This window comes from Peromyscus californicus, unplaced genomic scaffold (genome assembly GCF_007827085.1).
Source record: "Peromyscus californicus insignis strain IS unplaced genomic scaffold, ASM782708v3 Scaffold_17__1_contigs__length_78620276, whole genome shotgun sequence".
In the NCBI taxonomy this organism is placed as follows: Eukaryota; Metazoa; Chordata; class Mammalia; order Rodentia; family Cricetidae; genus Peromyscus; species Peromyscus californicus.
In genome coordinates, this window is record NW_026294469.1 from 35,607,997 (window position 1) to 35,680,085 (window position 72,089).

Consider the following 72,089-nt stretch of genomic DNA (forward strand, 5'->3'; position numbering starts at 1 on the left):
ATTAGAATTCCAAGTAACATATGCAAACAGCACTTTCTAGAAAGTAGTTTAATTCTCCCCTTGAGCATTGTTTGAACCTAGTGACTTGCTTCCAGAAAATAGGATATAGAATAAAAAATAGTAACTTTAAAATATATGAAGATCTGGTACTTATGTTCTTTTTTTTTTTTTTTTTTTTTTTGGTTTTTCGAGACAGGGTTTCTCTGTGTAGCTTTGCGCCTTTCCTGGAACTCACTTGGTAGCCCAGGCTGGCCTCGAACTCACATCGATCCACCTGGCTCTGCCTCCCGAGTGCTGGGATTAAAGGCGTGCGCCACCACCGCCCGGCTCTGGTACTTATGTTCTTAACTAGGTGACTGACATTCACATCATCAGTGATGGCAGGTTGAAATCATATATACACTAAGAAAACAAGAAGGGTAACATACACCTCTCCAGACAACTACAGCCCTGGTGTAACAACAGATAAACCTGAATTAAGGAATGTTCTATAAACTATTTTAACCCACTGTTTTAGAAAAATGAAAGATAGAGATTGGTTAGGAAGACAAAAGGACTAAATGCAAGTGATCTCAGAATGGGTTTAGACAAAAGGACATTAGTGGTTAAATCTGAAATGTTCATAGATAGCTAATGGAAATGTACACTGCAGGGTAGATCCCCTACTAAATACTAACATACTCAAGTTGTTAAGATCATACACAAGTCAGAAGTTTGCATTTTATAACTAAGTTTCTACAATTTCTTTACAAAAATTACATTCACATAAGCCACAGATTTATTTTATTTATTTATTTATTTATTTATTTTGGTTTTTCGAGACAGGGTTTCTCTGTGTAGCTTTGCGCCTTTCCTGGAACTCACTTGGTAGCCCAGGCTGGCCTCGAACTCACAGAGGTCCGCCTGGCTCTGCCTCCTGAGTGCTGGGATTAAAGGTGTGCGTGCACCACCACCGCCCGGCAGATTTTTTAACATTAGCTATCAGAAAGATAAATAGAAATTGTTGCCTACTGGCCAAGAAGGTAGACTCATTAACTGGGCTCATTTCTATAATCCCAGCACTGGAAAAAGAAAAGATATACAATAAACTAACTCAAACATCCTGTATTAGAACTCTCTTCACTGAAGAGTACAGAGAAATTTTATGATTCATAAATGTAGTAGACTGAATGATCTTTCCATTTTTAGTTTTGGTATTATGTCAAATCTGGGTACCTCTCAGTTCACACCACAGCATACAAAATAAGTACACCCCAAGTACACTAAAAAAACCACTTGTCATCAAATCGTTAAGACTCACGAGGAAAACAAACTCAATTCACATAATAATGTAAAGCTGTAATTTAATGAGAAAATCTCATTTAATGGACCTTTTATGATAAACATAAAATAAAGTAACATGATACTCAGGAACCAATTATGCCTCTTAACTCCCAAAGCCCAAACCTCAACAAAACATGGCATTGTGATTAGAGGGTCTTGACATAAACATTTTGTTACTCAAACCCTTAAAAATAGGACACCTGGGGCTGGAGACATGGCTCAGTGGTTAAAAGCAATGGCTGCTCTTCCAGAGGATCCAGGTTCAATTCCCAACACCCACATGGCAGCTCACAACTGTCTGTAACTCCAGTTCCAGAAGATCTAACACGTTCACACCAATGCACATAAAATAAAGTTCAATAAATTATAGTTTAAAAAAATAGGATACCCTTTTCCTTTTAAGTTTGGCAAGATTCTTCTTTTAAATATTGGTGGTGATTATGTGGACACCTATACTTAACACACAGATGGGAATAATGACAAATGGTCAAAAAGACCCCTATAAAAGGATGTACACTTGTCATGAATAAGGCACATTAATGTTCCAAAAGGGAAAAGGCATGGCACTGGATTCTAATTTATACTCATGAGTTTAGAATTATGATCAATTTTCTAGGTCAATTAAAATCTTGTATTAGATAACTTAAGACCTAGGGAAAGGAACTTATACCTTAGTACTTGAAATAGAAATATAGAAAACTTACCTTCATTGTATGCATTATCACTGTACATGATACAGAATATTAAAGACAAGCAAAAGCTTAAAAGTAGTCCTTCTGTGCTTTTCACTAGTCTTCCTAGTCTGTAGTTCCTATGGTATTTACTAGAAAAAAATTCCTCAGCTGTACACAAGTCATCTTATTTACACAACAGGACACTAGTAAATGGCATGGGTAAGTTCTAACTGGCTGTAAATTATCAAGTAGGCAGTTTTCTAAAAAAGGAGTCCAGGAATCCACTGTAATATATTTCCAGGTAACACTCATTAAGAATTAAGAGTTAATGAGAGCACACTTAAGTTTGGTGCAAATTTAATTTTATTAAACCTTACAATGCTGTGGCATATCGCTTTTTCCATTGTGTGACAATTTATTGGCTGGCATCTGATTACAGTACTTCTTTTAAAAGATACACAACGGGAACCAACAAAAGGGAGAGAAACTAGCTGTTTAGTGATACACAAGAGGGAAAAGAAAGAAGATGACAAGCAATTCAAAGTTTCCTCAGTACCTAACTGTAAAGTGGTCCAAGCTCCACATGATGGTGCTGCTGTAGAGGGTGTAAGACCACCATTCCTCACCCAGACCCTGCTGGGAACTATCACAGGGATCAACACACCTGTGCATTCAGCTGAGGGGTTCTGCTGGGCAATTTGATTTTAAGAAGCCAAATTTCCAAATATAACCTAAACAATTTCTCAACTTACAGTAAATGGGATTTTTAAAAATATTACAAATTACTTCTTTGCAAATGAGCAATCACTTAACTTCAAAATCATAAAGGACACCAAGTTATCTTGTTGATTGGGGCTTATGCTTGTCAGACTAAGGATAAAAGAAAAAAAATGACATTTTTAAGCCTGTAGTTCATTTGCTTTTGGAAAGGAGATTGGTATCTGAATAAACCATTTCTCTTACAAAAATGATCAAAATTGTAGAACATCTGAAACTCAGAGGCATTTCTGGAGAAACATTGTTGAGATTTACACATCAATACCAGCCAATACTACCATGCTACAGTGTCCGTTTAGTTTGATTCAAATGAGTACAATTAGATCATTTGCTCATCATGGACAAAAACAAACCCCCAAACTTAAGAATTGTATTTTATTCAGTCTCAGGATTTTCTGATGAAGGCCCTAACAGTTTTATCTGAGGTTGCACTCCTGAACCAACTTACTCTAAAATAAAATTCTGGCAAATTCTGAGCTACTTAACTGCATTTTCAAGAGCTCCCAAAGGCATTTCTGGAGTGGACAAACAAAAAAGGGAGAGCTACATCCTGCCTGCAATATAGCACTGCAGTTTTCAAGACTAGAGACCAGTTCCAAGTTATCTGTTCCACTACGTGAAGATATCCTTACTTCATACAGGGTTATGAGAGTCAAGTCCACTTGTACAACAGTGAGCCTTAGGATGAGCCTTGCTCTAAGAACATGTAAGCCAGGCTCTTCTGGGCAAAAGGGGGGGTGGGAGGATGCAGGTATTAAATCCCTTAAAAGTCAAATTGTCATCTTTTACCCCAAAAGTGAGATCAACTAATGATGATTCACCAAAATGGCCAAGTTTTCTTTTCTTTAAAAAAAAAAAAAAAGGTAGTTCAAGCATCAAGCATATATAATTCTCATACCATAAAGTTAGAGGCAGATGATTTCAAAATAGTTTGATATTTCTAGAATATCTGTCTAAATGACATTATTATTCTTATGTATAGCAGCTCAAATATTTTATCAGACTTGCCCACAGTAAATAAAACATAGTAAAACATCTTCATAAGGTTGAAAAGAGCCCACTGAAAACTAATCCATTTTCCCAATGGTAAAATTTAAAATGTAGTAAAATGAGTAAAGATACCTTTTAAAAAAATTAAACCTCAATTGTTTAATGAAAAAGTCTACTGTTCTTTATTTACTACTCTTTATTACAAATTTTTACTGAATAAAGATGAATGTGATTGCAATGACAATTCTTTAAATAACACTACATCAACCCTCAGAACAAATGTCATCCCCTAAACCCAAGTGACCCAGATCATCCAGTTCACAGGGGAACTGACTTGTTTTTCTAGAATCAATAAGGAGCATTTCATTCAGAACAGTTGTTTTTTTACTACATCTGCAGGGCAATGTGTACCATTGTAAATTCTACTGAGTACAGTAAAGTGCTGAGTGATTACCTGAATCTTTTCAATTTCCACTTATCTTTTCTGAAGTCAAAGAAGCCCTTTCTGTGGCATTAACAAATCTATGATAGGAAAAAAAAAATAAGTGGGAGAGGAGAAAAAGAGCTGGGAGGAGGGAAGTGGCAGGGAGAGAGAAGGAAAGGAGACGCTTTCATTTAGGGGACAGAAATCACTGTGCAATCTTTTGTGTTTAATAGGGTGACAAATAATTGAGATCAAAGTAATTCATGCACGTTATCTTTAAAAGATATACATAAACTTGAAAAAGAAAGGACTGTTATTGACCTTTGATACTATGGCAGTAACTTGCATACTAAATACCTTAATTATCAGAGATGCCGAGGTCTGGCTGGGCAAGCATCATGCCACTGACATGCTTTAGCCTTTGTGTAACGAACGAAAAGTGGTCTGCAGTTCAATGACTGCGAGCTCAGTGTGACTCTCTAAGCTGTGGTATGAGAGACTGAGGTTAAAGTGAAGCCATTCTCTATACCTAGTCACACCATCAGCACAAGCAGGACAGCGCTGGAGCAGTAGGAAAGGCAGGTCACTTCGGAAAGTTCTTCCTTTCCTGCACGACAGACTAAGATGACAGACCTAAATTCAACTGGGCTAATGAGCTGTAATAGATTTGTTTCCCAAATTTAGCATCCAAAACCTTTCTGTGGATTGAAGAAAGAAACTTCAGATGTGAAGAAACAAAGCAAAACCAAACCAAACATAAAACTAAAACAAAGCTTGAGCTCAAATAGCTTACCGGCAACTCTAGAAACTGACATGCTCTAAGAGTACTTTTGTGAAATGAACTTCCTAACTTAAGAAAACAGTGTTTTGAGTTAAGTTGACCAACTGCTGCATAGAGAATATGCCAAGACACAACAGTCCAGTTTAAGCCGGTGCATAGAGAAGATAAAGCACTTATGGTTACTGCAAATGGTGAACAAGTCCATAAGGGTTATGACCTAGCATGGATCCAAAGGTTCGGGGAACAGTGTAGCAGAAATGGTTAGGGAGAAAAAAAAGTAGAAATGGGCAAAACTTGAAGACTGAAGAAGTGGGAGCCGGGGAGGATGACTTTCAACTGTATAAAATTCACAAACTAGTAAAGTATAAAGACATCACTGAAAAGTTAACTCTGTCCCTGACACCCAACAGCAAACAAAACCAGAATGGCCTTTGGCAGACAGTTTTAGAAATTTGAATATGACATCACATTTCTCAATAATTCACAAACAATATATTATACGGTATATTTATATTAAATACTGGGAAACCAATCCTGCAAATTTGATGCTTACAATGCTTTAGCCAATGAGAGCACAAGGATATCAAGCTAAATGAATGCTGGTGTTATCACAACAGTGCTCAGTTATGAAACAACTGTTACCAATTCGTGCTTTAACAGTGCTGACGTACAGTTCGAATTATCATCTATGAAGTGAAACAAAGGTCTCTAGCTTTTCTGGGATATGCCCTTTATAATATATTCTATGATTCACGATGACACGAGCAGCGAGACACTGCAATGTGGTATGATTTATGGGCTGGATCAAATTTTTAGCTATCTCCTTCTCGTCCAGTAAGTCACTAGCTGTTTGTTTGTGTAAGTTTGTGGCATCAAAATGTGCACCTGATTTAATAAGGAGATTCATGATGTCTGGATGGTTGTTCAGAGCAGCGATATGTAGAGGACTGTTGTCATCAGAGTCCCTGACGTTCACATCAGCACCACATTCTATCAGTATCGCAGTAACTTGCAGAGATGGAAACTTACAAACAGGGTACCGCCCTACACATGTAGTATTCTTGTCCACAGCCAGATGCAGAGGGCTGAAGTTATTCTTTCCTCTTGGATGCAGCTTAAGAAACCTGTAGATAGTCTGCTTTTTGAAATGATCCTGTTCTAGAGTACAAGGAACTTTTTCTAATAAGCAAATTAAGTGCAAAATGATGGAAAGAGCCTTATTCAATTGCAATGGGTCAGCTGGACACTGAGTTTGTTTGATAGCTCGCTCAATTTCAAGGACGCTTTTGCACAGTATGCCCATGAGATCATCAAATGTAACAGTAGTACCCAGCAAGCCTTTAGCCCTGTCCTGTAGCATAAAGGAAAATAGTTCCGCAAAAGACAGCAAGCTGCTGGCAGTCATTGGGCTTAAAGGGTCCAAATTGCTCTGCTGCATATCCAAAGCATACTTCCATAGGTTGATGCATCGTTTAAAGTTTCCAGAGTCAGCATAGACAGCGCCCCTATATCTAATGTAGTAAGAGGTATCAGGATGAGAAGGACCGAGAATACGTTCTCTAATTAACAGGGCTTGCATTCTCATCTCATCAGGATCAGCAATAAGACCTTCTAGCTCTTCTGCACTGTTTACCTCCTTGGCATAATCATAAGCCATTATTAGTGTCTGTGGAACTGGTTTACTAATTATATTAGTCCTATCACTGTACCTCATGTTCATTGCCTTTTTCCAGTATTTCAAAGCCCCAAGTAAATCTCTTTTTTTATCTACAAACGTAGCTCCCAGAAGCTCTAGAGCATTGATACGTTCTGTTTTGCTGGTCTGGGCATGGTGTGTGAGAAAATCCACAATATTGGTGTGACCAGTCACACTTGCTGAGAGAAGAGGAGTCATCCCATAGCCATCTTTTTCCATCTTGGCACAATACATAAGCAGCATCTTCATGATGTCCAGGCTTCCAGACTCTGCACAATCATGCAATGCAGTATTGCCTTAAAGAGAAGGAAAAGAACACACTTTGAAGGACCAGGCTATAATGTAACTTTAAAAAAAAAAAAGCACAGGCAACTCCAATCAACCATAAGTAGGACATATTATAACTACAAAGAAGAAAACAATTACCTTCAGCACCTAATATTAAGTGTCTGATACACAGCAAGAGCGGAAGAAGATATTTACAAAAACTCTTGAATAACTTGACTAAAATGAGTATGAAAAGGAAAACAAAACAAAACAACCCACCCAAAGTCACCAGATAAAGCTCCTTAATCAATAGCCCCTTGGTACTTTTCATTCATAGTCAAATGAAAGTGATATTCTCTGAACAAAAATGGATGAGATAAAATTAAGTCATTTGTAGCTTTGCTGACTGACAATCAACGTTCTGGGTCAATTTCTCCATTATAAATGGAGCTAAGATTCTTCCACTTAATTTTAGTAGGGGGCAATTTTTTTTCCCAAAACCACTGATTATCAAATGACTTTTAACTGTTAAAGTCAAAATGTGTTACAAAGTATTATTCACAACACTGCTCTCATAGGAAAAAAAAAAGCCCACTAAAATCTGAAAAATATATGGTGGTTGTGGTGATATTTTGTTTCTGGTCTAACAAAGCTTGCCTGAAGATCAGAGTTCAGAACTAAGCCACGTTAGCCCTAGAGGCCAGGCAGTGGTGGCACACACACCTTTAATCCCAGCACTCAGGAGGCAGAGGCAGACAGATCTCTGTGAGTTCAAGGCCACCCTGGGCTACACAAGATTAATCCAGTCTAAAAGAGAAACAAAACCGGGGTGGTGGCACACCCTTTGATCCTGCCCTTGGGGTCTCATGCCTTTAATTGCAGCACTAGGGAGGTGGAGACAGGAAGTGATGTGACTGTTCAGAGAGAGGAACATAAAGCAGGAGGAGACAGGAGCTCAGCTGTCTTTCAGGTTGAGGATTTGGTAGAGGTAGGAAGTCTCTTCAGTGGCTGGCTCCTATACTGATCTTTCAGCATTTACCCCAATATCTGGCTCCAGGTTTTCATTATTAAGATCAATTAGGATTCATGCTACAGGTGGCTCAATATAAATATTCAAAGGAGATTTGATATACAAAACCCTTTCATAATGGGTTATTTCCTGTTATAATTTAATTTTTTAAACATCTCTTTAGATGTATTAAATGTTCGAACACTATCCCATCACCCTACACATGAATTAAAACTGACAAAAGGCACTAGCATATCACTAACAGTCTATAGCAATAGTATGTCATAAACATCAGATATCACATCTAAGGGTAACAACCATTTGACCACTGATCACAAGTGAAGCCATCATGCAGCTCTTTGGTATGTATATACAATATTTTCAGGAAGTGTCCGCACAGCATCTCTTTGGGCATATTTATAGGAAGTTAACAAAGCAGTCTAAAACTGCCATTCACCATCAGAGAGATGCTGGCATGGTTAACATCAGACTGGCATCTGGAAACTTGCTCTGTACACCAGCATAAAATGTTCCCTGAATGACAAGGGGTGGTGACTGTGCCAAACTGTAGTTTATGAACTGTATGTTAAACAGCTGCTTTCTGTCTAGGCGTTTGAAATTTGGGATATGGTTAGGCAAAGGATGCCTGTGTGACCCAGTCCTCAATTACAACCTTGAGTGCTGAATGTCATGAGTATGTGTCTTACACCAAAATAGCATGTCTTCTCACTACTTGGGAAGAGTGCTCTTTATGAAAGGGAGAAAGCACACAGAAGCCTGCGCATGCTCCCCTAGACCTCACCCTGATGATCTAGCTGTGTCTTGTTTTGACATCACTATAATAAATCTCACCTGTGAGAACTACTGCACAGTGAGTCACTTTCAAACATCAGGGTGCTTTTGGGGACCTCCAACACAGTATGTATATCAGGAAGTGATTTGAAGATAAGTAACCAATCTACTTTATTAAAGGGGGAAAGACAGCATCATGGAGGGGGCTCAGTATGCAAAGTGCTTGCCACGTAACCATGAACACCTGAGTTTGAATCCTCAGAAATTATGTGAATCTGGGCACAATAGTGTGAGCCTGAAATCCCAGTCCTTTTACACCAAGATGGGAGGTGGAGGGGAAAAAGAAAAAAAAAAAAAAAGGCTTGTGCACCAACTAGTCTGGCATATATACAGCAAACAAGCAGGCAGGCAGGCAGGCACGCAGGCACTCGCGCGCGCGCGCGCGCGCGCACACACACACACACACACGAAAGAAAAAAAAGGGAAAAAAAAGGAGACCCTGCGAACACATGAGCCATGGTATGCACATACAAGACACAAACACAGGTAGGCACACACACACAAAGAAAAACCACAGCCCATCAAGATGGCTTTGCAAGTAAGGGCACTTGCTGTCAATCCTGATGAGTTCTACCCCTGGGTCCTACAGGGTTCAAGGAGAGAGCTGACTAGTTGTCCTCTCACCTCCACACACGTCATGGCACACACTCCACCACCCCAACTACTAAGTAAGTAAATGTCATCTAACATGATTTTCTCTTTTTAGTTACACATAGGGACTTTGAAATGTTTCAAAGGTTCATCTTGTTTGATTTCCCACAATATCTTTAAGAAATAGATGAGTTATCTCCAATCTGTTTATTCTGTCCCAGATTTCAGTGATCAACAACAAAGTACTGCCAACCATCCAGGGCACTCAAGAGATTCTGATTATTGTTGTCATTCGTTTCAAATTCTAACTAAACATGACTACTATGCCAAGTACATTAAAATTTCTTTTTGAATATTCTGAAGTGAAAACCCCTATTTTTTAAAACCCCACAATAGATGATTTAAGTTAAAAAACCAAACGAAGAAAAATTTAAGCCAAAAGAAAAGGCTTAGATGGTATTTTTTTCTATTAAGAGTAACATAAAATCAAGAATAGGGATGCAGCAAGTCAGTTTTAAAGGAACTAAAATTCTGTATTTACTGAAAAAATTAGAATGTGTGTATTCTGAATCTACCCATGTGCAGGCCAAAAAAAAAAAAAAAAATCGGGCTTAAAGAAAGAGAAGAAGAGGCTTTTTGTCTAGCAATGGCAGTGACAAAGCAGTCTGGTCACTCGAAGACCAAGGACTAGGAGAGCCAGGCGTGACTGCACATCTCTAATCTACCACCTAGAAAGCAGAGTGGGAAGAGTGCAAATTCCAGGCCAGCTTGCTCTATGCACCAATAAACAAAGCAGAACACTTTTCCACTTTCCCTAGTCCATCTGTCCTTCCTTCATTTTTGTTTTTGTTTTGATACGGGTCCAGGCTGTTCTCAAACTGCTGAGCTATCTGTACTTCCCGAGTTTGGGGGTTACAGGTACGCACCATCATGCCTAACAAATGTAAATCTAAAACTTTGCCTTGAAAGCACTTAGGAGCCAACAGAGTAATCAAGGATGAGAAAGTAGACTAGGAAAGTCTAGAATCGGGCAAAATTTTCCCACTGGTCTTCAGTGGTTTTAGAAGACAGCTAAAAATCAGGCCTCTCAACAGCCTTGCACTGCAGACTGGAGAAGACTAGTCACAAACAACCGGGAAGGGAGCTTTGGAAACTCCCACACTTCAGGTTACACTTCCACAGGGCACAGGTGAACTACAAATAGATAAGCCATCACAAAAAAGTAAATCAAATTAATAAAATAATTGAGGGTGCTACACACGTACTCAAACTAGAAGCAAATATAGATACTATTTGGAGGATGACTGTCATAGCAGAGCTCAAATCATATATGTGTGTGAATGTGTACGCCCGTGGAAGCCAGAGGCATTATCCTTCAGGCACTGTGACGGTTAATCCTGGCTGTCACTGGTTGGTCTAGAATCAACGTGCTTAGAAGCACGTCTAGTTAGGTATTCCAGGAAGGTCTAAGTGAGGAGTCAGGATCCTCACACCACCGAGCAGATAGCATCTTCTGATGGCTTCGCAGATACGAGGGCGGAGGGAGGGAGAGCAGGCTGGTTTTTGTTGCTTGCTTTCACCCTTGCTCATCAGCACATCTATCTTGTTACTGCCACTGCTACTGTCCACCTGTGCTGACGCTAGAACCTACTTTCTCCAGCCTTCCAAGAGGGACTGAAGACCAGTGGCTCTCCAGGAATCCTCCAGGCCTCCATTTCCAGATGGTTTGGAACTCCAGAGGCAATCTAGCTTCCTGAACTGAGCAGCTACCAACTGCTCTGCACACTCAGACAACCACTGTTGAACTGACTTCTAAGACTCTCTTCTTAACTCTGCTTTGGCTCATTTCCATGCTCTGAACTATGGCTTTAAGCATGCTGACCTTTTGGCAGTGTTCCCTTTGTCTCCTGTAGCCCTTTCTCATCTGCGAGTTTTCTCTGTATCTCCATCTGACCCATCTTCTAGTTCATGAATTTTCTAGTCTGCTATGACTAATCCATTTTTAAAAGCCACCCACTAATTTTTTTTAGTTCTAGAATGTCTATTTGGTTTTTTGAGGTTTTCAGGTTTCCTTTGAATATCCAATTTTTAAAAATCTCTTTGAATATGCTAACCCTCATATAAAAATTTGTGTCAATAACTGTATTCACTAAATGCCTTACTGGACTTTTCCATCAGCTCTATGTTCCATTTTCTCTTCTGTGCATTCTCTGATGACAGCAAACAATGACTGGAGGGAGCTGGGGAGAATGCTCAGTTGGTAAAGTGTTGCCCTGCAAGCAAGGCAAGGCAATGACTTTGATTCCAGAACCTCAGTGGAGAGAGAATGCTTAGTGTGGTGGCACTCACTTGCAATCCCAGCACTAGGGAGGGAGTACACAAGGAGATTCCTGGAGCTAGCCAGTCAGCCCACCCTAAACACCTCCAAAGCTGTGGAGAGACCTCATCTCCCAAAGTTAAGTAGAGGACACCTGTATTAGGGTTTGCTAAGGGAGTGTGTGTGTGTGTGTGTGTGTGTGTGTGTGTGTGTGTGTGTGTGTGTGTTGTGTGTGTGTTTCATATATAGGAAAACTAAGGTCAAAGAGAAAAGCATTAAACCACAGAAGGCTTCCCATTCATTCTCTGCTAGAAAATAACATCAACAGCAGTCTCACTAGGAACATAGCTGAGACACGGAGTCACTGTGAAAATCCTTAACAGAAAAGAACTATCAAATTGGAATTCTAGATCCACATCATGAATAAATAAAAATAACAAACACTATCAGATGAAGAAAATTAAAACATTATTACTAGGAAGAGCCTAAATATCTTGGAGTACTTTTTAGCAGAAGGAATGAGTATATGGCAGCCAGGAGACTTGGGCATAGATACACAAAAAAGGGAAATCTGTGGGTATAAATCTAAGTAAATATAACTTTCTCAACAATACCTTGTGGGCTTAAAATACTACATATGGAAGTAAAATACTTGGCAGCACTATCACCAAAAATAAGGAGAACAACTGTAGTAGAGTCCTAAGGTCTCACTGTTAGAAAGTAAGAGAAATGTATGCCAAAGTCCTACTAACAAGGGTAACCACTATAAAAATAGTTCAAGGGTTTTAAAAATGATGAGTCAAGGTTTTTCCCAAATTATAGAGGAATAAAAGAAAATTAGGAATAATCCAAAGAGCAAAAACAAAACAAAAATCCCCCCCCCCCAAAAAAAACAGGCAAACAACAAGAAACAAAAACAAACAGGTAGGCCCTAAAGGGAGCCAAATGAAAATCCAACTCCAAGAATAAATGCTACTAAATGGAGATGAATTAAATGACCCTACTAGAAGGAAAAAACCGACTAAAATGCAAACAGAAATCCATGGCGCATTGTATTATGATTTCTTAAAAAGTATTAGCTGTTATCTCTTTTAATCTTTAAGTATAACAATGCAAGGCAGAGAGCTAAATTCAATCCTACACACAAACAGAAAACCAAAACTTAGTGGTAAAACATAAAATACACAGCTCCAAATGCTACCTCAATGACATCATTCTGGGATCTCATTTTAAAAGTCAGTCATACTACACTTCCGTGAATGTTGTGTCTAGTAGAAGTTAAACATTCTCATCAAAGTTCAACCAACCCTGCTGGGCGGTGGTGGTGCACACCTTTAATCAATCCCAGCACTGGAGGCAGAGGCAGTCTGTGAGTTCGAGGCCAGTCTGGGCTAACAGAGTGAGTTCCAAGACAGGCTCCAAAGCTACACAGAGGAACCCTGTCTCGAAACCCCAAAAAGTTCAACCAACCCCATCTCCCTAATTCATGCTTCCTCTTCAGAAACAGCAGAAAACCTTCACGATTCTGAAACCACAACTGTGCGCAGATAAAATCTTGGTTTTATTCTATTTTCAATATTAAAGTATCTTATTTGTTAACTGGGATACAGGGACACTATAGGATAGGGACTTCACATGACAGTAACATGTCCCACTATCTTCTCTGGCCCTGTTTCTCAGTGACAGGTAGAGTCTAACCCAGAGCTAGCAAAAGCCAGAACAGTTTAGGTTTCATAGGTCACAGTTACTGCCTTAACCTCCGCCACACAGCATGAAAGAATCCATAGATAACGGTAAGTTAATGGACTTCATTTTCAAATTTCACAAATTCACATATTTCACATATCTGAAATTTCCATTTGATTTTCCTCAACTACTGAAGATTTTAAAACCATAGCAGAATTTGAAGGCAACCATAATTTTTGTGCTCTTTCTACAAGTCTTTTTAAATACTATACTGACAAAGTTGTGATTGGAATACACAACTATTCCTGTTTTTCACCTGGATCTTGGAGTTCTATCAGTTTCAAGTCTGTATATCCTCTATAAATCAAATTGATATTGCTTAATTACTCTTAATGGTTTTACAATAAAAGTTAAAGTAAGGTGATATGCCATAATTCACATAAACATTTCCTTGTCAGTAGGCATTTGTGTTGCTTTAAAATTTTCACTTCTAAAACAGTGCCTACAACACAGACTAAACAGCAGACCACTGATGGCCAGAGGCTGGGGTCTGAAAAAAGGATTAACTACAAAGGGAAAAGTAATAACTTTTGTTCTTACATTTATGTGGCAGTAACAATGCCTGCCAAAAATTGACAATGCTTCTCCTAGAAGACATAGGCTATTAAAGGGGAATCTCTAGCAAGGTGGTACCTCCCTTACGAGTTACTGGCCAGGGAGGTTATAGAGGGTCCCGAAACAATACAGGCTCCTGCCATTGCTCTAGGCTGCCCACAATAACTAGACAGTAAGATCCCATTGCTGAAGACATAACACACTTTATTGTAGGACACAGAAAAATCAAGCTGGAACTAACTTGAAAACTTCTCCCAGATGGCTAGCTACGATTGACAGAAAGTCCTATGAAGCCTCTGGAGGAGCAAAGTCATCAATGGACCTCCTGAGCAGTGTAGCCTGCATGTTACAACACTGACCTGCCAGGCAAACGTGCACAGTGGTGCAACAGAGCATGGCTGTATGGGGATAACACTGCTTTCTGATGAGATATGGAACCCGCTCTCCAAGAGGAATCTATGTCAGGTCCTGAAAAGCTGCTCACAAGCCCATGGCTCAGGAAGTCATGTGGCCTGGGGGGGACCTACTACCGTTGTTTCACTAAATGTCAAACTGCCTTCTAAACATCCATGTTCATACACATAGACTAGTAGTCAGCAGTTAACGCAGGAAACAACTACTGGTCAAAGCTCTAAGAATAAATGACTACTTATTGAGTGTTCAACCCTAAATGAGAAATCTAGAACCTCACAAGGTTCAGAAACATCTGAGCCCGAGGATGGGGAAGACCGTGTCACAACATGCCAATCTCTGAACATGCCATGGTTACACTCATGAACGAACTCACTGCAGTTACGATTACTTGCACAGGACCAATCCAACAAAACACTCCAGCGGCAGTACTAACTAGATTCAGTAGGTTCTGGAGTGAGGGAGAGAGAGGAAGAAGAGACATGAAAGGACAAGGGAGACATGTTGGAGGCTGCCCAAGAATTATGAAAGATATGGTTAAGATACATTGTATAAAAAGATTAAAATTTGAAGTGGAGAAAAAAAACACAGTAAGTTCAACTTTTATAGTATTCTGAAATTATTTTTTAATTTACATGACTTCTATTCCTAAATAATGAAACATTTTATCCCGTTTCACAAAATTTTTTCTCCTTTTAAAAAAATTAATGAAAGCCAGAATAGTGGCTCATGCCTTTAATTCTAGCATTCTGGAAGAAAAGGGCAGGTGATCTCTGTAAGTTTGAGACCAACCTGATCTATGATCTATACAGTGAGTTCCAGGACAGCCAGAGCTACACAGTGCCCCGTCTCAAAAAAGAAAAAAAGAAAGAAAGAAAAGCCATCTATTTCAGACTGAGATTAGTCTATACATAAACTCTTTATTTTATGATCCAATAGACAATTATTTGTTACTACCAGTCATTTAAGTGTTAAATATACTGCTAAATGTTTTGTAAAAAGTCACTATTCCACTCAAATTTTATAAAGATGAAAATATTATGTTCTTTCTAGTCATCCATGTTCAATTACATGCCAAAGACCATGTTTTTGACAGTTATCATCACTGATTTTAAACAATACATGCTAATTACTACATATTCGACCCAAGAATTTCCTGTGTTTTATAGCTCTTAAACACCCCCACAACACAATGATTGTACTTCCAAAAGATTTAGCAGGGTTACTAAGAAACAATGAAAAATAGAATGCAATGTTTAAACATAAATGCTACCAAGCATCCTAATTAAAATAAAGGTATTTGGGGGCTGGCGAGATGGCTCAGCAGTTAAGAACACATGTTCCTCTTCCAGAGGACCTGGGTTCAATTCACAGCAAATACTTGACAGCTCACAGCCATCTGTAACTCCAGTTCCAGAAGATCCAACACCTTCACACAGACACATATGCAAGCAAAACACCAATGCACATGAAATAAAAATAAAATTTAAAAAATGGTTTAAAATAAAAGTATTGGACATTGAAATTTCATGAATTGACCTTTAAAGGAAAAAAAGAAAAGCACTTTGTATTACACCACTTCCAATGCCTGAGCAACTTCATTTTAAGGAAAACAATTTTCCTTCACCAAATTCATAATGGAAACTTTGTAATTTCTCAAAAGGCACCTCTATTAAGTGGGCATCCTTTTCAAATTTAAGCTAGCTAGTGAATGGCATATTAAACATCAACTCAGAGACTTTCTGTAGAAAGTTAACATGATGTGACTAATCTTCAGCTATGTAACTTCAAAAGCAGAGCAAAAAAATGTAAAAGAATGAATAGTAGCCATATTCAGTGGGATGCTTCTGGGACAGATATTAAGATCAGCAACCTACCATATGCTCATGTGTTAAAGCATGGAAATATTCCTTAAGAAGTACTTGGTGGGAGCATTTTAATCGATATAAATTTTAAAGATTCCTATAATTAATTGATAACAAGCACATAAAAGAATTCATGCTGATGTATGAAAGTTTGAGGCAAGCAATGGAGTCAGTATGTTTCTCAAAGTCAGTAACCCAAAATACACCAGTACTCTGTGGAAGAACCGTTTTTGAGGCTCAAGAATTCTCTGTATTCAGCCTTGCCTGGTGGTACAGACCTATAATTCCCCTACTTGGATAGAATGCAATGTTTAAACATAAATGCTACCAAGCATCCTAAATAATTAAAAAAAAAAAAGATATAGACATGTGTGTTCCACAATGCCCTGCTATTTAGTCTAAATTTAAATAAGCCAGAGTAAGAATATAGTATATATTACAATTAAGTCACAATTTTCATCCTTGGAAAAGTTCTTAAGCCATAAACACTGTCAGTAAACCTTACAGCTTTATTTCTGATCATCACATGTGTGCTATGGTATGGGTACACACATACGACAGCATGCGCGCACACACGCAAAATAAGTAAAAATGTAGTAAGAAATTATCTTGCTCATATGCAACCGATCTACAATGGAAATTTTTAAATCTGCAAAATAACTCAAACTGCTATAAACAATACCATCAAATATGAAAAAAAGTCCACAAAATGGGGAAAAAATACTTGTAAATATAGTAAATATATATCTGATAAAAGACTTGTATATCAAATACATAAACAACTTTGTTTTTTCAAGACAGCCCTAGCTGTCCTGGAACTCACCTTGTAGATCAGGCTGGCCTTGAACTCACAGAGATCTGCCTGCCTCTGCCCACCAAGTGCTAGGATTAAAGGGGTGCTCCACCAGGCCCAGCTATACAAACAACTCTTCAAGCTAAGTAATAAAAAAGTTAAATAGCTCAACTATAAAACATACGAAAATATATGAAGACACTAAGATACAGAAATGGCAAACAAATACTTGAAGTATGCATATGAATAGATACGAAACATTATTAGACATGGGAAAATATGAACCACAATCACAACCCTAGGATGGGTATATATAAAAGTAACAAGTGCTGGTGAGTGCAGAAAAATTAGGCCCCTCCTATATTGAGGAATATAAACTATGCAACTGCTCTGAAAAACAGCCTGTTACTTCCTCAAAAGTTAAACAGTGACCACTGCAACCCTATTCTCCTCCTAGCAACGCATACATGGGACAGAAATGAAAACATATACCCATGGGATTTTTATACAAATGGCACTACTCATAATGCTGAAAAATAAAACAATCAAGTGTTCACCAATTCTGAAGGGATAAAAGTAGTAGTATCTATACCAGTGGTCCTCAATCTTCCTAATGCTGAGACAGTTCCTTATGTCGTGGTGACCCCCAACCATAAAATTATTTTGTTGCTACTTCATAACTGTAATTTTGCTAATGTTATGAATCATAACATAAATATCTGTTTTCTGATGGTCTTAGGTGTGACCCCTGTGAAAGGATTCTTCAACCCAGAAGAGTCACGACCCACAAGTTGAGAATCACTGATCTATACAAAGGCATTATTATTTGATTATAAAAATTAAACTGATATGCTACAATTGAATGAACCTTGACCACATTATACTAAGTGAAAGAAGCAAGTCATGAGAAACCATATGTTCCAGCTGTACTTATACAATAAGTCTAAAACAGGTAGATTTACAGAGACAGAAAGAAACTTAGTAATCACTTGAGGCTAATGCAGTAGACAATGAACATGAGTTTGGGGCAGAAGGATGAAAAATTGCAGTGGTAGCTACCTAACTCATTTAACACACTAAAAACCCCCAAAGAATTGTACGCTTTAAGTAAGTGAATGATATGTAAAAGAGCTCTCAATAAAGTTGTTTGAAAATCCAGTAACAATCAAAACATTTGTTTTTCTGGTAAAACATAGTTTTGACCTACAAGAACAAAGACCATATTGTAGAATATGTGTGTCTGAAAATACACAAAAACAATTCATCTTTCTTCTTCAGCTTACAATGGTTGACCAACAACTCATTCTTCCTCCATTTTGTATCTGGGCCTACTTTGGAAGTGATCTAGACAGGAGAGATCTAGACAGATTCCTTTATGCCCTATGTAATTTGCATGCACCGAAGGAGCTGAGAAATGTAGAAGTGATTTAGAATATTAAAGGAGCACTAGCAGGTTCTGCTGTATTTCCCTTCCTCCATGTATATCTATCATGGGAGACACCAAGGGGCAGGAAAAAAGAAAAAGAACTAACAACAAACTGCCACGACTATTGTGTGCCCTCCCTTCATTAACTGTTTGTATGAGGCACTGAGCAGAAAAACATACAGAAACTCAACAACACAGGCCAATGAGCTTACAACAAAATTAAATACTTCATTGTTTCTATCTGCCAACGTAAGATGTAGGATGAATGAGAAACCGTTCCAGAAGAAGACTTGAAGAAGAAGTAGAGTTTTCAAGACTAAAATCCCTGGAGCTTAGGGATAAGAACAGAAACCAGCTCCCAACTGTAAAAAAGCTCACTGGCAGACTGAAAACACCCATGCTCCATCCAGACTTCACTACAATTCCCTTTCCAAGTTGTTGTAACTCATGGGCTCCTATCTAACTACAGCTCTTCCCAAAGGAAGGGAAAGGTACAGATGTTTTAGACAGGTACACTCCTAGTGCCTTCTTAAATTGGGCCTTTCCACCTCTGTCTTCTATCACACATTGTCCTAATACATCAAAGGCACAAGTCTCTAAAATATCAAGAATTCCTAAATTTTATTTTAAGCAAAAAGATTTAACAAATCATTGAAAATCTGATCAAAATGAACACCATGAGGGGACCATATATATACCTAAAAGCAAGTACATAAAACTCGGGAAGACTGTCTTGAGTTAATGGGGCTGCCAACAACTGGGAAATGGCAGACACATCCCATACTGGTCACTCTCTCCAACCTTAGTTTAATTCTGTGAGAATTCAAAGTTCAAGGTTCCATCTCCAGAGAAAGCTAACCACACAGCTATTTACACATCTTTACAGCTACCCTTCAAGTAGCATGACAAGTCTTCCTGAGGATAATAGGGACATGAGGACAACAGAAAAGCAAGGTGGGAACAACTTGAAGATCTGCATTAAAATGTTAATGAATTAAACTAGTAAATTATTTAACCATTACTAAACTAAATTAAAACCACACACCAGAGCAGAATAAAGGTTTAGGTCCTTCTATTCTTCAAGTAGGTGTACTAAAGATAACCAATGGCTGGTAAATGTTCTCCAGCTCAAAAGAACAGAGAACTGCTTTCAACCCAGTATTCAAGTACACTAAAATAACCTACTTACCACGACAACAAGCCCTACCCTAGTCTATTACCTTCAACAGTTTTTAATTTACAAAAGAGCTTTTACTAGTTAGGATTCCTATACTCTTGGGGTATGGAAAAAGTATTCCTCCCATAGTCTCAATACATAGCCCAGGCAACCCTCAAACTTAGGATCCTCCCAACTTAGCCTCAAAAGTGCTAGGATTACAGATATGCACCACCACACAGCTGGGCTTTTATAAAAAAAAAAAAAAGATAAAAATAATTAAGTCCCTGATGGATCTACATCCACACTCTAAAATGTTTTTACTGTGGGAGAGAATGAAACAATGCCTTGGGTTTGCTTTGAACTATTCAGAGACGATGAAAGAGATATGTTGCTGAGGGGGATACAGGCCTTTAATCACAGCACTTGGGAAGCAGAGGCAGGTGGATCTCTGTGAGTTCGAGGCCAGCCTGGGCTACAGAGTGAGTTCCAGGAAAGGCACAAAGCTACAGAGAAACCCTGTCTCAAAAAACCAAAAAAAAAAAAAAAAAAAGGAAAAAGGAAGAGATACATTTTTTTAAAAAATGGATATAGTTGATAAAGTAAGATGTTAGGTACACTATAGTTTGACATATTCTCTTCATCTATGAGTGTATGATTACCATACTAAAAAGCCAAAGACAAAAACCTGCTCAAATTAACAGTCTCAAAAATCTTTTAATACAATTATCTGTCACATAGCTAAACAGATTTTACTTTTTTCTGAACCCCTACCAAGTCTACCTATACTATTGATTTCTGTATAATCTTTTTAATTTATGGACCTATCCTCCCATGGAAGACTATAAAACACAAGGCTTGCCATCAAAGAGCTAACCTTCCCTCTCTCAAATCCAACTTAGCCATTTAGGAAGCCTACTTACCAAATACTCTGGTCCAGACTCTTTCCCTAATATACAAGATAAAAATATGACGTCTCCAGCCTCAAACACTCACAGTGGACCAGAATGCTCTTAAAATTCTAGTTATTTCTCTGCTGAAAACACTTTGCTGGGTTACTGTTTTTGTCACCATGACACAGGACAAAACTTTTCTAGGGAAATGAACCTTAAATCATTTGTGAAAATGCTTCCACCAGATTGCCTGGAGGCAAGCCTATAGAACATTTTCTTGATTGATGACTGATGTGGGAATACTCAGCCCACTGTGCCATCCCTGGGCAGGTGGTCCTGAGTAGTATAAGAAAAAAGGCTGAGCAAGCCATGAAGAGCAGTAAGCAGCACACCCCACATTTCTTCAGTTCCTGCCATGATGTCCCTTCATGATGGACTATAATGGAGACACATCAGCTGAAATAAACCCTTTCCTCCCCAAGTTGCTTTTGGTCATGATTACCACAACACTGAAAAACAATCTATGATATAGCTGCATGACAAACAAAATTTAACTTTTTCTTCACCTCCCCCCATCCTTTTTGGAGACAAGGTTTCTTAGTCCTTCCTGGCTATGAGTTCTAGGATTCAAAATATGCACCACCTCATCCGGCTCAAAATTAAACTTCTTTATCTGAATTTACTGCTCTTTTTATAATTTAACCCTGAGTGCCTTTTGGTCCTTATGCATAAACCTACATCCCAATTCCTGGATTCTAGAGGCATTTTTTTCAATGTGCCTCTCCATATCATTTCCTAAGCCTGAAAAACTATCCAAACCTTACATCTCAACCCAACATCATTTCAAGGGACCTTTATTTTTAAAATTCTGTATCTTATAAACTCTACTCATGTTTTAGGACTTTAAAAAAGTTAAGTGTATGTCTAAGAGGTGTTTGTAGGTACCTGCAGAAGCCAGAAGACTATATCAGATCTCTTGGAGCTGGAGTATCAGGTGGTTGTGACCTGCCCATCACGGGTGCTGGGAATCAGATTCAGGTCCTCTGAAGGAGCACAGCCACTCTGAACTAGTGATCTCTCTCTCTCTCTCTCTCTCTCTCCCCCTCCCTCCCTCCCCACACTTTGGTCTTTCTCCACAAAGCACTTTTAGTCAGTGCACACTCATTTAGCAGCCCGTATCTCAGAGCCTCCAAAGTGTCACCATAATTACCTCATTACCAATTTACTTTAGCACCTGAACCAACGTCTAAAATGAATGACCTTTGAGTGAAGACACCGTGTCTTCTAGGCCCAATCTCCAACCCAACCTGGAGAGTTACTATTCCTGGTCTGCAGTACCTAGTCAAGCACCCTCACCTGCTAAATTCCCAGCAGTTTGGATCTAAAAGCAGACATGAAGGGCTTCATTTGAGAGCTGCAAAATCAAAACTCCAAGCAAAAACAAAAACAATCTCAAATGAAACAGAAGCAAAGGAAGCTAAAGATGACTGTAAATGTGAACTGCTGAGTGGCAGTTCTGGGGATCAATATAATCTCTTCAGCTTTGGAGATTACTGGTTTTAAATAGGAACCAACTTGTCTCAAAAATCAATTGTCGGGGCTGGAGAGATGGCTCAGTGGTTAAGAGCACTGGTTGCTCTCCCAAAGGTCCCAGGTTCAATTACCAGCACCGACATGGCAGCTCTCCAGTTCCAGGGAATCTGACACCCTCACATAAAATAACAATAAAATACATTTAAAAATCAACTGTTAAAGGGCTAGAGAGAGGGCTTGGTGGTTAAGAGCACTAGTTGCCCTTCCAAAGGACCTGAGTTTGGTCCCCGGCACCCACATGACAACTCAGAGCTGTCTGTAACTCTAGTCCCAGAGGGGTCTGACACCCCCTTCTGGTCTCCATAGGCACAACATATACATGATGCAGAGACATACATGCAGACGAAACACTCATATGCATAAAACAAAAATAAAGATTAAAAATTTTTTAATCAATTGTTATGTTAAACTACTAGCGAGATACTCCTGAGTATCTGAAATATTTTCTCCCCTTATGGAATGCTATGGGAAAAGAAGGAACCCACTGCCCCTTAAGTAGAGTGTTGTTAGGGATTAAGTTTTTCCCATACATCAAATAGCATCTGCCTCTGAGGCTGTCTCTGAGATCAGACCTTAAAGGCAGCAATCAAGATCAGGGTGTCTTGTTGTACTCATCTTTGGACAGAGTGAGTCTAACAGCCCAGTGACATACTGAGGGACAGAGTGCCCTCTCAACTAATGAATGAATTCCACTTTCTGTTTAAATATATTCAAAAAATGCCAACAGCCTGTTAAAAAGTAATGGAAAACGCTTAAGTAATAGTCAACTGTCAACTACTTGTTAAAAAGTAAAGGAATGAAGCACTCACATGCATTTTAAAGTAAAACCAAGCATAACCTATTGGTATTTTTTTTCAGAATACTTTCCAATGCATGACATATAATATGCTCTAATAAATGGGGCTGAAGACGTAGCTCAGAAGCAGAGCACTTGCCTAGCATGCATGAGACCCTGGATTCCCCACCACCATTAAAAAGAAGAACTGTTCGATTCTACACCTAGTCTTATCAGCATTTGTCACTCTGAAAGTTGAGCTAAAAATTGGAAGAAAATCCTTCTTCACTGCTAAGTCAGGTATGATACTCTTCCAGCACTACATCAGTTTTAGATGGTTCCTCCTTTCTGATTACAAATGACTTCCTCCCCTTCCTCCATGCCCTCACCCAAGAATCTAAGGATCAATCAAACTACAATTATCAAAGAATCAAAGCTTCAGGATCAGAGTACAGGAGGGCAAGAGTGTGTGTATATATTGGAATCTGTCACCAACATTCATAAAGAATCAAGGTCCAAAAGTGGCTTCACAAAAAAGGTTAATATGGTGCACACAAAATGATAAAAATCTTCTGTGTATGTATTTAAAATCGAAGGTATCTGAAACAACATTTGATATAATTCTTTCCCTACTTGTCTTATTTGGGGGGGGGGGGGGGTGTGAGGAGTTCTAAGACAGGGTTTCTCTTTGTAGCCATGGCTGTCCTGGAACTCACTCTGTAGACCAGGCCAGCCTCAAATTCAAAGATCCCCCTGCCTCTTCCTCCCAAGTGCTGGGATTAAAGGCGTGTACCATCATCACCTGACCCTACTTGTCTTCTTAAAGACATACCAGATGTTGATACCAAAGAAAATACGACTCAGACTTAGCAGATCACCTAGAAAAAGAGGTAGCGCACAGATTCTCACATACAAAGCTGTGATAATGATGAAAAAGGGACCCTTCCTTTTGTATCTACAGAGGTATCTAAATCAAGTTTAGAAAATATAATGCAGCCGGGCGGTGGTGGCGCACGCCTCTAATCCCAGCACTCGGGAGGCAGAGCCAGGCGGATCTCTGTGAGTTCGAGGCCAGCCTGGGCTACCAAGTGAGTTCCAGGAAAAGGCGCAAAGCTACACAGAGAAACCCTGTCTCGAAAAACCAAAAAAAAAAAAAAAAAAAAAAAAAAGAAAATATAATGCAAATAGTATCAGTACTCATCTCTCCACTTAAAAATTTAAAACACCCCAATTTGACTTCAATGTCTAGCTTTATCAATATAGACATTATTAAACTAATAAATAAAAAGCCCTAACCAAAGGAACAAAACATCAAAAGGCCTCACCAACAAATAATGTGCTTTAGCCATCCCCTACTTCTTTTAATTATCTTGAAGCCTTCCCAATATTGACATGATTAAACATTCTTCACCAGGATTTTTAAAAAAAGTCTAGTCTTTTAACTCATCAACCTACCTGTCAAGACAATCAGGAACAAACAAACAAAAAACATACTGAAGAATGCTTACAAAAACATTGCTTATCATCTAAAACTCAGAATCAATGTAAAGCTCCAAGCTCCATTAGAAGAGTATGTAGTTCTCTTTCTCTCTCTCTCTCTCTCTCTCTCTCTCTCTCTCTCTCTCTCTCTCTCTCTCTCTCTCTCTTGAGACAGGGTTTTTCTATGTAGCGTTGGCTGTCCTACAACTTGCTCTGCAGACCACGATAGCCTGAAACTCAGAGATCGGCTTGCCTCTGCCTCCGGAGTGCTGAGATTAAAGGTGTGCGCCACCATCGCCAGCCAAGTATGCAGTTCTTTTTTTTTTTTTTTTTTTTTTTGGTTTTTCGAGACAGGGTTTCTCTGTGTAGCTTTGCGCCTCTCCTGGAACTCACTTGGTAGCCCAGGCTGGCCTCGAACTCACAGAGATCCGCCTGGCTCTGCCTCCCGAGTGCTGGGATTAAAGAAGTATGCAGTTCTTAAACCAAAATTACTTTGAAATTTCAACTTATACCCATCAGAATGGCTAAGATCAATAAAATAAGTGATAGCTCATGCTGGTGAGGATGCAGAGTAAGGGGAACACTCATCCACTGCTAATGAGAGTGCAAACTTGTACAGTCATTGTGGAAATCAGTGCAGCAGTTCCTGGGGAAGATGGAAAATAACCTACCACAAGATCCATCTATATATACCACTCTTGGGCCTATACTCAAAGGATGCTTTATCCTACCACAGAGACTCTTGCTCAACCATGTTTACTGCTGCTCTATTCATAATAGCCAGAAATTGTAAACAATCTGGTCCCTCAACAGAAGAATGAATATGGAGTATTATCAGCTCTTAAATAAAACCATGAAATTCACAGGATGGAACTAGAAAAAAATCATTCTTAGCGAGGTAACCCAGACACAGAAAGACAAATGTGGTATGTGTTCACTTATATGTGCATACTGGCTGTTAAATCAATGATAAGCAAATCTAGAGAACCACAGAAGTGAGATAGAGAGTAAAGGACTGGGGGCAACCACTAAATCTCATTAAGGGAAATAGAACAGATAGTTATGGATGGATGGGTGGGCTGAAACAGGAGGATCAAGTGGGGAAGAAAGAAGGGGGTGAGGGGGAATATAAGGAGACAGCTAAACTAAGGGCCATTTGAGTAGTATGGAAACCTAATACAGCAGAGCTTCCTAATATATACATATAAATGAAGGCAAGCTAAATGAAACAGCCAAATAATGGGGAGACAGCCCCAAATGACCATCCCTTGTCACCAAATGAAGCTTCCAGTACCAAGATTGGGTTACATCTAAGTTGTTGGTCAAAGAGAGTCCCATGGGAATCCCCAAACAACCCAGGCTGTTGCCAAGACTATATGTTGCTCTCCACAAAGCAATAGCAAGACTCTATTGCTAAAGACCACACCGACACAATTCACCAGACATGGAGAAGTCAGCTAGTACCTATAAGAGAGCTTTCACCCCTACGTTCTAGCATCTTTAGTACCAGAAGGTACTATGCACTCTACCAAAAGGGTAATGTACACTCCAAGCCGGCCACTAACAGTTTGATCTGCAATGGTGTGCTGCCTGCAAGGTATGCTACTGCAATGATAGCACAAAACTTGTGGAAGTAACCAACCAATATCTGATTTGACTTAAGGCCCAATCCATAAGACTGAACCCATATCCAACACTACTTGGGTGACCATGAACCTGAGACTAGATAGCCCAAAGACCTAGGGTAAAACCAATTACTCCTGTCTTTGACTCCTCATGATATTCTGATATACTCATAGATCAGTACCTTGCTCAGCCATCATCAGAGAAGCTTCCTCCTGCAGCAGATGAGAAGAAATAGACTCACAGCCAAACAATATGCAGAGTGAGAGACCTTGGAACACTCAGTTCTAAATGGGATGTCTCCACCAAATCTTTCCCCTCAGGGATGAGGGAACCTCAGGGATGAGGAGGCAGAAAGTGTAGCTGGAGAATTTTTCTCCAGCTCCCACCACCAAGTCCCGCCAGTCCCAGAGCCCACTTATAAAACAAACACACAGACTCTTACATTATTTAAACTGCTTGGCCATTAGCTCAGGCCTATCATTGTCTAGCTCTCACTCTTATATTCAGCCCATTTCTATTAATCTTTATTTTGCCACGTGGCTCGTGGCTTACCGGTACTTTACATCTTCCTTGTCTTGGCGGTGGCTCCAGCGGGTCTCCCTTTCCTTCCTCCTTCCTCAATTCTCCCCTCTCCTTGTCCCGCCTATACTTCCTGCCTGGTCATTGGCCAATCAGTGCTTTATTTATATTGAGCGATATCCACAGCAAGAAAGAGTATAAGAGCCAGAGGAGATGGAGGACAAGCAAGAAAACAAGGCCCTCTAATCAACATAACCAACACACATATAAACTCAAAGAGACTGAGGCAGCATGCACAAGTCTACACCAGGTCCTCTGCATATATATATATTGTGACTTTTAGTTTAGTGTTTTTATGGGACTCCCAAGTGTGCAAGTGGGTCTCTGTTTCTTGTGCTTTATCTTAGGCTCTTTTCCTTCTATTTGTTTGTTTTTGTCTAATTCCAATGTGTTTGTTTTTGTTTTTGTCTAATTCCAATGTGTTTTTGTTTTATCATAGTATATCATATTATTCCTTTAGAAACTTGGTTGTTTTCTACTGAGAGACAGAAAGGGAGTGGATCTGGATGGGAGGGGAGGTGGGGAAGAACTGGGAATAGAGGGAAGGAAATTACAGTCAGGATATAGTATATGAAAAAAAATCTATTTTCAGTAAAAGGAAAAAATTGTTTTAAAAAGAAAAATACTAAAGATACTGTATATCCTGTAGTATCAACTATCCTAACAAGATTTAATTATTTTATAAAAATGAATAAGCACATCTATCTCATTAGTGTACAAAGAGACTGTTTAGTTCTTAGCTATGGTTAAGAATTTAAAAATAACTTACTAATTAAAAACAGGTTATAGAACAAGACGTAAAACTGCATACACATATCTGTACAAAATTTAGAAATATCCTGTCTGAGTACTGGGATGTTTTTTTAAGTTTTACATTTGCTCTGAAAAACTTCAAAAAAACATGCTCGGGAACAATACAGTGCCCACAATCCCAGCACATCCTCTGCTTCCCACTATAGCTATTCTCACAGTGTGCTAATACACATCTTTCTTCAAGAATATTCACAGCAAGATTGTTTATCCTAGCACAGTCCTAGATCAATTAGTTATACACGATCAATGAAAATTTGTATCAAACAAGAAAGAGCCAGCTATGTTTGCTGAAATTGAATGACACAACCTAGGATTAAGATCCACTTGTGTGCAGTCACACAAACACCCACATACACACACACACACACCACACGAGTGGGGGTGTCAATCAAAAGCAAAGCAGGGAGGGAGGGATGCAGTCTACCTCTAGAAGAATGAAACAAACTATAAATATAGAAGTCTAAAATGCAGGGGTAGTAAGACATTTTTCATTGTAAACAATGCAAGCCAATATGATGTTTGAAAAATTCTTCACCTGATTTATACTACTTTTAAATCTTATCAGCTTTTTAAAATCCGGTAGTGAATTATTTTACTGCTGCTGTGCAGATTTACTTAAGAGCTTCAGGTTATCAAAACTGTTCTGCAAAAGCCTCTTTTAAAGGTTTGAGGAATTTCTAACCTATCACGGTCTTTAGTTTCATACAATAGTGAAAGTTATACTTGTCTGTAAACCTAAGCTCTTCCTGACAATGGTCCTTAGTTGTTGCCAACAAATCTACATTGGTTTAACCTAGTCCCTGTTTAGCATTTTTTTTAGCCCTAAACAGGTCTTTAGAATCCATTTTCTGTCTTGCTACATTTAATACATGTTCTACATAAAAAGATTTTCTATTGGCCACAAGTAAGTGGAATAGGGGAACAGATATCCCTTTCAGATTTAATCCTTTCAAGACTGTGTGGTCTAGCCTTCTATAACAAGAGTAACAAATAAATGCCTACCTAGAATAAATAAGATGGTGACTCACTACTCCAAAGTGATTCTAAAAAAAGTTCAAAACAATGTATTGCATTTCACTATAGTTCCAAACAGAAAGGTTCAGCTCATCTGCCACCAATACAATCTGTAATTTTAGGGAAGAGAGAGAAAATGCTATTTAGAGAAAACGTTGTTTAACAGTGTCTGGGATCGTTTGTCACATTTGTTTAATGCACTATCAAGTAACAGAGTCAAGGAAATACTGGAAGGGTTACCTAATAAACACAGGTCTGTCAACTTAGGCCTACTCAACACGATGCTAAAAATTGTTATCAAACTTCCTGAAAATAAGAGGCAGTCACTTAAAAAAAAAAAAAAGCTGAACTCACCTTTAACACTTTTTCTATTAACATCTGCCCCCTTTTCCAGTAAATACTGAGCAATCTCTTTGTGTCCTTTGTAGCATGAAATCATCAAGCATGTATGGCCATGGCGGTTGGACACTTCCAAGTCGGCTTTGTGTTCTACAAGGTACTTCACTATTTCCAAGTGGCCATCGAAGCATGCGGCTCGAAGAGGAGTTGAATTGGTTAGAGTCGTGTTGTTGACAGATGCTCCATGATTTAACAAAGACTGGACAACCTTCAGATGTCCTGCTGCTGAAGCGGCCCATAAAGGGGGGGCCCCCTCGATGGTTTCCCCGTCGAAATTGACAGAGCCCCCGACTTCGATGGAAGCGCTGCACTGCTCTAGAAGGAACTCCACCATGTCGAGGTGTCCATACCTGGCGGCCATCAAGAGTGGTGTGGCCCCATTTGTTTTTTCCGAGATCAAGGAGGAAACCTCCTCTTTGGATTTGCTTGCCAGCAACTTGGTGAGGAGCCGGAGTTTGCCATCGCGAGCTGCGTTGAACACGGCTGTCTTTAGATCCATTTATGTCCAGTCGGGAGGCTGAGCTTGATTTACCCTTCAAAGCGAAGCTCCAGCTTAACTCTCCACGCAGGCAAGTTACAGGAGCCAAAGTTCGATGTTAGTCACCGCGCCCCAGAACGGATATAAAACCACTGAGAGTTATGTTCGTTCCCTCCTATCGCATTCCAACATCGGAGAAGCAGAGCACCAAACTAGAGAATTAAAGCAAAAACAAAAACAAAAAAAAAAAAGGAAAAAGGAAAAACGAGCGGTTTAGGATTTTTCCATACAAGTAAAGGCAAAAGAAAAATGATCTGGGTTTCCCTATTTTCTAATTTGGGGAAGAAACAGGAGAAAGGCCGTACTTTAGGAACGATTCTCCCCCTTCCTTCAAAAGAGATGCGAAAGGAAAATACAAAAGGGCTCACACAGAGACCAGAATGTTTCGGTGGCGGGCAGTTTCTCCCCATGTGCGAGGGGGGTGGGGAGGGAGGAGGACACACTCCAGGCAATTGGTTTCCTCGTGTCCGGCTCTAGCCAGCCCAGCTTTGTTCTGGTTTGGCTTTGCACACGCCCAGCGAGTAACCGAAAGAGGCAGGAGACGCGGCGGGTTCAGAAATCTTTCTTGCATCTGCAGAGAACCCGCCAAGGGCGCGAGGCTGGAAGGCCTCATTGTGGCCAGGATGGGTTTCGCCAAGGAACAAAAAGGTCAGACGCACCAAGCCTCGGCCCGCTCAAGCTAAAACCTCGCCGGAAAGGCTTTCTTCCCCTCGAACTACGCGAGGCGCTCAGGAAATCCGGCCGCCTTCCAGCCCTTAACTTCGCCCGCCGCCGGCAGCTCCGCGGCCGCAGTCGCCCGGTCCCCTTCGCCTCCACCCCTTCCAGCCGCCCGCCGGCCCCGGGCCCCGCGGCCCACACGACCCCGCCGGCCGCCTTCCGCCCCGACGCCCTCCTCCCGCCCAGGCCTCCCCGCCCGGGCCCCAGGCCGCGGCTGCCACTACCTGCCCCGGGGCTGGTCCTCCCGCTGTCCGCTGCTCCGGCTCCGGCCGCCCCTTCAAATGGAAACCGTTGTCCCCGTCGCCCGGGCTGCCCCGCTCCGCCTGCGGCCGCACAGCTCCTCCATGCCCCGCGCCCCACAGGAATGAATCCGGCCGCGCTGCTCGCTCCGCCCCGGCCCCGCGGAGCTGCCTGCACCCGCCCTCCCAGGCCGTTCGGGATGCAGCGGCTGCCGCGGCCGATGGTGTAATGGGCTGCAGGCCCGGGGGCCGGACAAGCCAGTGCACTGCTTCACATTACTGACGCCGCAGCCGCGCCATTGGGTCGAGGGAGGGCGGCGGCCGCCGCCAGCAACCGCCTAGGGGCGGGACAGGGCAGGGCGGCGGGGGCGGGGCGGCGGGGAGGGGGCGGGGCCTGCGCGAGCTCCAAGAAGGATGCGCCTGCGTGCTACGGGAAAGGTGAGGGGCGGGGGGGGGGGCGGGGGGGGCCCGCCCCCTGAGAGCGCGCTCCGGAAAGTGCGCCTGCGTGCTACGGAAGGGGCGGGGCTCCCCGAGAGGGGGCGGGGACCTGAGAGGGCTACCCGGAAGACGCGCCTGCGTGCTGTTGAGGGGCGGGGCACCCTGAAGGGAGGCTGGGGCGGGCGCCCCCCCCACCCCCCCCCACCCCGAGAGCGCCAAGGAGAATGCGCCTGCGTGCTGCGGGAGAGGCGGGGCGTCCTGGGTGGAGGCGAAGGCGGGAGACGAAGACGCGCCTGCGTGGTACGGGGAGGGGCGGGGCCGCGCCGTCTAGCCTTTAGCGGGGCTCCCTGACTGAGAAGCCGTGGGGATCTCGCGTGTTCAGTCTTTTCCTGTTTCCCCCTCAGCGCTCCCCGGAAGTCTCGGAGTACAGCTTGGGAACACCCTGTCTTACTATCCCACTCACCAGAACATCAGACTCATCCCTTCTGTCCATCTGTCTGTGAGCTGAGAATGTACCGAGCTTGTCCAAACGAACTCCAGACAAACATTCCCGAAAGTGAAACTCGTTCTGCAGCTGGCCAAACGTGATTTCTTTTTTTTTTTTTTAATGGCTACTGAAAGACATGAATATTTTGTACGAAGACCGGCAAAAACCAACGAGGTCGAGTTCTTGAATTCTGAATAATAAAGCCAAAAAATCAAAGAAAACTAAGGAAAGTGAATGGAACGGATTAACAGCAGGAAATAAGCTTATAGAGCTCATGACGTTAAAACCTATGGTATTAAATTAGGTTGAGAAGCGTTTCAACTATGTCCTGAGAAGCAATGAGTCATGAGAAAGCAGGTTTGAAGCAGATCTCTTGAACACTATATGGCCAGACCTTAAACCCACACAATTCCTTAGCAACACCGGGAAAGAGAAAATTACTAGAGTAGATAGACTGAGCTTCAGCGTCAATGTAAACTTCATCACGAAAACTACGCAAAACTAAAAACATCTTTAAAAAAAAATAGTCAACTTAGTTTTTACATAGTCGCTTATGTTATTAGAAGTTTATGTACCTTCACATGATCAATCATGATTTTCATACAAATATATTTTGCTTTTTTTCCTTTGCGATAGTCTAAACATTTCTCATGCTCTCCCACTTCTTAATTTTTGTTAACCTTTTTGACATTTTAGTACATGTATATGCATGAAAATGAGGACATGACCACTCCTAGGTATGGTTGGGGAGAACGATTGTATTAGAAATATGAGGAGGAGCACAGGCAGAAGCGTCTGGAAGGGTCCAGACTTAACCTGGCCATGACACGGGGAGTGGGGAGAGCTAGAGAGGAAGAGAAGAGAGGGCAAGCCAACTAAAAGAGCTGAGGACCAAGAGATCAAGATCGAGCCAGGAGAAGAAGAATCAAGAAAGTCCATGGTCAAAATGACTAAGTTATATAGGAATTGAAAACTAGGGGAAGGGACATAGGGGGCCGGGTGAGACGTCCTTGAAGGAGACTTGCCCTGGCTTTCTTTGGGACTTAATAGATATATAGCTTGTGTGTGTGTGTGTGTGTGTGTGTGTAAGACCAGAGCCCCATATAACTGAGGATGGCCTTGAACTCCTGATCCTTTGGCCTATATGCCTCATCTTGTTTTGACAGTCTTAATACTAATTTTGAAAAGGGACACATTGCCCAAGGGAATGGGTATATATATTTACAATCAGATCCTCAAGTATGAAATTAGTCAAGCTTGGTGATGCTGGTCTTTAATCCCAGCACTGGGGAAGCAGACATAGGTAGATTTCTGTGAGTTCAAGGCCACCCTGATCTCCATGGGAAGTTCCAGGCCAGCAAGAACTACAAAATAAGACCCTATGTCAAAAACAAAACAAACAAAAACAAGTGTGATAAATACTACTATGAAGACAATCTAAGACAGATAATCCACATATAAAAATTAAGAGGATAGGTCTCCGTTTCATATGCTTGACCCAATGAAGGCTAACTTCATGAAATAGCCTCTCATGTAAGATGGTGTAAATAAGTTTACAATAAGATGATGTGAAGGTTTACATAGTTGCTGCTCTGAGTGTGTATCCCATAGGGTTTCATTTTGTTTGTTTTGTTTCTTGAGACAGGGTTTCCCTGTGGAGCCTTGACTCTCCTGGAATTCCCTCTGTAGACCAGGCTGGCCTTGAACTCACAGAGATCCGCCTGCTTCTGCCTCCTGAGTGCTGGAATTAAAGACATGTGCCCCCACTGTCTGGCTCCTCCATAGGATTCTTACAAGATAGGCAGACTCTTAGTTTTAAGGCCAATTCAGGTTTCTGAACCTTCAATTTATGTCTATACTGTGTTCTAAAACCTATGTGCTGGTAGGGAAAAGCATCCAATGCATCTTGCTAGTTCACTTCCCAGCTCTTCTCCGATAGCTTTCATCTTTCCCAGTTCATTAAAAAAAAAAAAAAAGACAGGCATACCTTTTACTGAGAATTGTAAAAGAAAGAAAGAAAGAGAGAGAGAGAGAGAGAGAGAGAGAGAGAGAGAGAGAGAGAGAGAGAAAGAAAGAAAGAAAGAAAGAAAGAAAGAAAGAAAGAAAGAAAGAAAAAGAAAGAAAGAAAGAAAGTGATGCACTACTCTGGAATGCAAGAACCTTGAGGAACTTTGTCAATTCTTTATCAGTTGAAAATATCGAGCTGAATTAAGAAATTGTCTACTAACGGGTAACAAATTATCTTGTTAAATAACATCCAAATAGTTGCTTTCAACAATATATGTTATAAATCACAGGAAATGGGTATTCATGCTACTTCTTAGAAAGTTGGGTCAATCTGCCATACCACAAGGGAATGTTGCCTCCTGCAAAATGTCACTTGATGTTTCTGTTTTGTTTTCATTCTTACTAGCACAGTATATGTAAAATGATACAGCAAAGTTTCTCAGACTCACCTAGTCATCCTTTTGTTTTGGGTTTCTGTTTTGTTTTGTTTTCTGTTTGGTCTATATGATCTTTAATTGGTAGCATATTTCGTCCACATTATTCTGAGAATTTTCAATTATTTAGATCCCCCAGCAGCTTTTGTTTGAACCAGGAGACTCAACGAAGCAATCTGCACAGTACTGCTTAACTTTGTTAACGAGGTATAATTTGGGGATAGGACAGATGAATCAAAAATATCTCTAGTTCTTAGTAACTAACTGGGCAACGGACCAATTTTGAAAAACATGAAAGGCGCCCACTTTCCTGATTTCAAGAAATTGATAGTTTGAAGGCTTGGGGTAAATTTAGTGATAGAACAGTTCGTTACCTGACATGCATGAGGTCCTGGCTTTGATCCACGGAGCTGAGGGAGGGGAGAGCTGAAAGGTGGGAGTGGGTGAAAACTGATTGTGGGCTATTTCTAGCTATAAACAAACCAATGAGAACCAGGCATAGTGGAGCATGCCTTTAATCCCAGTACTTGAAAGGCAGAGGCTTTTAAATCTGTGTGAGTTGGACGCCAGCCTGGTCTACATAGTGAGTTCTAGGATAGCCAGAGCTGCATAGTAAGACCCTGTCTAAAGATAGATAGATAGATAGATAGATAGATAGATAGATAGATAGATAGATAGATAGATAGATAGATAATCAATGCAAAATATGTACATGAACAAAAGTGAGAGCCCACAACTTGAAGCTTCTAACCATACTGAGGCAAATCTGGGAAGGAGATGATGGGAAGGTGACTCTTAAATGACTAGTGGGAACAGCCCCAGCTGCAAGGCAGGACGAGAAGTAGAGACGCAATACTGAAAGCAGAGAGCAAGAGACCCCTTGATGTGGTCCCTTCTCCATGTCTTCTTCTGCTCCACGCAGTGGTCCCCCAGCTACCTTCTGAATGCACCAAAGTCCTGACTCCCCTCCCTCAAGTACATCCTACTGACCCATTTCTTCTCTCTGTAGCTTAACCCAAATTCCCATTCTCTCCATGCTGCTGATCTCTCATAGTTTTGAGGAGTGCAGTCTGACATAAGAACTTATGAACCCCAAATGACCTTGAAATTATAGAAATAAGCAGGGCAGAATTCTTTTAGAAGTGAGAATTCTGGGTTCCCCTTTTAGACTTTGGTTTTATCTCTAAATCCCTGAATGATATAAGACAAAACAGGTAACAGGTTGGTCACCAGATTCTGATAATTTCTTTTGGCGCTGACTACCTTTGGTATGTATGGTGCTATCACTTTCTCATTACGGTGTGGTAGAAATCTTGTGTCATAAAAGGATCTGCCTCTTTCCTTTGCTGTCTTACTGCTCGAGGCTGCCACAGCCCCAACTCTAGCTCCCTAGGAGTAAACAGTGAGAAAGCATCTTCAACTTCAGGCCCCAGCCTGCCCCAAGATTGTCCAGCCTTTCTGCCATCCGATCTCGGGTTTCTCCAGAGGGCTGAAGATGCACTTGGTGACTGGGGATCTGTTCTTGATAGCTTAAAGGAGTTGCCTCCTAAAGTAGGGAAGGAGGAGAGGTTGAGAGAGAGAGCCAGCCAGAGCCACTCCCAGATACAAGGCTACTATCAGTATCAGACACCTGCCAGCACACTGAGAACTGCTAGAAAAGATTTCCGGGTGTCCATGACCTTGGCTGTAGCTTGAACCCCAGTCCTCCCTCCTTCCATGATCTCTGGCCATGACCCTGACTGGCCTTCCATGCCTGTGCCACCAGGGCTAGTGCCAACCATGCCAGTAATTCCATAGCCTTGGCTCCATTCTAGCTGGCAAGAGAGAGGCAGACGTTGTCTAGTCTCAACATCTGTTCGTCAGATCTCATTTGCTATGCAGTCTGACTGACCACATCTCTCACAAACGCCTCATAATCACATTTCCGCTGTTTGCCGAGTCCTCATAAAGTGAAAACTCTGCCTCTACTTCCTGCAGCAGAATTGGCCGCTGCATTACTGCTCCCTGGAAATTCAGACCCACTAGTTCTGAATGTGCATTTTTTTTTTTTTTTTTTTTTTTTTTTGGTTTTTCGAGACAGGGTTTCTCTGTGTAGCTTTGCGCCTTTTCCTGGAATTCACTTGGTAGCCCAGGCTGGCCTCGAACTCACAGAGATCCGCCTGGCTCTGCCTCCCGAGTGCTGGGATTAAAGGCGTGCGCCACCACCGCCCGGCTTGAATGTGCATTTTTTAATAGAACTAAAAAAAGTGTGCATTTTTAATAAATTCTAGAAATAATTCTTATGCCTGCTAAGTTTGAGGCCCATGGCCTATGTAAGATCACCGCCCCTATTTTTCTAAAGAAGAGACGTCGTTTCTGTGAATCCCAGTCCCTTGATTGGTTGCTGTGGGTGTCAGTCATGATTCCTTCTTATTAAGTTAGTAGCTGATGAGAAGGACGGAAAAATCTAGGACTGCTGTAGAGTTCCCTTTTCTGTCCTCAGAGACATGGGCTTTCTGGATGATTGACTGACTACCCCATCAACGTTGTGAGATTGCCCCTGAGCGAGTGTGGTGGTTTGAATAAGAATATCCCCTATTGGCTCATAGATTTGAATGCTTAGTCACCAGGGAGTGGGACTGTTTGATAGGATTAGAAGGATTAGGTGATGTGGCCCTGCTGGAGGAAGTGTGTCACTGAGGGTGGGCTTTGAGATTTCCAAAGCTCATGCCCCCCCTTACTCTTTCTGCCTGTGGATCAGGATGTAGCTCTCAACTGCTTCCCCAGCACCATACCTGCCATCACACTCCCCACCATTATGACAACGGACAAAGCCTCTGAAACTGTAAGCAAGTCCCCAATTAAATGCTTTCTCTTATACGAGTTGCCTTGGTCATGATGTCTCTTCACAGCAATAACACAGTGACTGAGACAGTGAGTTTATTAGCTTATGGCCTGATGAGTACCCTACATGTGGTACTCCAGTCCTGAGTTTTCTACCACCACCCAGATGAATGTCAGATGAGGCCAGGCTACTATCAGTTGCAAACAGACCGTTAGAAAAAAGTCAGATCTTTTGTGGTCTATCCAGGTAGTCTATCAGGTCCTACACAATGAATGCTTACTGCCTCCCCTCCCTGAGTCTTGAACACTTCCAGGCTTTGTCCAGGCCCTGGGGAGAATGCCTGCTACAGAGGCCCTGTTGCCCATCCTTAAATGCTTGACCAATCAATCCTCTGGCGATTCTTTCAGAGCCTTCTAGATCAACTTGCCTTGCAAATTTTAGCTTCTTTGTTTTCACATCCTTCTCCAATTCTATACTTAATTTCAAAGTTGCTTACCCAGACTGAAGAAATGCTCAGTGGGAGAACACTTGCCTAACATGGGCAAAGCCCTGGCTGCCATCTTCAGCACTAAGAAAAGCAAAGACAAAGTTGAAAAGCAAAACAAAAAAAAAACAAAAACAAGGGCCGGGCAGTGGTGGCGCACGCCTTTAATCCCAGCACTCGGGAGGCAGAGCCAGGCGGATCTTTGTGAGTTCGAGGCCAGCCTGGTCTACAGAGCGAGATCCAGGACAGGCGCAAAGCTACCCAGGGAAACCCTGTCTCAAAAAAAAAAAAAAAAACAAAAAAAACCAACAAACCAAAACAAAAAAAACAAAAAACAGAGCTATCTTCCCACATACCACTAATACGATGCCCACACACACACACAGGAGCTCCTAGCCACCTCCTCATACACTCAGCTTGAAAGCCTTCTTCCCACCATGTGGTTGGGATGAATCATTATTGATGCTGTGCCCTCTACAAGATGACTACCCCAAATTCTAGAACTCCTTCACTGCCCTAGGTGCTGGCAGCTCTAGGATCATTCTGCCATCCCTCCCCTCAGTGGAATCCACGACATCTCCAGTGTGGAATTCTGTAAGATGATTCTATCCCAGGATCAGCTCCATCTCATCCCCAATTCCTCTGACTTCCTGAGCATCTAGCACAGTGGTTCCCAACCTTCCTAATACTATGACTCTTTAATACAGTTCCTCGAGTTGTGGTGATCCCCAACCATAAAATTATTTTTGTTGCTACTTCATAACTGTAGTTTTGCTACTGTTATGAATCATAATGTAAATATCTGTGTTTTCCAATGGTCTTAGGCGACCCCTGTGAAAAGGTCATCTGACCTCCAAGGGGGTCGTGACCCACATGTTGAGAACCTGTAGTGGGTAGCCATTCCAGCTTTGATCTGGAAGTTCCAACCCCCATTGAGACTTCGGCAACTGTCACGCCTACAAGGCGGGGCCAAGGGAGGCGCCGGGGGACCCGAGATCTGGATCGGCGGGCTCTCTCTCTGTTGTGGGACCCTGGACTGGAGAGGTGGACTGAGCAGAGCTCCAGAGAACACCGCTGGACTGTGATACACCTTCCCCAGACTCCGCGACCTACCTATCCCTTAATTTGTAAGTTACGCCATTAAATATATCTCCTTTTAACTACGTGGAGTGGCCTTAATAATTTCACCAATAAGAACCACTGATCTAGCAACTGTATTCACATTCTGTACCTCCTGTTCCATCTTAGGTTCTTCCTACACAGGTCCAGCATGTTTTGCTGCTGACCGCTCTTAAGACTTCAGCAGGGTCTCTTTCTCTCCCCTCCAAGTCCTACCTGCCTCTGGCTTCTTTCTCCTGTTGTTGTAATATACTTTATTCTTACACCAGGCCTGACCTCAACCCTAATATTAGGGAACTTCCTCTTGACTTTTTTGCTGATGCCAAGCAGAACACATTTTTGAACTCCTAGCATTTCTGGTTGGAAAATCCCTTGCCCATTGTTTTCTGTCTGAGGCTGCTGTGCCTCTCGATAAGAACGGCTCCTGTCTGGTCCTCCCACTGCCATTGTTCTCGGCTACATGGATAGTAAGGAGGCTTCATGCCAAGTCTTGGCCTTGCTTCCTGCCCAGAGTAGCTTCTCATATGTTCAGTCCAGTCTTAATTCACAATTCTTACTTGGAGAGTCAATCTTGAGTGTATTCTTTGTGCAGCCCCTCAAGGAGTCATCTAAAGACGGACATGACAGAGATCTGTAAAATAGTCCTAAGGGTCTCCCTTTGAGAAGCCTGGAATACATCCTCAGGAGTAGGTTAGATGATGTGTCTTTGAAACTGAGGGTTGCTGGGCATCCATCGTACCTGGACTTGGTTCCATCAGGTTACCATGATTTATTTTCATTAAATCAGTTAATTAGTATTGCTATTCTAAATAGTAAAGTACTTTTCCATATCCTTTAGACATCTAATCTAAGGATTAGAAATGCCCCTCGCCTTCTGAGTCCCTATTAAAAATAGCCCTTTGATTGTTCATTAGTGGAAGTCAGGCATCTTTCATCCACGCATCCGTCTATCTGTTCATTCACTCACCAGTCAGCCACTCATCTGCATGTGTGTGGTGTTAAGGGTTGAACTCAATGCCTTGCACACAGCAGGCAAGTATCCCACTGGGCTGTAACCCCAGTCCTCCTTTTACATTTATTTTAAGACAGGAGTTCACTAAGTCGTCCAGACTAAACTTGAACCTATTCTGTGTTCTAGGGGGGCCTTGGACTTGTGATCCTCTTGCTTCACCCTGCTGGGTAGCTGTGATTACAGCCCTGTGCTACAGCACCCAACTTCATTTTATCAACGGACATTGATTGCTGGCTCTGTGTTTCGCCCAGTGAGGAGCCTGGGAACACAGTACATGTGAGCAAGATCATGCTGTGCATGTTCTACTGGGGCATTTGAAGCATTGCATGTGGGCTGGGTTAGGGTAGAGGAAGAAGGCTTCCAGAGGCAGTGCTGACTAAGCAGAAGCTGAAGGGCAAGAGGATGTTTTCGCTGACAAAGAAAAGAGAGGAAGAAGTAGAGAAACGCTCCAAGGCAAGAGAGGGACTGGCTTTAGGAATTGAAGAAGCCGCAGCACGTGTATCAGCATACATCTGCAATCCCAGCACTGGGAGGTGGAGTCAGGTGGATCAGGACCTCAAGGCCATCCTACATAGTAAGTTTGAGGCCGTTCTGGGCTATATGAGACCCTATTTCAAATACACACACACACACACACACACACACACACACACACACACACACACACACACACAGAAACACACACACACAACCACAAGAAAAATAAAACCCCCATAGCTGAAAGACACTACTAATGGCTGGATAATACTAGGTACCAGGGAAGTAGTGGGAATGGAAGGCAGAGAGTTTTTGAAGCAGGCTGGCCATGAAACATCTTAGGAATTCACCTGAGCCTGAGTGACAGGGCAGGGCAGACCTGCCTTCTGCTATCCTTGATGGCATCACACAAAAATCAACTTTCCACTTTACTCAAAGTCAGCAGACACAATGCTGGAATCTGCCTAGCTAAGCCGTGGGCTCCACAGCCACCAGATCACAAAGCTTTTATAGATCTCAAAGTTTGCCTTTGAACAGAGAGTTTTTAAAAAAATGTAATTTGCCTTTATTACATCTCAAAAAATAAAACTGAAACAAAAACAGTAATGTACACACCCAACTAATCCAGTGTGTATATACAGCAGGTTCCGGCAGTAGAAGCCTGTTTGTCCTGACCAGAAGAGCCCTGCCTGTTACAATTCTTCATCTTGATACTAGAATAAACAGCAATTCTCAGGGTGTGTTTGTCTTAGTAAAATCACCAGCTTGGATCCCCAGGTTACCACACTGTGAAATCCCCACCTACTGTTCCTGGGAAATCAGGAAGCTGCTACAATCCTGAGTGAAATGATACTAACATTGGCTAAGTCCAATACTCTGGGCAGTGCCCTGCTTCCATATCTAGGGCAGAAAGAAAGAAAGGCCTAATTTTTTGAAACCTCTTCTGGAGGGGTAAATGGATCAATGAAAGAGTAACTTGGCCCTATGTAGGGTTCCTAAATCGGCTTCGACTTTCGTGGCACTCTTATTATTGCTCTTGGAGTCATTTATTTATTTTCTTTTATTAGAAGCATAAATACTTATTTGTAACAAAGGAGTTTGTGCACAGTTTTGAAGTTTTACTTCTTGTTAAATTCACATTTGCGCTTCACCTTTTTATTTTTTTAAAGATGTGTCTATTTATTATGTATACAGTGTTCTGACTGCATGCGTCCCTGCAGGCCAGAAGAGGGCACCAGATCTCATTATAAGTGGTTGTGAGCCACCATGTGGTTGCTGGGAATTAAACTCAGGACCTCTGGGAGAGCAGTCAATGCTCTTAACCACTGAGCCATCTCTCCAGCTCCTGCACTTCACCTTTTTAAACAAACATTTATAATCACTATTTTATACAGATATAGATATGTAAATAATAACATCGAGTTCAGTGGTCCTTCAGCATTTTTCTTGGAGTCATTTATAGGGCTTGATAGAATTAGAGAAACTTCTTTGGTAAGAGCTTTTTTGTTTGTTTGTTTTGTTTTTTCAAGACAGGGTTTCTCTGTGTAGCTTTGCGCCTTTCCTGGATCTTGCTCTATAGACCAGGCTGGCCTCGAACTCACAAAGATCTGCCTGCTTCTGCCTCCCAAGTGCTGGGATTAAAGGCGTGTGACACCACCACCCGGCGGTAAGAGCTTTTAAGTCTTACCTTGGCATGAGAAGATTTAGGCTGAGAGCTGGAATCTTCAGTGGAGTCTCTACTATCTACAGCCATGCTCCCCGAATCAGTGTCCTTGGAAAGCTTTTGCTGTTTACAACCTCCTGTCAACAATCTTCAGATTCTACTGTTCCCATCACCAACATGATGCAATGGTAATAATCATGATGATGTAACCACCACTGTGTGTGTGTGTGTGTGTGTGTGTGTGTGTGTGTGTGTGTAAGTACTCACATGGAAAGCTGAAGTTGATGTCTAGTGTTTTCCAAGATTATGCTCTACTTTATTTCACTGAGTCAGAATCTCTTGCTGAATCCAGAACTCACCATTAGTCTAGCTGTCGAGGATGCCCCAGAGATCTACCTCCTCCTGAGTGTTGGGATTGCAAGATGGCTGACATGTGTGCAGACTTTTATGTGGATTCTGGGATTCTGAACTCCAGTCCTCATACTTAGATCACTATCATGGTTGAGAACTGATTCTTTTCCCGATCCGGTTATTTTACAATAATAAGCACACAGAGAAAGATGCTTCTTTTTCTTTTCAAATATTTGTGTGTGGTGCTTCAGATTAAACCTGTTCCACACTTTCCACATTTTTTTCTCACCTCCTCCATGTTTCCTCATCTGCATGTTAGTGATACACCCTTCTCCAGTGTTAGGCTTTCCTACATGTGAGTCTTTGTGGCTCAACCCTAGCTAACCATGCCACCTTAGGGCTCTACTGGAATGTTTGCTCCCCCTCCCCCCAAAGATCTGGTGGAGCCCCTGGTCTAGTATCACAGCCCTGTGCTCCTCACTATTGCCATGACTTATGCCTTAGTTGGGGTTTCCATTTTGCAATAAAACACCAAGACCTGGACAATTTACAGAAGGAAGGATTTATTTGGGCTTATTGTACCAGAGGGATAAATCCATCGTCGCCATGGACTAAAGGGAATCATGGCAGCAAGCAGGCATAGAGACAGGAGCTGCAGGCTAAGACCTCACATCCCCCCCACTCCCCACCCTCTCCAAGACAGGGTTTCTCTGTGTAACCCCGGCTGTCCTGGAACTTGCTCTGTAGACCAAGCTATCATTGAACTCCCGGAGATCTTCCTGCCTCTGCCTCCCAAGTGCTGGAATTAAAGGCCTACACCACCAGTGCCTGGCTGAGAGCTGTTAAAAGGCAAGCAGGAAGTAGAGAACAAACTGGGAGTGGTGTGAGGTTCTGAAACTTCAAAGCCCGCCCCTAGTGACATACTCCTGCCAACAGCACCACACTTCCTATGCCTCCCTACACAGCACCACCAACCGGGGACCAAGCATTCAAATGCCCGATGACATGGGGGACATCTGTCATTCAAACCACCACAACTTATTTACTTCCTGAGAACCTGTGAGCACCTGTGTTTCTTTGCTGTACCCAAATGCCAAGCAAAAGTCCCAGGGACTTAGGAGGCACATATTAACTTTTGCTGAATTTCTATCGTTATTCTATGTGTTCTTCATACAGGACATTAGAGAAAGAATTTTTACAATAGTTTCTAAGTGTTCTTCATGACGTCCAATTTCTCTTCATTGGGAAGAATTTGCACGATCAGAGAATGTTGAGAATGAAATCTTCTGAAGAAGTATTGAGAATGAAATCTCCTAAAAGCCCCTTTATTGCTAATAGCATGTGCTCTCCAGGCCTAGTTATGCTCCAACTACATTTTTGTATTGTCATGGCTACTGAGTTTACATAGTTAGCACATCAGGCCAGTTGATAAACAGCACAGGCTATACATACAGAAAACTCAGTTCAACATAGGTCTATTGCCCACAAAAGTGTCAGTCAGTCTCTTTCTACATGACTTCTAAGGTCATTCTGGACAACAGACACCACTAGGAAAACTATTTTATTATATTAACTCATTTCATTGAAACAGGGTCTTATAGCCTCCGACTTGCTGTGTAGCAGAGGGTGCCCTTGGACTTCTCATCATCTTGCATCTGCCTCCTGAGTGCTGGAATTACGGGTGTGTGCCACCATAGTTGACTTATGGGGTGCTGGGGATCGAACCCAAAGCTTTACACATGCTGCGCAAGCAATACTCTACCAGCTGAGCTACATCCCCAGCCAGCAAACTCACTTTAATAGGAAGGTTACGAGAAAGTGCAGGGTGCTACAGAGACAACCACAGCTTACCTGCTAATTGTTCTCAAGAAGACAGCATTTCTCAGACACCTCACTTCCTCAACTTTAAGATGAGGCCAAAAGTTCCAATTGCTAAAAGCCTGCCTTGAGAACTAGGTAAGATAACATTCAGAAAACGCAGTGTTCTGCACACAGTAGGCACTTGATATGTCTTATCTAACTATCTAATAAGGCCAGACTCTAACATTCTTATTCTGTAGATGCCTACTAAATGTACATAACCCTATCCACAGTAGTAACTGTAACAATAGCCCACTGTAATCTTTGCCCTTGCTAACAAGCAAGTCTGGACAAGAAATGGTGACTACATCAGCACAAACCCATGACTGCTGTTCACAAATGCCCCAGAGAACACTCTGTGCTGACAGCAGGCCAGAACCATTGTTTTAATGTATGAAGAACAAAATGTCCACATTATCCTGCAATTTCTCCCCCGTCCTCTTCTTGCTGTTATCCTGATCTGGTCCATTTACTGCTCTATTGCCAAGGTTACATCTGGCCTGCTGTTCCAACAGTATTAATCCTCTGCTCAGAAGTCTGAAAGGCTGTCCCTGAATCCGAATCAGGTGCATAAGCTTGTCCTAGGCTTCGGTCCTGGCTGGCCCTTCCCTTTGCTCATCTGCTACAATTCATTAAAGACATTCTCTCCATTCCACCCAAGTCAATCTCCTTACGATCTTTCCCCCAGGTGCCACTTAGGAAAGACTTGTGTGGATATGCTCTCCAAGGCTGAATGATTTAAAATCTCCCAGATGACTTATGTGCTGGGCATTGTACCTTGATTAGGTCTTGGGAATCTCTTTTTCCTCTAGTTAGAAACTGATTGACTAATGTAATTGAGGTTTTTGTAGACTTTTTCTTGTTAATGAGATTGAATATTCTAGAGAAACCTCAACTTAAAGAAATGCCAGTGGGCTTTGTTTAAAACATTTATTTTAGCCGGGCGGTGGTGGCGCACGCCTTTAATCCCAGCACTCGGGAGGCAGAGCCAGGCGGATCTCTGTGAGTTCGAGGCCAGCCTGGTCTCCAAAGCGAGTTCCAGGAAAGGCGCAAAGCTACACAGAGAAACCCTGTCTCGAAAAACCAAAAAAAAAAAAAAAAAAAACATTTATTTTAGCTATTTTTCTTAGTTCTCTGATTTTTCCTCATACTTGTTTATTGATATAATTATCTATTAGATCACCATCACCATTAAATGTTCCAAGCCGCAGGGAGTCATCACTTAGGGGTATGAAATCACTACTGGGGAAACGACCAAGGGACTTATTCATAGTGTGACATATGGTGGTTAGCATTATCATGCTTTGAAAATGAGGTGCTGTTTCATTAACTTTATAAATGTTGATTTATATTGTGCTTTGCCACTGCATCATACATTCTGCATATGTGCTATGGGTCTTCAAGATATAGCAAATGTGGGATGCACAATGAACATCCCCTCCCATGACCTTTCCCAAGGGCAGATCATAAACCTCTATGGGAAAAGCCAGGAGCCTAATAAATGAAGCAGAGTCAAGGAGAATTACTACAGTCTCGATCTTTGAAACCTAATGGAGCTGGCCTAGCTGGGTGCACATCTTGTGTTAGACTGAAACTTGATCTATAACCTTGCTTTGCGTGTATTTTAATTTACTTATTGTATGTGTATTCTGCTGCAGGTTTGTTTATGTATCACTTATGTGTCTGATACTGTAAGAGGCCAGAAGAAGGCATTGGGTCCCCTGGAATTGGAGTTAATAGACCAATGTGGACCACCACGTGGGTGCGGGGAATCAAATCTGGGTCCTTTGGAAGAGCAGCCAGGGCTCTTATGCACTAAGCCATCTCTCCAGCCCCCATGTAACCTTGTTTTTCTGTTTAGTTGTGTTTTGTTTTTGAACTGAAATGCCTGTCATTTTTCCTATGCCTCTTTCACTGTGGTATGTCAATAGTATGGGGCAGGTAGCTTATCTTTTCAGGTTTCTAGGTCTGTGAATAGAGAGGACATCTGCCTGGAATTCATTCTTCCGACGGACCTCATTGGGACCTGATACAGATGGCTGTTCTGCATTTGGAGCTGGTTGATATTTAGAGAAGATTTTGGACTTTGAAGTGATGCCATGACAGAAGAAGACTTTCGTGAATCTTTTGGAGGAAATCCATATTTTACATGTGGACACTTGTGGATCCCTGGGGCCTAGGAGTAAACTATAGCCATTGAAACTGTACCCCAGTAACTCTCAGCCTTACAGTCATCCCCCTTTCAAGTGCAAGTGTTATCTGTGAATAAGCTATCTATTGCTCTAAGTCAAATTAAGATTCGCTGGATAGATCTATCTTGTCTACCTAATTAAATGAGCCATGGACAGCGGAGAGTAGAGTTTTCTCTCACTGAAGACAGCAGAAATCAGTGGACACATGAGAGGCATTGACCTTGAAGGAGGGTCTCCTGCTAGCATCAAAGGATTCTGATACTACTATGTTGGAAGAGGGCCCATAAGAAGGAATGGCCTTGAGTAGAAATTGGTGTCTGACTGACAGCATGGAGGTGAACATAAGGAACTAAGTGGACAGCATAGATGAGGCTGAAACAGATTCTTCCTCACTCGTGCCTTTAGAGGAGAATGTAGCCAGCTGATGCTTGACCTTAGTCTGCTGTAACTCCAGGCAAGGGACTCAGCCCTGCTATGCCAAACTTGAACCAACAGAACTGTAAAGAATGAATGGGCATAGTTACAGTCCACAAAGTTTGGGGCTGATGTCAATCATTGGGGTAAAGGAGTGATCTGTAGCAGTCTTGCTCTGTGAGATCCACACAGCAAGAGAAAACAAATACTTTGATTGGCTATGTTTAAAAAACAATATGCCTTTGTGTAACTGAAGCCAATTTACTAATTAAATCACCAATGACTTATTGTGCTATTAGTTGTTAACGATTCAGCCACTATCAATTTACATAGCCCTGCCTTAAGTGACCACAGAACTGGGATGGTTGGTGCAGCAGGAGGAGGAGGTGTGGACAAGATGCATGGGTGCAGGAAGGCCAAGAAAAATGTCAAGGTGAGCCCACTAAGACAGAGCAGGCCTGTGAAATGACTGTGGAGTCAGCCTGAGAATACTGGGATCCAGAATCAGAGATGCAGGAAGCAAGCGATCTCTGCATGGCAAGAGGGGATTGGAAGCTAGCCACCGCCCACTGAAGTCAGAGTGTTCAAAGATCAGCCTTGAGATGAGGATCATAACACACCTTGGGTGGCTTCAACAGACAGAAATTGAAAGAATTCCTTTTCCATTAAATAATGGTTCTTCAAGTGTGGTTACTATTCTTGCTGTCTCAGCAGCACGTGGAAGCTTAGAGAGGCAAATTCCTGAGCCCTAGAGACTCAAATATCAATGGAGGGTGTGGCTTGGTAACCTCTGTTCTAACATGCCCTGTTGGTCATTCTCATATGCAATAACATTTGAGAACCACCGTGATAGTGTTTTCACACTTACTGCTTGCTAATGAGCAACCCGAGAGCCACAGAGTCATGAGGCTATCCAAGACCCAGTTTCTATTCCCACATGGGAGTCTCCCCAACAGGACATGTCACTGGACCAACAGCCTCGAGTTTTGATACTCTGCATATCTTGGCTTTCATCCCAGGCATATTCTAAAGCAGGTTACTTTTGAGTTGCATATATTAATAAGAATTTAAGAGTATCAGTTAAAATCGATTATAAATTATTGCTGAAGGAACAAGACCCAGTGGAATATGATCCAGAAGAGGAGAAAACTAATTGTAAGTAATTTGCTAAATCTGTTCACCAAAGGCAGAAAAAAAGCAGTAGGAGATTCTAACTTGAACACTGAAGTCACTCATGCCTCTCACAGGAAAGATAAAATGATTTTAGGATGCGAGTGTTTGTATAGAATGAAAAATGAAAGAAATTGCTTTTGTAACCAAATCAAATCAACCATCAATAAAAGTAAGAGTTTTACTCCCTCTATACTTACCATTACCCTATTTCTGCAGAGCCAAACAGCATTGGCCCTTTGGTCTACATATCACTCTCATTCATTGTTAATGATAGAGATATATCTGATAAGTGAACCACTGGGTGATTTTGTAACTGTGCAAACATCACAGAATGTACAGTGAAGTATAGTGCATACAGAACCCAAAGCATGGGTGCTTCCTTCCATCTTCGACACCCATGGTTAGGGGTGGAGCCATCTCTCATGAGTGCTGGGTGGGGGCAGCTCTCCCCTGAGGGGATAGGCCAGCTCTCTTGCTGCGGTGCCCATGAGGACATACTGCCTCCAATCAGGCCCCTTCCTTCTTAAAATTTCTATCACTGTTCTACCGCCAGTTCAGCCATGAATCCATTAATAGATTGATCCATTGGAGAAATTAGAGCCCTCGCAATCCAATTACCTCCCCAGAGCCCATCTCTGAAAGTGCTGCCCTGGGTACCAACCCTTCAGCACCTAAGTCTTGGGGAAACACTTTCTATCCAAAGCCCATACCACTGGGCAGTCAGAAATTTTCAGCTCCACTATACATCTTTTGTACTTATTTATTCAGAGTGTGTGTGTGTGTGTGTGTGTGTGTGTGTGTGTGTGTGTGTGTGTGTTGGGGAGAGGGGTGAACCCATGTAACATGGTGGGCTGTGGACTCAGTTTGCTCCTTCTGCCCTTCACGCGGGTTCTGGGGCTCGAACTCAGGTTGTCAGGCTTGCTTTGCAAGCACCTTTACCTGCTGAGTCGTATCTCACTGGCCCTCTGTTGTGGGGATTTAACAAGGCAACTCCACGTGGCTAAAAAGGAGGCTTATTTGGTTGGTTATAGGATCAGGGAGAGGTGAGGTGCAGTCCAGCCAAGTTCTCTGGAGAACTCAGACTTGGTCTTCCATTTAGCATCCAGGATCCACGAGGAACCAAGAGGCAGTTAGTAAGACACTAGCAACAGGAAGTGCCTAACAACAAGTTATTGTCATCTTCATTGATGTTTTCTGTGCGTAATTTTTTAGCTTGTAGCTTCTGGTCATTAGTAGGGTGCAACCACATGGTGGCTTGCAACCATCTGCAATGAGATCTGGTGCCCTCTTCTGGCATGCAGGTGTTGTGGCCTTGTCACAAGACCCCCCCCCATCCCCCCATCCCCCCCCCCCCCCGGAGCAAGACCACCACAGAGCCTATATCCGATGCAAAACACAAAGGGGTTTATTGAAAACAAGCAAACTCGGGCTTGGTCCATCCAGCACACTGGCTAGCCAGGTGAAGGAGGATGGCCCTGAGCTCTCAGGGTGAGGGGTTTTTAAAGGGAAAAACCCACAAACAGGGTGGTACACACCTTGGCATCATATGATTGGGTAACGGTGTGTAACCTTTGAATTTACTGGTTGGGGGTTACAGTTATCATTTTTGGGCAGGCCTGGACAAGTCCCAGGCTCTGTCTTTGAGATGCCGTGGAGACTGGCTGGCCTTGCACGTACTGACTGTGGGGGCTGACTCAGTGGCCCAGGCTCTGTCCTTGAGCTGCCATGGAGGCTGGCTGGCCTCACATGTTCACACTGACCCATGCATGTAGCTCTAAGTTGGTGAGGGGTCCCAGACAGTAAACAACTGGCTGAATCTTGAGTGGTCAGAGTATGTGCAGAAAGGGAGCTACTGCAAGGACTATGTCTTTTTTTTTTTTTCACGGCCCTTCCAGAAACTGCTTGCTCAAGTCTCAGGAGACTGAAATTGAGGCCTGTTCTCTGAGAGAAGACTGAGCAGCCTGTTATGGCATCTGCTTGGTCCTTTCACAGGCACATATACAAGCAGAATACTGTATAAATAATAAAGAAAAATAAAAAAAAAACCATTCTGATTATAGGTTTAAGGTAAGCAGGGCATGGTGGCACACATCCATAATCCTAGCCCTCAGGAGGCAGAGGACACCTCTGCTTGAGTTTGAAGCCACCCTGGACCTCATAGTCAATTCTAGGAAAGCCTGGGCTACAGGCTACCCTGTCTCAAAAAAGCAAATAACAACAGCAAATCTAACCATGCATAGTTTTCACTTAGTACTTTTTGGCTATTAAAGTTATTGAAGATTAAAAAGCTTGAGGAAAAATATGGGGAAATAGGTGATAATATGCTGGTAGGAAGGTAAAATAATGTAGTATTTATGGACTACCTATATGAATTCTGTATACATATTATAATCCAGTCCTCTTTTGGGCTTTATCTTCTGAGTTACTTATCTATCTTATTTCTGTAGCAGTAATGACCAAAATCCTAGCTTCATGCATGCGAAGTAAGTGCTCTACCACTGAGCTACATCCTCTGCCTTAGGTTTTCATGTTGAGATATAATTTATATAGCCTAAAATTCACTGTGTACAGCAGACCGCTCAGTTGTTTGGGGGTATTTGCAGAGTTGTGCAAGTTCACATCCGAGTAATCTTAGAACATTTTCATGTCATAGTGCTATTCACAAATACAAATAAAATGCTGAGGGCTCAGTCAGTATAGTGTTTGCTGTACAAGCTTGGAGACCTGTGTTTGGCTCTCCAGCACCCATGTGAAAAGGCGGGAGTGACCGCATTTATCTGTAATCTTAGCACCGAGGAGGCAGAGATAGGAAGATTCCTGGAATTCTCTGGCTACATTGTCTTGCCTAATCAGGGAGCATCAGGTTCAGTGAGAGACTGTCTCAAAAGCTGAGGTGGAGAGAGAAGAGATCTAATGTTAATCTCTGGCCTCCACACACAAGCGTACACTGTATAACACACACACCACAGAAATATGTACAGCTGGATTTGTGCTCTTACAATATAACCATAAAAATCCTCCGGGAAGACAGTTTGCTGAAATTTCCTTGTTTTTAAACCTGTAGTTTGAATAAATAGCTGGGAGAAACAGTCCTAAAAAGATTATAGAAACTACTGGGCTGGCAAGACAGCACTTGGCAGGCAAAACTGATGATCTGAGATGGATCCCTGGAACCCACACTGGAAGGAGAGAACCAACTTCTGAAAGTTGTCAACCGACTCCCACATGTGTGCCATGGTGTATGCCTGCACACACACACACACACACACACACACACACACACACACACACACACAACACACAACACACACACATAAAATAAGATAAAATTTATAATACGAAACTTCACAAACACTTTTTTCTCTTCCTTTCTTTTCCACAGGGTCTCTTGTATGCCAGGCTGGACTTGAACTTGCTGTATCACCAAGGATGAGTGGAAAGTCTTATCTTTCTGCCTCCACTTCCCAAGTGCTGTGATTTCAGTGTGCATCCCCATGTCCAGATGGTACTGAGGATCAAACCCAGGGCTTTGCACATCTAGACAAGTGCTCTCTTTAGCAACTGAACTAATGGAGCTAAATGCCCAGGAACCTGCAGATTCCTGTCATTTGCTAATAAGCCTTCCTATTCATTCACTCTGGTGTAAGATGACTCAGAACTTCCTGTGTTTGAAGAGAAAAGGAGAGGTGCTAAGTTAGGTGAAGGAAATCGCTCTCCAAAACAGTTCTCAATGGCAGGAAGGACGGAGCTGTGAAGGAGTGTGGATGTAGGAGCAAACAGTTATGAAGCCTGAGTACATCGAAGAAAAGGCAAGAACAACAATCTGATTTTGTGACTTCACAAGTTAACCTATTGGGGTTTAGTCAAGTGATTTTCATGACCCAAGTTATTAATTAATGGCTTCTTTAAATGATACTTTCCTTAATTCAAACTCAATGTGTTAATTCGTAGTGGGGGTTACCAAATACAATGTGTGTGTGTAAACAATGTTCTTATCCAGGTATTAATAGTCAAAATCTAATAAACTTTTCACTTAGCCCTCATAAGAAACACCAGGCTCATGGGCAAAATTAGCTCTTGGCTTGCTCATTGGCTTAAGGACATCAAGTACTTGGCAGCTTTGAAATCTCCTCTTTGCTCTTTGAGCTACCATGAGGAAGGTGTAGTCCTGTGCTGTAACGGTGTAATAGGTGACCTGCCACCGTGAAGAGAAGGAAAGTTACAGAGGCTGCGTTGACTGCCAAAGTCAACACACTGGATCCCACCTTCCAGCAAGAGTCATAGCAACAGTTTCCTCCATGCCCGGGGACAAGCCCCATTCAGTCATAGATAGCCTGATTCCACCCAAAGCTGGACATGGGTTAGCCTAGCTCAGCAGTGTGGTATGTCGTTCCTTAAACCACATGAAGATTTTTGTTATTGTTTTTACCACCAGCTCTGGGCCTCAGTTCAGTCTCTTCCCCATAATGAGTACCTTCAAATCGATTTGATCTCCTTTTTTGCAGAGCCCTCTGTTAGGCAGAGATATGGCTTGGCAAGATCTTATCGACAGGTAAACCTTGGATTTGTGTCTTAGTTACGTTTGGGTTGCTGTGATAAAACATCATGACGCAGGCAACTTACGGAAGAAAGAGTTTATTTTGGCTTATGGTTCCAGAGGGCTAGGGTTCCTAAGGGCAGAGAAGAGGCATGGTGGCTGGAGCAGGAAACAGAGAGCTCACATCTTCAAGCCACAAGCACAAGGCACAGAGAAATCAAACTGGAAATGGTATGCGCCTTTAAATTCTTAAAGCCCACTTGCGGGGACACACTTCCTCCAACAAGACCACAAACCTCCCCAATCTCCCCAAACAGTGCTATCAACGGGGGACCAAGTGTTCAAATGGCCAAGACTATGGGGGACATTTCTCATTTAAATCAACACAACTTGCTACCAGGAGACACAATAATTGTGCTTTCAGGTTTGAAAGAACGGCCACTACCACCACCAACCAGGCACAGAATTTTGGCTTGGAGCTGTAGTGAGGTGGTGCAAGGGTTCAAGGAAGCTGTTTCTGAAGATAGCAGCAGATGCCGCATGAAGTCAGGAGGGTTCAGCCTCACCCCAAGGCCGTGGGATTTGCAAAGGCAAAGTCAAGGGCTAAGATAAACAGCACTGTCTTGTCCTGGGAAAGCCCCAGCACCAAGTTGTTGAATTGGAAGATAAGATAGGAGAGCAAGGAGCAAAGGGGCCCCATGACTGTTCTTCCTGCAACTCAAGGGAGTCAGTCAACTTCTACCCACTCCTAAGGGAGACAACTTCTCCGGGCTGAGCACCATAAAAGGCTAAATCAAATGGATTATAGCCCATCTCCCCAAGTATAAACATGTGCAGTTAATCCACAAAGCCGAGCTGAAGGCATCCTACCTGAGCTACTCTTCCCCTGAGTGGCTCCAAGATTAGTACTCCTATACTCCATTTCTCTGCGTTCCTAGTTGATGGCCCAACTTTTCCGATTTGCTAGATGAGTGCGACCCCGCTGAGGCACCGTCCTTACTCCCAGCTTTCTCCGTGCAAAATTCCACCACTAATAACCAGCTTGCACACCCCTGGCAGATCGGGGGGCTGCTCTCTCTCACCAGTGCAGCTATATATACCTCACTTGCAAAGAAGGCCCAGCAGTCTCTCCTTTGTTTTATATCTGTCCCCTACAAGCAGCAATGGTTCTAAGAATAGGGTTGTGGGTAAGATGAAACACATTCTTCTTCCCCTCTTCCCCCTCTCATGTTGTGGGTTAAATGTGCTAAATAATGGTAGTGCTAGTAGCATGGATATAGTGTGTGTGAGTGTGTGCGTGTGTGCGTGTATGTGTGTGTGTGTGTGTGTGTGTGTGTGTGCGCGCGCGCTTTCGTGTTGGTTAGTTTGGGTTTGTTGTTTTGTTTGTCAACTTGACACAAGTGTCATGTCATGTGGGAAGAGGGACCCTGAATTGAAAAATGCCTGTAGGGAAATCTGTGGTGTATTTTCTTGGTTAATGATTGATGTGTGAGGGCCCAGCCCACTGGGGGCGGTACCACCCTTGGGCGGGTGGTCCTGGGAGATACTAAGAAAGGTAGTTGAACATGAGCCTGGAGAGCAGAAGCAATGTTCCTCTGTGGTTCTGCTTCAGTGTTTGACTCCAGGTTTCTGCCTTGTGTTCTTGTCCCAATATCTCTCACTGATGGACTGTGACCTGGGAATTGTGAGATGAAATAAACCCTACTTGGTATTAGTCAGTGCTCTGTCCCAGCAACAGATAGCCAGCTAGGACAACGTGTGAGCCACTCAACAGTCCTCGAGTGACTCTTTCTTGTGGGTATTATCTTTATTTTTAGAGAAGGACCCTGAGATTCAGTAAGGTTTATTGATGGCTGACTACATGTGTGAACACCCAAAATTACAAGGTGGAAACTCAGTCCACAGTATGATGGTGTTACAAGGTCAGCCTTTGAGAGAGTGTTGGGGCGGGGTGGTGGGGGGGGAGAACTCTGCCCTTAAGAATAGGACTCAAAAAAAAAAAAAAAAAAAGAATAGGACTCATGTCCTGGCTAAAGATACTTCCTCTGTTTCCTCTTCTTCCATATGAGGATGCAGCAAGAAGGTGCCATCTGCAAAGAACTGTCCTCACCAGACACCAAATCTGTTAGTGCCTTGTACTGCCTAGTTTTGTATCAATGATGTAAGCTAGAGTCATCAGAGAGGAAGGAGCCTCAGTTGAGAAAATGTCTTCATGAGATCCAGCTGTAAGGTGTTTTCTCAATTAGTGACCAATGGGGGAGGGCCCAGCCCATTGCGGGTGGTGCCATCCCTGGGTTAGTGGTCCTGGGTTCTGTAAGAAAGCAGGCTGAGCAAAGCCAGGGGAAGCAAGCCTGTAAGTAGCATCCCTCCATGGCCTCAACATCAGCTCTTGCCTCCAGGCTCCTGCCCTGTTTGAGTTCTTGTCCTGACTTCTTTTGGTAGTGTCCAGCATGTGAAAGTGTAAGCTGAATAAACTCTTTCCTCTCCAGCCTCAGGGGGTTTCGTCACATCAATAGAAACCCTAAGACATCCTTGGCCCTGGATTTCTCAGGCTTCAGAACTGTGAGCAATCTTTTCTGTACAGACTGTCCAGTCTGAGGAGTTCTGTTATAGTGGCCCAAGGACACAGCAGTGGTCCTCTGTGTAGCTTTCTTGGCCCTCACCCATGCTTTAATGTTAGTTTTAGCAAGGTTCTACTAACTGCCCCATTTTAATGATGATTGAGCTAACACTTAAAACATTTAGCCTTCAGATCCAAATTTTGTTTAATTAAAAAAATACTCTGTGTGTCTTAAAATAAAGCTATTTCTGGAAAAAATTAATAGAGGGCCAAGCTGGGATTCAAATCCAGGTAGTTTGATTTCAAGGCAGTGTTCCAGGGTGTGGTGAGGCAGATAAGGCAGAAAGAGTTCATCCAATGACAAGCAGAAAATACCAATAAAATCATCCAGAAGTCAGAATGGATCTTCAGTACTTATTATTAATTTTTAATAACACAGTAATGAGACATTTTCTTGGGTGGACCACTCCTCTGGACTTAGTAGGCTGCATACTGTGTTGTCTATGTGCGGGTCCAACCTGGAGCAGCCACAACACAATTCGGAGGAAAACTCAACTGAGAAACTGAGAATGGCCAAGCAAAAAAGATAGGACGACCTTGGGCTTGTACTTGTTGGGTTTTGTTGTTATTTACTTTTAAAGTTATTGTGGCAAAATGCACCTATGGAAATGTATTGTTTCAATCATCTTTTAAGCATAGTTTTATGGCATTAGGTCCATTCATGATGTACACAACCAAGGCTTTACCAGAACTCCCTCATTACTCCAAACCAAGCTCTTTAGCTATTGAAAAATTAATATCCTATTTCTCACTCCACAGCCTCTGCCTCTGTCTCTACTATCCTGTCTCTATGAATTTACCACATATATGTGGAATCATACAATATTTTTCTTTTTAAACATAATGTTCACTTATGTTTTAGCATATGTCAGAATTTTTTTATTTTTAAAGTCATATAATATTCCACTACATGAAATAACTTGGGTCTTGAGTGACTTCATTAAGCCACCAGACTATCTAGTATGCCCTGTTAAGTTAGATAAACTACTCTTCTTATTTATTTATTTATTTATTTATTTATTTATTTATTTTGGTTTTTCGAGACAGGATTTCTCTGTGTAACAGTTCTGGCTGTCCTGGAACTCACTCTCTAGACCAAGCTAGCCTCGAACTCACTGAGATCTGCCTGCCTCTGTCTCCCAAGTGCTGGGACTAAAGGCATGCACTACCATGCCTGGTGATAAACTATACTTTTTCTTTAGGTCATGGAGAAGTGTTAATTCAGGCATACCTCAGATCATTCTACAGCAGCTCCAGGTAGGTGGCACAGGGTACCAGGATGACAACTTGCTGGCATATGGCAGAGTTTCTCAGAATGGTTGGTGTTTATATCTAAAGCTATATATGCGCACATAAACACAGACCCCCCCCATAAGGCCCACACCTCTGCCTCCTTTTATCATTAGTTATTTTGATGATCATAATTTCAACACCTACAATTACTCAGTACATTTAGTTCTTAATCATAAAATAAAAAAAAAATGCTGGATTCCAGGCTTACTGGTACATTGTGTCATGCTCTCTTAGGAATAAAGATTGCTATTTCTCTGAATACTTTTCCACAGTCCTCAATGGAGATGAGAAGGACAATTAGTTAACCATAAAGAATAAAAACATTTATTTAAGAAATGCCACCCGGCATTGATTCCAGTTTGGCAGGCATGTGAAGGGTGGGTGGTTAATGTTTTATTGTTACATGACATTGTTATATAGAAAGCATTACAATAATAATAATAACAATTATAACAAAGGGATACTTTCTAAAACTGAAAAAGAAAAGTGGGTAGTAAGTTACCATGGCAAAGAAGGTTGAGAAAATTCCATGAAGGCCATCACCTTCTCTGGGAACCAAACGAGATCTGACTGATCTGCAGGATCCTTGTGGGGCACAGTGGCTTGTGGCTAAAAAGAAGTGAACAGTGGCAGTAGGGGATCCAGAGAAGTGAGGACCAGGAGACACATGAACTAGGAAGAATGTCTTTGTTCATGGTTCCTATAAAAAAAAATACATCTTTAAAAAAAAACTGAGTAGCTGCATGTGGTGATGCACACCTCTAATCCCAGCATTTTCAAGGGCAGAGGCAGGTAGATCGGTGAGTTTGATGCCAACCTGGTCTACACAGCAAGTGTCAGGCCAGCCAGGGTTACACAGTGAGACCCTGAATAAAACAAAACCAAAAACCTGAATAAGAATATATAGATTCTTTTCTGTGACTGTCATTAAAAATCAATTATGATGAAAATATACAAACATATCCATTCATTGTAAGCATACATATGTCTTCTGCAACGATCACACTATAAATAATCACACCTCATAAACATTTAAGGCTTTGCTTATTGCTTTCTGGCTTCCAGTTATCCCATCCTGGGAGAGGACAAAAGCCTTTAGAGATCCATCAATCCAACCCTTTCATTTCGTAGACAAAGGAGAATAGCTGCCCACTGGCACATTCATCCTCAGTGGCAGAGATTGGCTTGCAAGTAGGTCTCCTGGCTCCCAGTGGGCACTTTCTCATTATTTGACATGACTCACCCTTAGCCACATGCTCAGTCTGTACTTGTTTGCACTGTTTCCGTCTCAAATGGGCTGAAGTTCTACGAGGGAAAGGTACAGGTTCGGGTGGGCCTCCCTGGCTTGTTATGTACATTAGGCCCTAAAAGTGAAGCTGGTAAAAATACAGTCTCTGCACATACAACATACACACATCACACCACACACACACCACAACCACACAGACACACTCACCACACCACACACACACACACACACACACACACACACACACACACTCACACACACACACACCACACACACCACACCACACACACACACACATACACACACACACATACACACATCACACCACACACACACACACACACACACACACACACACACACACACACTCACAGTCCGACCACCCCTAGATAAGCCTCCCCAAGTCAAACACTGTGTGTGAGGGACATTTCTAAAGGCTAACCTAAGAGGTTATTGATTTTTAAAAGCAAACAGCTAGTGAATCACATACCATTCACAAGCTCTGCAAATAAAACCCTGGTTACAGATGGCAACTAACAAGGTCAGGGGACAGCTCCACAGAGTCCCCAGCTACCACACTCTCAAAAGGATTGCTAATTTGTGGCGGGAACTGGTTCCAAACTCCAGCAGAAACAAAACCACATGTGGCTGGATTATTTTCAAAAGCCTGACCGTTCTGACATCTGCTTCTGATCTACAACTTGTGTGCATCCACACTGCGCATGTCCCAATCTGGCCATCCACGTTTCTAGGTGGCGGCACCAGGATGCTTTTCGGTAACATTCACGATGGAAGTAGGAAGGAAGGTAGACCTCTCACGGTCGGAGCCATTTTCTTCATGTCTTTTTAGGATTTTTAACTTCGAATTTTGAAAATGTCTATCATACACACCTGTTCACGGTTCAACAAAAGAAATGAGTTAAGAATATTCATGAACTATGAAAACTACAAAAAAAAAGTGCTAGAAACTGACTATCTTGAGTTTACCATCAGAGACTTCTACAATCCTAGGCCTGCAGAAATGTACCTTTCTTGCGCTCTACAGATTTCTTGGAAGCAGACCCACTCAAATGGAAGCATTTCTGAGACACTGCTTTCTCAAGTGAGGATGAATCATTTTGTTTACAGAACAGGAGCCAGCCGGGTGTGTGCTTCGTCTCAGGCAATGAACTGTCCTCGCAACACACTTCGTGTTTCTTTCCACACAGCTTGCTGCCGCTCGTACACAGAATCCTGGAAAATCCTCTCCACTTGCGTAGAAAAGCCTCGGCTTTCTTCTTCTAAGGCATTGATGGTCTGTAGCGCCAAGGGAGTCCTTTCCCGGGGAAGAGGGCTGTTCAGGGGCCGCATGGGTATGACGGAGTTGTACTTGTGCTGCTGGTTCACAGAATTCATCAGGGAAGTGTAGAATTGGAAGTTACACCAGGTGTCTCTTAGAAAGTTTTCAGTCAGTAACAAGATCGTCCAAGCAGACCCATTTACAGCATCATCTAGATTCTGCAAGTGCATTCTGCCACACGGCATCTCGGCGAAAATTATTCCAGGCCTGATACCAAAGTCATTTTGCAGTAGATCCTGGACTCTGAGGGCCTCCTCTGTGTCATGTTCTGCATGCAGTATCACGAATTTGAGGAACACTTCTTCTTCAGCGTCCTCCTCAGGCATCTCTCCCTTTGCCTCAGCTCCCTCCTGCTCTCCTGTTGGCTGTCCTGTTTTATTGCCATGCTCCACAAAACCTTGCAAGGACACATCCTTCAATTTCCCGGTCTCTGACTCATGGCAGTCTTGATCTGTATCCACACTGTGTCTTTTATGCCAAGAAAGGGGGCAGTTATCTAGTTTAGACTTCCCAACACCCATGGCGGACTTGTGGGGCATACAAGAGAGCTTTATTCGAGTCTCAACATTTCTTCTCAATCTAAAAAGGGAATAACAAAGCAGAATATTATGTTTAATCAAAAGATTAAAAAAAACCTTTTGTTTAAACCTTCTCCCCCCCAAAAAAAAAATTAATAAAAAATAAAAAAAAGGACCTAAGAAAGAAATGGCAGCCAATCAAGAAACCAAACTATCAGGCTTTTGTGAGTTTCACAAGGGCTGCCAAAGACAAGAGAAACATTTTGGCAGCAAACACAGATACAAATGACATCCCAAAGATGACTGACAGTTGCTCTCCTGAGTCAGCACCAAGAGATCTGAAACGTCAGCGTTCAGGATTCACTGTGCTCCTGTGGGGGTGGAAGTGATAGAGAAGACATCACCATATACAAAAACCATCTTTTTCCAGGTAGTCTTTGGAATGTTAGAGACCAAACATCCACCCGAATTAAGTTAACATCTCAGTTTGGATCAAAATCTAGGAACTAAGCTCTCCAGCTTTCTCCAGCTTAGCCAACTGAGGATGACGTAATTTCCATTCATTCCTTTGTGATCCGAAATTCTGGAATTAGAAGACTTAGACCAGTTGTGAAAGAAAAGTAATCCACATGAGTGGAATTCAAATAACTTCAGAAGATGTTGGCAATGTTAAGTTCAAGGGAAATTCTTTTATCAAAAGACAATTAGAATAGATGACTACTATTTTCATATATAAGCAATGGGATATATTATTTATTATTTATGATCAAAGACCAGATTCAAAAATAAACTAGGCTTTTGAGCCTATGCTTTTTCCCAGCTTGCACACATTCTTAGGGCTGTCTTTCTCTTTCTTTAATTAACTATCTCTGTTTATACCAGCATATGTGTGTATACAGTCACATCCACAATGACCTAAATAATACAATGACAAGGTCCCACATAATTGAGATTTAGAAGGAGTGGTGTCACCGTTAGGAAAAACACACCGGAATCTCATTCTAATGCACAGATGGGATGAAATTCCTTGCTGCTGCCTTTGGCTAGTGAAGGATGGCCACTGGTTATCATTTGTGGTATTTGTACGTTAAGGCTGGCTCCAAGGTGCTAGTTGACCAGGAAGTAGTCTAAAGTACCACTCTAAAATGTAGCCCACATACATTGCAAATAATAAACCCCAATTGATTTGCCCATTCTTCACTGGCTAGGACTCACTGCTGCCTCTTGTTACTGGTTAGGGTCTCATGAGGTCACTGCTCACCACGTGTGTCTGTGTTTCCTTTACCTTTTAAAAAGAGACCGTGATTCTCTCAGGAGTATACCCAAAGGACACTTCATCCCACCACAGCAACACTTGCTCACCCATGTTTATTGCTGCTCTATTCGTAACAGCCAGAAATCAGAAAGAACCTACATGTCCCTCAAAAGATGAGTAGATAAAGAAAATGTCGTCCATTTATACAATGGAACTCAGCCATTAAAAAATGAAATCATGAAATTTGCAGGCAAATGGATGGAGCTGGAAAAAGTTATCCCAAGTAAGGTAACCCAGACCCAGAAGACAAATACAATAAGTATTCGCGTATATGTAAATATTAGCCATTAAGTCAATGATGACCAAGCTACAATCCACAGAAGTTAGGTATAGAGTAAGTGGGTGCAGACAGATGTCCCTAGGAAAGAGAAATGGATGGATGGATATACGGATGGATGGATGGGGGCTGAAACAGGAGGATCAAAAGAGAAGGGAGAGGAAAGGGGAGGATGAGGGAGGGAATATGGGAGAGACACCTAAAATTAAGGGCCATTTGAGGAATAGTATGGAAACCTAATACAGCAGAGCTTCCTAAAATATATACATAAATGAAGGAGAGCTAAATGAAGTAGCCAAATAATGGGGGAGACAGAGCCCCAACTGGCCATCTATTGTCACCAAATGAAGCTTCAAGTCCCAGGATTGTGTTACATCTAATTGAGTTGTTGGCCAAAGGGGTCCCACGGGAACCCCCAAAACAACCCAGGCTATTGTAGACTATAGGTTGCTCTCCACAAATTGATGGCAAGTCCCCATTGCTAAAGACAACACCTATACAACTCATTGAACATGGAGAAGTAGAGTTGGTGCCTACAAAGAGCCTTCACCCCTATGTTCTAGTGGTGTCTTTGGTACAGCAAGGTACTCTGCAAGCTACCAATGGAGAAACACAGACACCAAGCCAGACACTAATGGTTTGATCTACAGTGCTGTCCTGCCTGTGAGATATGCTAGTGCAAGGGTAGCACAAAGCTTGTGGGAGTAACCAACCAACGTCTGATCTGACTAAAGGTCTACTCCATAAGATGAACCCATATATGCGTGACCATGAACCTGAGATAGCCTGGGGACCTAGAGTAAACCCAAATACCACAGTTTTTAAAATAAATACATAAATAAAAATAAAGCATAGCAATAAATTGACTCCTAATGACATTTTGGAATACTAATAGATTACATCAGTGGTTCTCAACCTTCCTAATGCTGCAACCCTTTAATACAGTTCTTCATGTTTTGATGAACCTCAACCATAAAATTATTTTCATTGCTACTTCATCACTGTAATTTTGCTACTGTTATTATGAATTGTAATGTAAATATCTGATCTGCAGATAGTCTTAGGCAACCCCTTCATAATAAGGTTGTTTGACCCCTCAAGGGGTCACAACCCACAGGTTGAGAACTGATGGGTTAGAGCCTCGTTCAGCCTCCATCAAAGAAGCTTCTTTCTACGGCAGATGGGAACAAATACAGAGACCCACAACCAGACATTTCATTATGCAGAGAGTGAGAGACTTGGGACACTTATCCTTAAATGCGGCATCTCTGTCAAATCCCTCCCCTCAGGGCTCAGGGAAGCCCGTGGAAGAGGAGGCAGGAAGAGGACCTGAAAAGAGTGGAAGTGACAGAGAAGTTGGGGGACAAAAGAAAACAGGGCCCTCTAAATCAATGACCAACACACATGAACTCACAGCGACTGAGGCAGCATGCACGGGGACTACGTGGGTCTGTAGCCAATGGGGTCTCGGGCTGAAAGGAGAAGTGAACACATGGCCGCCTCCCTGACCCAGAAGCCATCTCCCATTAATAGCTACTTGCAAATGAAAATTTAGTTTTTCTCCAAGAGAGTCTCACTGGGGAAACAAACTCCTCTTAATGGTGGGCCGCATGCCCAGTGGTAGATGGCCAGCAGAGAACACACTCAATGGCGTCTTTGGAGGTTCCTTGTCTCATAACGTCATGTCAGGGCTTTTCCCTTTTTTAAAAAAAATTATCTCATTTTAAAATTTTATTTTATTATATATATGCATACACACAACACACAGATACTTAAAATATATATTCTCTTTTTTGTTTTGCCCCACAGGTCCTCTGCATATATATTATGGCTTCCAGTTTAGTGTTTTTATGGGATTCCCGAGTGTGTGAATGAATGAGTCTCTGTGTCTGTGTCTGTTTCTCATTTCTTTTCTTGGGCTCTTTTCCTTCTGTTTGTTTTGCCCTACTCTGATGTGTCAGTTTTTGTTTTATCTTATTTTATTTTATATTATCATCCCTTAGAAGCCTGTTTGTTTTCTAACGAGAGACAGAAAGGGAGTGGATCTGGACGGGAGGGGAGGTGGGGAGGAGCTGGGAGGAGTAGAGGGAGGGGAAACTGTAATCAGGATAAACTATGTGAGAAAACTATCTTCTATCAAAGTAAAAAAGAATGACAGTGATTTGAACACACAGTGACTGAAAAGTGTCCCCCACACTTGTTCCCATCGACCTTGTCTTATTTCCATGGCTTCTTGTGGTGCCCTCCCATCGCCCTTTTGAATACCACGTGTAGTTTTGTATTACTTTTCCAACAAATGTTATCATTCACGCATGTACGAAAGCAGTGGGTAGACACTGCTGTGTATTTCCCCTAATTTCCTCTCCTCCATATTTTCTCTCCGGGTTAGAGAATTTCCTCATTTCCTTCCAACTGCGTAATGCTCCAGCATGTGGCTACGCCATAGTCATTCCCTGTTCTTGGACATGCAGGCTGTTTTTAGTCTATTACTGCCGTGAATGCTTCTGTTATGAAATGACTTCAAAGAAAAGTCATTGCACATTGTAGTGGCTTATCTGTAGAATGGCCCCATCAAATGGGGTTTCTATATCAAAGGTTCATTACATATCCCCCTTTTTTGTGTTTGTGTGTGTGTGTGTGTGTGTGTGTGTGTGTGTGTGTGCACTTTGTTTGTCTGTGCCTTTTTGTGTGCATCTGTGTGTGAAGGCCCAAGATCAACGTTAGGTGTCTTCTTCTCTTGCTTTACCCTTTACTTTTTGAGACAGAGTCTCTCCCTGATCCTGGAGCTCACTGCTTGGCTGGACTGCTGGCCAGTAAGCCCCAGGAATGGTCCTGTCTACCGCAGGCCCTAATAAATGAAAAGGTATAGGAGTAGAAGAGGGGAAAGTGTGGTCAGGATGTCTTGTAGGAGAGGAGGAGGAGAAGAAGAAGAAGAAGAAGAAGAAGAAGAAGAAGAAGAAGAAGAAGAAGAAGAAGAAGAAGAAAAGAATTAGGAAAAACTAGGACAGAAAAGATGAGTTAAAAACTGCTGGTGGACACTGTGTTTAAGTGAGTCTGCTGAGGAATAAGGAGGAGAATAAAAATTAATGAGGACAGGATGGATCCGTGCAGGTATCTGGAAGGAGAGCATGCTGGGTAGAGAGCAGCAAACCCACAGGTCCTGAGGCTATTGAATGTCTGGCATCTGGGAAGCTGTGGGGGGTGGGGATGTGGGTGGAGCATGAACTGCGCTGTGAGCTGAGCTGGAGGAGCTAGCCCGAGAAGGCCGAGAGGCAGCCTGATCTACCTGATTTCACAGGATCACTCCGTGCTTGCACTAGAACAGAAAGAAGAGAGTAAATGCAGACGCAAGATCACTTGTGAGAGTCTGTCCTAGAAACCTAGCAGAAGATAATGGTGGCGTGACACAGAGTGGCCGCAGAGCAAGTGGCTGGATCGGGGACACGTTTTTGAAAACAGAACCGAACGGAACTGGTATCCAGCAGGCACTGGATACTCTGGAGCTGGGAAAGAGGTTAACCCTGGAGATGCATAGTTGGCATTTATTTTCATACATACTGTGTTTAAAACCTAAGACCATGTGAGATCATTAAAGGAAAGAGTATAGACAGGAAAAGGAAGTGCCCCAGGGCTGAGCCCCTAGGCACTCCAACATTATGGAGGTCAGGAACAGAAAAAGCCAGCAGAGGAGTCGGAGTGGTGGGGTGTGGAGGGAAGCAGGAGATTGTGCTGCCCCCCCCCCCATGCCAAGGGAACAAGTTCAAGGGAGTGTTTAACTGCCTTCCAATGCTTATGATTGGCCACGGGGGATGAGCACCAAGAAACACGGAGAACAGAGAGAAGTAGGAACATGAGATGAGTAGGCTCGGCACAGCGGGGAGGGATGGAAAAGACCACTTAGGGAGAGTTCAAAAAGAAGACAGAAAAAAGCAATATAGAAAACCCGTGTGTGTGCGCGTGTGTGTGCAGGATGAAGGACAACCTGAAATATCATTCCTCAGGGGTATGTACCTCATTTTTGAGGCAGGGACTTGAAGCTCACCACTTAGGGAAGGCAGGCTGGCCAGCCAGCTCCAGAGATCTGAGTTTGCTGGGATCAGAATGAACACCTCCACCCCCAGCTTTTTTATTTTTTTTTAACATGGGTTCTGAGGATCAAAACCAGGTCCTCTTGCAAGCACTTGACTGAGTTATCTTCCCAGCCCTGGAAAGCCCATTTTGAAAAGTTTTGTCACAAAGGAAAAAGGTAGAAAGATGAAGTAAGATTGATGGAGGGGAAGGATCATTTATAAAGATGTCTGTCCGTAGCAAAGAACACGAATTGACGAGAAAATTTATTCATGCATGAAGTAAGGGGAGGACAGTGCTGGGCAAACGAGAGGGAGTAGTTGACCTTCGCTAGATAAATGGGTAGATTAATGGTATGGATAGAGGCATGTGTGTGTGCGTGCGTGTGTGCGTGGGGGGGGGGGTACAGGGAAGATTGGTGGATATCTGTCTCTTCCTCAGTATTCCCACTAAGATAGGAATGGGGACATTTCTGGAAACTGCCTCAGATCTCATTTTGAAATGTAACAGGCGGTGTCTGTTGGGGAGAAATGTCTGCATGGTATTACTCCCGTGCAGCCCCAGAGCTGATGAGCCTCAGGCTTACTCTTCTTCCCAGAAGACGTCTGTATAAGGAAGGAGAGCAGGTTTCTGCAGAAATGTCCCAGGAGGTCCCTCTGAGGTGTTGCAGCTGCAAGCCATGCCCATGACTAAAGATGCAAACATCAGTGTACACCTCCCCCGCTTCTTGCTAAGTTTTGTCTCCCCATTCAGCTCTTTGTGACAGTTAACTTCATGGGTTCTCTCCCTAGGCTTTGGTAGCCAGGGGGTTGGCCAATGCCAGCCTGTGAAGTTGATTAACATTTAAATCAGTAAACCTGAAGTGAATGGCATTAGCCTTCATAATGTAGATGAGCCACATCCCACCAGCTGGATGTCCAGAGGAAGGATTCTGCCAGTAGAAGGCAACACAGCCTTTAGACTCAAGAATGTATCAACTTTTTGTTGTTGCTATTGGTGTTTGTTATTATTGTTGTTTTTCCAGACTCGAGATTGAACCTAGTCTAACACTTGCTGGGGGGTACTTTACCACAATACATTCCCGACCCCAGGATTGCACTCTCTCATTTCTCAGTCTGGTTTGCCCTACTTAGCCCTCTCCGACCTGCAAGCCAATCTTTAAAATGTATCCTTCTCCTGGCCTCCGGTTATCTCACATTGGTCCTGTTGTTCCAGAAGGAATTCTAATACAGTCTTCCTTGGGAGGCTGGAGATGTAGCTCAGCTGATAGAATGCTCACTTAAGATTTTCCTGTCATTAAGGTAAAAGTTAATGTTCATCTTTTAAAAACATTTTGACCACCTGGTTAGAGGGGATCTCAAATGTTATGAGTAAAATAATAACCAATAATAATCTGATAAAAAACATATAAACATTAAACTTTCAGTCTGTGTGTTTATCAGGGGAAAATATTATATATTCAAAGAAGTACCTTTTGAAATTTAACACATTTAAAATCCTAGTGTGTCGGTGATTCTTGGAGAACCGTTTTTTCTTTCATATCTGAACAGCACCACCTTGTGGCAGAAATATGTAAAGTCAATGGCTTCTTGTCCAACTAATGTTTTGCTATTAATAAATAAATGCTTTATTGTTATTTACAGGTTTTGTTGGAAAGTTATTGTATACCAAAACTTGCTGGGTTTGAAGGATGTGAAGCTAGGATGGACAGACAGACAATTAGGCCCCACTGCACTCTTGCTTTGTGCGGAGTACCAGGAGATAGGAATGCACTCACGAGGGCCACCCACAGCAGGGACCAGAGGCCCGACTACGTCGGGGTGGTTTTGCATTAGACATTTCTAGGGTTCAAGTCCACACATGTGGGATACAGGGGGAGGAGAGAGGTAAGAGAGAAAGGTGGGGGAAATTAAGAGCAGAAGAGACTTAAAAGTATTATGTTCAGCCGGGTGGTGGTGTCGCACGCCTTTAATCCCAGCACTCGGGAGGCAGAGGTAGGCGGATCTCTGTGAGTTCAAGGCCAGCCTGGTCTACAGAGTGAGTTCCTCTGTGAGTTCAAGGCCAGCCTGATCTACAGAGTGAGTTCTAGGACAGTCTCCAAAACTACACAGAGAAACCCTGTCTTGGAAAACCAACCAACTAACCAACCAACCAACCAACCAATCAAGTATTATGTTCAGGGGTCTGGAGAGATGGTTCAGTAATTAAGCACTCATACTGGGCTTGCTGAGAAGTCAGGTTCTGTTGTGGAATAGTTAACTATGTAAAGATGTGTTACATTTGTTCATGCTGTGGAATATTACCTTAACGGTGTAAAGGTGTGTTGCATTTGTTTAACTATGTAAAGATGTGTTGTATTTGTTCATGCTGTGGAATATTACCTTAACTATGTAAAGGTGTGTTACATTTGTTTATGATGCATTTGTTTAACTGTGTAAAGATGTGCTGCATTTGTTTCACCTTGCCTGCCTAAGGCACCTGATTGGTCTAATAAAGTGGCTGAATGGCCACTAGGTAGGTAGAGAAAGGATAGGCAGGCAAAGAGAATAAATAGGAGGGGAAATCTAGGCTCAAGAAAAAGAAAGGAGAGAAGAATGAAGAGAAGAAGGGAAGACGCCTAGGGCCAGGCAGCCGTCAGCCAGCAGACACAGAGTGGGACACAGAGAAAGAAAGGTAAAAAGCCCCAAAGCAAAAGGTAGATAAAGAGAAACAGGTTAATTTAAGTTAAAAGAGCTGGCCAGAAACAAGCCTAAGCTAGGTGCAGCATTCAAAACTAATAAGTCTCTGTGTCATGATTTGGGAGCTGGTTGGTGGCCCAAAAGAAAAAGCCTGGTACACGGTTCAGTTCCCAGCATCTTTGTTGGGTGCTCACAACTGCCTATAACTCCAGCTCCAAAGGATCCAATTCTCTCTTCTGGCTTCTATGAGCTCCGTATTCAAGTGTGAATATCCATACATAGAAACTGTAGTCCAAGGTGAACAGGCCACGTCCCAAACCATCAGCAGAGCATCCCTGTGGTCCTGGCTTTTGGAGGCATGAAAGATGTGAAATTGAGGGATCATGGAGTCCTGACCCACAGTTTCAGAGAGCAGCTGAGGACAGGCAGTAAGTGGCAGGATTAGAGCCCTTGCCCGGAAGTGTTGAGAGACCACTGTGTGAAACTGTGAAGATGAGATCCAGGTTTCAGCGGAGAGCCCAGGATGTTGGTGATGGCAGAACTGTGGGATGTCTGCCATGGAAACCTGTGGGTATGCAGTGGAGGGCGCTCAAGAGCAAGGCCACCGTGTGCCGCAGGTGGCAAAGCAGGAAGAATTAGGCTACCCAAGACTTTTAGAGCCTGGCCAATTGAATTGTGACAGTACTGCCACCATCTCTATACGGGACACTGGCTGCAGGATTTGGTGTTTGCCCTGCTGGATTTTGGTTTGATTTCTGTCTGACTATTCCTTGCTATGCTCAGATTCTTCTCTTTTGGAATAAGAATGCTAACTCTGGGAGTGGGACTGGAGAGATGGCTCAGAGGTTATGAGCATACTGCTATAGCAATGAAAGTATGTTATAGCATACTGTTCTTGATAGAGGACCTAGGTTCAGTTCCCAGCACACAAGTCATGTGGCTCACAACCTCCCATAATTCCAGCTCCAGGGGCTCTGACACGTTTGACCTCCAAGAGCACCTGTAGTCATGAGTACACACTCGCACATACATGTAATTAAAAACAAAATCAATCTTAAAAAATGTTTACTTGGTGCCATTGTATGTTAGAAGTAGGAGATTTGTTTTTAAAATTTGATCTGAACTCACAATTAAGAGAATTTTGACTTTTGAAGTATAGGAACTGCTAATGACTCTGAGCTCTTTTGACATTGGACTGAATTTATTGTCCATTAACAATTATGAGCCTACGGGGACAAAGAGTGAGAGGTTACGGCTTAAAAATGATGTGTTTGCATGTGACGTGGACAAAGGTGACATCACGATGGTTAGTGTTAACTGCCATCTAGGTTCTAGAGTCACTCAGAAGCCAAGCATCCCAGCATCTCCATCAGGAATTACCTAGTTGAGTCTCTGGCCATGCCTGTGAAGGACAGTTTGATTAGGTCACTGTGGTGGGAAGCCCTGCGTATTATAGTTATCGCCATTCCCTGAATTGGGATCCTGGACTGTATAAAAAGGAGACAGTAAACTGAGTATGTATCCATCACTTTCTGCTTCCTGGTTGTGACGTGATGTAACAAGCTATTTCAAGCTCCCACCGCTTTGATTTTCCAGTGCTGGGGAGGAAGAGACCTGAGGTCTTCTGGGGCTTGCTAGCCAGCCAAGCTGAACTGGCTTGCTCCAAATCCCAGTGTGAGAGACCCTGCCTCAAAAATCCAGGTGGGTGGCCATCCTAAGGGACAATCCCATAGGTTGATTTCTGGCTTTCACAATACATGTGAATATATGTGCATGTACAACCATACTCACATGCTCCCACATGTACACATACATACACATGTATACACAGAAACAGGAGCATTGCTTTGGTATTGAGAAAGCACCCCAAGGACTGGAGAGATGGCTCAGAGGTTAAGAGGACTGGCTGCTCTTCCAGAGGTGCTGAGTTCAATTCTCAGCAACCACATGGTGGCTCACAACCATCTATAGTGAGATCTGGTGCCCTCTTCTGGCATGCAGGCAGAACACTCTATACATAATAAATAAATCTTGAAAGGAAGGAAGGAAGGGAAAGGGAAAAAGGAAAAAAGGGAAAAGGAAAGGAAGTTGAGCTGAGCATAGCCTTCATCTCTCCTGGCTTCCTGACTATAGGCAAAATGTGACCAACTGCCTCAGGATCTTGACACTATACCTCCCCTGAAGTCCTCTGAATTGGAACACATCTTCCCTTAAGTTGACTTTTGTCAGGTGTTTGGTAAGGTAACTACTACTACAGGGGCAAACACCTGAAAGGCCACACGTCAGTCATGGGGGAACAGCTATACCCCCAGCAACTTGGGCGGAAGACCACAGGCTCAAGGCTGCCTGGGCAGCAGAGTGAGTTCATGACCAAACTCGAGCAACTAACGAAGACCCTATCTCAAAAATTAAAAAGGGCTAGCGGGGCAACTAAGTGACAGAGTGCTTGTCTATCATGTGAAAAGCTTGGGGTTCAGTCTCTAGTACTGAAGAAACAACAACAAAAAAAGACCCCTACTCTGGCGAATAGCAGTGTAAAGTGTTATCTGTTCCCATGGCAGAATCCTATCAAACCATTAACCATGTTTATGAATATTATGAATAAATGAAGTGACAGGATGAAATCCTTCTGTAATGATTAGTTGATATAAAATAGTATATATAGGATGACCCCAGCTTTTTAATGCAAAATACAGATAAAATAGACAGGAAAAAACTATGCCAAAAAGTTAATAATGGTTATCTGTGGATGTTAGGTATACATACAAGGACATGGAACTATTCTTTGTTCATATATGTTTATATATATATGTATATATATATACACACATATATATGAAGAAAACATAAATATTCCTCAGATACATAAACACACATAAGTATGTGTATTTTATAAGGATTATGTATATGAAGAAAGGGGGCTTAATATATGAAAACATTTTCTACATGTTCTTCTAAGATGCAGGTCACGTTAACTCGATGCACATATAGCATGGGTTGAGCCACCGTCGCATCTAACTCTATTTCATCTTCTCTTTACATATATGCAGATTTCACAATGGCATGGATTTGCTAACTCCACAACAAAGCCAGCTCCCAGAGCTTCTTCAGTCCCCTCCACAACTATAAATACTGCTTGGTCACCTGACTCTAAACATCGCCATAGCACATAGAGGAAGCCCTCGAGAGAGCAAATGCTTAATTACTTTAAAAACTGCCTCTGTCAGAGCACAAAAAGCAGAAACGAAAAACTGATTTTCATCTGGGTATCTACTTTTTTATCTTGGGGATCCTGTCTTTTAGCCTTCCTCCTCACCCTCTGCCAAGTTATTGCCCGTTCTTTTTCGTAAATATATTCAAAGGTCTAAGGTTATACACAAGTGCTACTATATCCATCCAGCTCATTTCTTGCATTTTCTATAGTTAGAAGACAAAATGAGAGCTTGTATAAAAAACGAATCTCTAAACAAGGAAGATGATTTGTTTTTAAAAATAGAATTGATTTCAGCCGGGCGGTGGTGGCACACGCCTTTAATCCCAGCACTCGGGAGGCTGAGGCAGGTGGATCTCTGTGAGTTCGAGGCCAGCCTGGTCTACAGAGTGAGTTTCAGGAAAGGCGCAAAGCTACACAGGGAAACGCTGTCTCAAAAAAAACCAAAAAAAAAAAAAATAGAATTGATTTCAAGGAAAGGTAGTGTCCAAATGACACTCAAAAGAAAAATGGCTGTACCGTTTTAACATTAGCAGCAATGATGGATGTTTTAAGATATCACAGTTTCACAGGATACAGCAGTCTGTGCTGACTCACGGTCGCTTTTCGTCAGTTTCAGTTTCATGGGCTTAACCACAATCCAAAAATATTACATGGAAAAATTACAGAAATATGTAATTCTTATTTTTAATTTCTTGCTATTCTGAGCAGTGTCCCACCTGGACCGGAGTCATCCTTCTGTCTGGTATATCCATGCTGTCACTATGTAGAACATCCACACTGTATATGCTTCTTCCTGGCAGTCACTATGTAGAACATCCACACTGTATATGCTTCTTCCTGGCAGTCACTATGTAGAACTGTCACTGTAGCAGACAGGGGAGGCTGAAGAGATCAGGGAGTGAGGGGCTAGATCCCAGGCCTTTAACACCACTGTGAAAGTTGTTTTATTTGTTTTGCTTTTTAATCGTTCTGATGAGAAGCTACTAGAGAGTTTTGAAGAGAGTAAAAATTTTGACATATCTTAAAAAAATTTTTGGGCTGGATGGCTCAGAGGTTAAGAGCACTGGCTGCTCTTCCAGAGGTGCTGAGTTCAATTCCCAGCAACCACATGATGGCTCACAACCATCTGTAGTGAGATCTGGTGCCCTCTTCTGTCCTGCAGGCATATATGCAGACAGAGCACATGTAAACATAATTAAAAGATACTGTATACATAATAAATCAATTAATTTTTAGAAAAATTTTTTTCCACTGCTCTTTGGAGAATGGTTCTAGAGAAGCCACAGCAGAAACATCTCCTATGGCTTAGCTTAAGAGGGAGAAGGCACCGGGCGGTGGTGGCGCACGCCTTTAATCCCAGCACTCGGGAGGCAGAGCCAGGCGGATCTCTGTGAGTTCGAGGCCAGCCTGGGCTACCAAGTGAGTTCCAGGAGAGGCGCAAAGCTACACAGAGAAACCCTGTCTCGAAAAACCAAAAAAAAAAAAAAAAAAAAAAAAGAGGGAGAAGGCAGTGAGGTACAGTCCACAGAGTTTGTTGGATGCTTACGTGTGGGGTCTCAGATGAAAAGAAGTCAAACCTGGTGTGGTCATGCATACCCCCAGTCACAGCACTCAGGAGACAGAGGCAGATGAATCTCTGTGAGTTTGAGGCCAGCCTGGTCTACACAGTGAGTTCTAAGACAGCCCCAGCCTACAGAGCAAGACCCTGTCTCAAACAGCAGCAACAAC

The 72,089-nt window shown here is 42.4% G+C and overlaps 2 protein-coding genes across 2 annotated transcripts in view; both read right to left on the reverse strand.

Moving 5' to 3' along the window:
* Nucleotides 1–2,342: 2,342 nt before the first annotated feature.
* On the reverse strand, nt 2,343–30,670 carry Fem1c (fem-1 homolog C). Its single transcript, XM_052742142.1, has 3 exons — nt 30,304–30,670; nt 28,780–29,514; nt 2,343–6,961 (listed from the first exon to the last, which is right to left on the reverse strand). The coding sequence occupies exons 2-3, from the start codon at nt 29,321–29,323 to the stop codon at nt 5,652–5,654; spliced, it is 1,854 nt and encodes a 617-aa protein (XP_052598102.1). The 5' UTR covers nt 29,324–29,514; nt 30,304–30,670; the 3' UTR covers nt 2,343–5,651.
* A 26,597-nt stretch (nt 30,671–57,267) lies between these two features.
* Ticam2 (TIR domain containing adaptor molecule 2) overlaps nt 57,268–72,089 on the reverse strand; it is a 16,642-nt gene continuing 1,820 nt past the window's right edge. The window contains exon 2 of the mRNA XM_052742143.1: nt 57,268–58,870. Within this exon, the coding sequence (XP_052598103.1) occupies nt 58,111–58,830 (720 nt within the window). The 5' untranslated portion in view covers nt 58,831–58,870 and the 3' untranslated portion in view covers nt 57,268–58,110. The remainder of the gene's footprint in view (nt 58,871–72,089) is intronic.

Excerpts from the sequence above, each read along its gene's own strand:
- Fem1c (XM_052742142.1), bottom strand. The coding sequence starts at position 29,323 with ATGGATCTAAAGACAGCCGTGTTCAACGCAGCTCGCGATGGCAAACTC. Across the intron at positions 6,962-28,779 it reads TAATAGAAAAAGTGTTAAAG|GCAATACTGCATTGCATGAT; the intron begins GTGAGTTCAGCT and ends CTTCTCTTTAAG.